This window comes from Nannobrachium achirus (assembly GCF_963921795.1).
Source record: "Nannobrachium achirus genome assembly, chromosome: 14".
NCBI lineage: Eukaryota > Metazoa > Chordata > Actinopteri > Myctophiformes > Myctophidae > Nannobrachium > Nannobrachium achirus.
Genome location: NC_137821.1, coordinates 9,808,699 through 9,880,787, shown reverse-complemented (window position 1 = coordinate 9,880,787; position 72,089 = coordinate 9,808,699). Strand labels below are relative to the sequence as shown.

Sequence of the window (72,089 nt, the reverse complement as noted above, 5' to 3'; positions counted from 1 at the left end):
TGGCGTGTGCATGTTTCGGATTATAGTGTGAAATGTTGAGAAGGGGATCTTATAAGATTGCCCCGCAGTACACAATGTAACCATATTTCCAAATCGTTTAAGATATAGTCAGACTAGGGCTTAAAGGAGTAGTTCACCCCCAATTTTATATTCATTGCTCACACCATGGAAACTCTATACCATACCAACCAAACACCCTTAAACCAAACCACTAAATGCCTAATCCTAACCCTAAAGCCAACCATGTTCCTTGTAAGCATACTTTTATTTTTTTAGGACCACACACACACACACACACACACACACACACACACACACACACACACACACACACACACACACACACACACACACACACACACACACACACACACACAGTTATGTAACCTTCCCAGCTCAAGTCTAGCTTGCCTGATTCATGTCAAGCTGGAACAGGACCCGTTCTGTTGTCGCTCCTTCCATCTCCAAAAACATTAGCAGAGCTGCATCATCTCAGTAAACTGTGTCTTTCCACACTTACCAGTTAAGTTGAAGCCCTGACTCACCCACAATGCACCACACAATGTATATCCTCACTGTCAGGTGGAAACCTTGTACCTCCAAGTTTCAAATGTGTATGTTGTTTCGCTAAGTAAAGCCCTGCTTCATCATACAAGGCCGTCGCACAACAGTAGTGAAAACGTTGTGTGCTTGTGGAGATTGTGGTTTGCCAGCCAAGGAGTGTGCGTGTGCAAAGTTTTGCATGGATAGGGGCAACGGTGCCATGTATACACAATAATGTTGTCTGTAAAAAGCAACCTCATGGTGGCGCTAGAAGAGGGGCATGTGAGACATCAGGGGCGGAGGTTGTGGTTTTCCAGCCAAGGAGTGTGTGTGCAAAGTTTGGCATGGATAGGGCCAAAAGTGTGACATGACGTGACTGACTGACTGACAGACGGACAGCCGGTGGAGCTTACGGTCGCAACAATTATAATTGCTGTCATTGGAATGCAACAAAAACTAAACGAAATATCCATGAATTGAGTCGAGTCATTTTGGGGGGTGAATTGTCCCTTTAAGGCAGAGAAAGCCAGAGTAAAAGGCAAAAAGACACCTGAGGGTTTTCTGTTTGTTTCTCCAACTTCCATCTTCTTTGTGCCAGTAAACAGCATTCCAGACACGCCCTCCACTGCAGATAAGACAGATAAGAGATAAGAGACATGCTGTGTCTTCCCTGCCTTGAACCAACCTGAAGACAAGCACGTGTTAACTTAAAACATCTAGTTATGTTGCAAAGTAACTGGTTTCAGTCAATGCTTTGTTGTTCAAATCATATGTGGGTATTTTGGCTATTGTAACATAAGTTTACGCCCCGGTGTGACCTGAAGAGGGACACCCGTCATCCACATACTGTAGCATGAATAAGTTTCTCAAGAGAATCAAAAACAAAGATGGATTTATGTGTCACATACTCATACAGTTCAGCAGAATATTGGTGGGAACATATTCCGCAACATGGAAATACAATGCGACAAGCTAATAATGAAAAAAGTAATAATACCGGATGTAAATACAAATAAACAACAACGTCATGATAGGAATAAAGTACACGTAGTACAGGTAGAGTACAGGTGCAGTATACTTCTCAGTGCAAGTACTGAATGTATTTAGCAGCCGTGTCAAATATTGTCACTGTCGGGCAGAAACCTCGTATCTCCAAGTGTCAAATGAGTACATTGTTGCACAAAAGTAGTGAAAACAGCAGATCTACAAGCACACAACGCCTCGCGGTAAGAGGCTTGTGTGCTTGCAGATCACCTGTTTTCACTCGTTTAAATCATTTTTTGAAATGATAAATGCAAAACGAACGGTTTTGGACATGCAAGGTTTTCACCCGACAACGACGATATGCAAGAAGCAGAAGGCATATTGTATCTTGGCGTTGTGACTTTCAGACACTGTCTTCGCTACTTTCCCTCCCTTTCTCGCACCTTCTCTCTCCACCTCTATCCCAAACAAACACTCACAATTCCACCTGTAGGAGACTCCCGCCTCTCTGACTCAACGTCTCTACTGACTTTGCGTTGCCCCAGCGGGACACGGACACCTGAGTCACCTCTGGCTATGCGTGCGTGTGTGTGTTTATCGCTGTCTGCCTATGAGTGTGTTGTGTGTGTCCCCTCGTCTGTCAACGCCTTGGCAGCGGCTGGGTGGGCCCCTGTCTGAAGATACAGGACAGACAAAGGCCAGTGTCTGGACAGGACAGCCGAGACAAAACACATTGCTGTCACTTGACTTCTGTTGCCTTTCGCACCCACAGGGTGGAGAACAGGGCAGCCGGCCAGATTAAATACAGCAAGGGCCAAACTGGGATTAATAAAATGTAGGAAGATTCCAGCAGACCTGGACGGACAAGGGGCCGTAGATTTCAGTATTCTGCATGCTAACCATCTAAACCACCTTATATTCTTCAGTGATCTTATACTGTTGAAGTATACACACACAATTTCTTCACCTGATGGTCACCTGTTATGACAAGCTCAGAATAGGGACAACCTAGAGCATTCAACTCTGAACTTGTCATGCGTTGACGCTTGCTCAGGTACGTTCAGCATCCGAGGACGGCCTTTTCACGTACCAAGTTGACAAAGACATGACCATTTCCCTCGCTATTGGGATGCAACTGATGCTTTAATGGCAATATTTCCCTGTCCTCAATCATGTCCGCATTCCAAAGTCAACCACATGATATATAGGACTGTCATCAAAACGGACTACCCTGCATGTTCAGAAATGACACTAAAGGGGGGAACCCATGGGCATTTAAAACCGATGCCAATAAGGGAGGATTTCAGAGTGAAAATGAACTGTATAAACATTTACGACGGTTCAGAGAATCTGCCCTGGGGCCCAGATTTCCAAGCAGAGCTTGGCAGAAGAAAAACACTCCCGGCAAAAAAACATTTTTCAATATAGGCGTACGGTAGTTGTGTAATTGCTTGAACACGCATGAACACAAACGCAAATACAAATCACACACACACACACACACACACACACACACACACACACACACACACACACACACACACACACACACACACACACACACACACACACACACACACACACACACACACACACACACACACACACACACACACACACACACACACACACACACACACACACATGCGGTGAGTCAGTTCTCTTTGCCGTGTGAAAAACACGCCAATCTAGCGTCGGTCGACCACATTTCCAAGCACTCCTCCCTCACCTGCGGAGATCATTACCAAATCTCACACACTTCAACTTGCCATGACAGGCCGCAACCTGACCCCGACCCGACCGCAATGTGTCTGGCACTCAATTTGTTCGCTCGGTTCATTTACGCCAGACACAGTCATTTTTCAGGGTGAAAAGAAACAGGAACCCTGAGATTCATTACAGTTACATTCTGTACTGAAAATGAGACAACCGGGACTGGAGAACAGGGCCATAAAAATTGCCACCGCAGGTCCCCGGTTTATGACTTTGACAGTGGAGCTTGTTGCGTGTCTCGTACTACTATGTTAACTGAGCCCAGCCTAACCAAGCTGCACTTACAGTAAATCCACAGTTGTCCATCTGTTCGCTCTAGCTGTGGCTGTTGTGGAAAAACACAGTGTACTAGCCAGCTACTGCTGGGTCACTGTGAACACACAGTGGGCTGCTCTTCTCCTTCATGAAGCGCTTTGTCAGGTTTTTCCCTCCTTAAGCCTGATTTGTACAACCGGTCGGTCACAGAAAATAGAAGTTATACAAAGTTATACATGCTGTGAGTTTGTTTTGCGACCGTTAGGTTGCAAGTTACTATCAAAACCTCAACCGGCTGTCAGTCACGTCACACGTTTGGCGATACTCTTATCTCAGGCACTGTTCCATGCCAAACTTTGCACACACACACACACACACACACACACACACACACACACACACACACACACACACACACACACACACACACACACACACACACACACACACACACACACACACACACACACACACACACACACACACACACACACACACACACACACACACACACACACACACACACACACACACACACACACACACTCCTTGGCTAGCAAATCACAACCTCTGCCCCTAATTTCTCACATGCCCCTGTTTTAGTGCCACCATGAGGCTGAAAACATTAATGGACACTGCTCCTACAGATCTTGCTTAAAAATCATGTAAAGTGTGGCAGACCACAACCTCCACCCCTTATTTCTCACATGCCTCTCTTCTAGCGCCACCATGAGGTTGCCGACCTGACTGTCGCATATCTCCCGATTAGGGAGTCTTACTGGTGTATTGGCAATTTTCAATGTGCAATGCCGTCGTTTGATGATTTAGGCATTAAGGAGTGGTGACAGTGATGCAAAATGATCTCTAATGTTTCTCCCAGAAACCATTTCAGCATGACTGGTGATGTATCACACAAGGTAAGCGGCAGCAACATGGATAAAACATTTCCTCCGTGGCAAAAGAAAACAAAACAAAATGAGAAAGAATGTGATGGTTTCAGATGGAAATACTTTACGATGTCTTCGATGATGACTAAAATCTTGACCAACAACTACGTCAGTCGCACTCAATTTATTCATTTATTCTTAAGATCCACTCATTTCAAAATATCCTACTGGATTTTCCAATGTTCCAAATTCCAATATAAGGTCAAAACATGTTGGTTTTATAAAATAAACTTTATAAAACTTTATAAAATGAACTCTATAAAATAAACTTTAAGCTACTCTCCTCTTGAGTGCTTGGATGGCCTCTTCCCTTTTATTAACAGTGTTTTCCCCACTGATCCTAGCAGCACCACATATTTTAATTATTTGTTTTAATGCTTGTATCTCCCTTGAGCACCAGGTTGGTCTCTGTTTTCTGTCTATAATCCTATCCACAAGTTTCCGCGGGAGTTTACTGGAGACTATCAGGACCAAACTTCCGGGTTTAACAGCAGACATACAAGCTCACGTCGCGTCGCAGATGCAACCCGCTGTGAGCTTGTAAATCGGCGGCGGAAGATCGATGCAGACGTCTGCGCAATGCACTATGGGGCGTAGGAAACTCGTGGATAGGATTTTGAAATTCCTGAAGAATCCTTTAGGATTTTTCTTTTCTTTTCTTTACTAGGATACTTAAACATCAAACATTGCAGCATAATAATACAGTATAGTGATCTACACTTCTACACAAATAAATATTATTTAATCTGCATTTGGTTAAAAATGCAGCTACTAGACCTTTGACTGGAACTAACATCATCCTTAATTTAGCATCCCTCCAGTGGCTTCAAATCCAGAGGGAGAGGAGAGGGGGAGTTGAAACCAATGACTTGTGACCACAGAGTATACACAGCAGTCGTTTAGTCATTTATCAACACAGTTATCGGACTTGTCTGTGCTCCAAACCTCTACATCCACAGTCCACACCCACATGATACCCTCGAGTGGGCCTACTCCTGTGTGATGGATGGACATGGCCTGTTTTCAATCGTTTTTTTTTTTTAGGAAAGCATTTTGCTTTCCTTTTCCTTGCAATCGCACCACATTGAGCATCGCAGCAGAAGTGGTTTACTGGTCCCACTAACAAATCTCCCTTTCATTTTCCCCATAGACTTTAACAAAAATATTTATAACAGTTATGTTAAGCCTAGAACCAAGTATCCAGGATGGCAGTGAATTATGACCATAAAACCTTTGATCCATATTTTAATATTTAATTATTTTAAATACTACATTTAATAAATACCCTTTGTTTAGTGATTTTCAAAATGTTCTTTTCATAGAAACAAAGGCTTCATCATGTTCATGATTCACTGCCATCCTGGATGGCTTGGTTCTAGGCTCAACATAATATTTTTTTCGTGAAAGTCTATGAGGAAATGAACGGGAGATTTTTTTAGTGGGACCAATAAACCACACCCACTGCGATGCTCTATAGAGGAGCGTGGGCTGATCCTTGATCGGATCAGACATCCTACCTAGTGTACATGGATGTTATCTGATTGATTGTGTTTGGTCTAGGACTCTAGGCAGTGCTTTTTAGAGTTTCTTTTTTGAGCGGTGGTCACAACGCTCCTATACGTGGCCGTGTGTGTGGGTCTGTCTGTCTGTCTGTCTGTCTGTCTCCGGGTATGTAGCCTGCAGTAACCTTTTCTGACCACACATGTTAAGGGAGGGGCGCTGTTGTTCAGGATAGGCCAGGCATAGGCCAGGCACACTCACACACAAACACACACACACACACACACAGGGGGCACACACACACACACACACACACACACACACACACACACACACACACACACACACACACACACACACACACACACACACACACACACACACACACACACACACACACACACACACACACACACACACACACACACACACACTAGGGATGGACATCGGTATCGGCCAATATCAGAAATCGGCAGGTATCATATCAAACCGGCCAAATCGGTGATCGGCAGGTCACTGACATAAATATGCCAAAATCGGCCAATTGTATCTCTTGCACTGCACAGCATGATGCTCGGTCCTGTGACGTAAACACTAGCAAGTAGCAGCCAGTCTGCTTAGAGGCAGCCTACAGAATACAGATGGTGCCGATTACCTTTGCAATGTAAGGATATATTCCATAATCCTGTGTCAATGTCGTCTCCAAAAAGAAGGGGGGGAAAAAGCATGCGTCACCTGCTTTCCTCCTGCCTAGTCCAGACGGTCATATTAGACTGGATATTGTCTGTGATTTGGGATATTGTACTATTGTGATTGATTTGGCATTAGTGTTCTTCTAGCTTATTGGTACTCAATTTGAAGTATGTCTTGTAGGCCTACTTGGCCTGAAACAAAAGGGTATTGGAGCAACCCTATTTCCTAGTTCTTAGCTAAAGAAATCGGTATCGGAAAAATCGGTTTTGGCAGGTCAGACCTTCATAAAACCGGTGGATCGGTATCGGCCAAGAATTTTGCAATCGGTCCATCTCTAACACACACACACACACACACACACACACACACACACACACACACACACACACACACACACACACACACACACACACACACACACACACACACACACACACACACACACACACACACACACACACACACACACACACACACACACTCAGTTCACACGAGTGTGATTTTTTTTCTTTTTTTTGTCTGAATGTGCCTGAATCAAGTGTTTGGTATCACATCATAGAAGAGAACACGGGTGAGATGAGGCTACTTGAGGGGCCTATTTCTATTAGTTCAGACAGAACAAGACTTCCATTGAGACATTTACAGTATACCTACTCGTTGACAAGTTAGTACTGATTGAAGCTCATAAGAACAAAATATCTCCTTGCCACTTGGTCTCTCATGCGAGCGACCCAGGTTTAAATCCCGGGTAGGACATATACGTTACGGACTGCCCCCAAAAAGACTTTTTTCACTCCACGGAGACTTGAGATCAAAAATATGTTTTGTTTCTCGTCGCATTCCTAAGACAATAATTTGATTACAATAAATGTACCCCCATTGGTTTCCGGATGCATTTGCATTTGGGTCCCCATCCGGAATCAATGGAGGTAAATTTACTACAATCAAATGTTTGTCTTAGGAATGCGACACATGGCACATGCTCACGGGGAATTCCTGGGGACCACCCACTCCTGGTGCTCCAGAACGGATGCAAAAGTGGTGGCGCCCCCAGTGGAGGACCCCCTCCACTGCAGCTCACATAAAATGCCGTAACTCGGGCTAGGAGCGTCCGGGAGAGCCAGGGCCGGTACCTATTCGTCCACCAAGGCAACGCGGAGACCCCACCCCTCATTTCTCACATGGCCCTCTTCTAGCGCCACCTTCAGGCCGATTTTTAAAACACATTTTTGGACACTGCTCCTACAGTTTTTGCCCTAAAATCACGCAAATCGCTACACACTATGTCTACACTCATCCCATCAACATGAATCTGTCCCATATAGCGCCACCTTCAGGCAGATTTTTAAAAACACATTTTTGGACACTGCTCCTACAGATTTTGCCCTAAAATCACGAAAATCACTACACAGCATGTCTACACTCGTGTCATCAACATGGATCAGGAAGATTTTGGAAAAACACATTTTTGCCCTATTTGTAGAGATAAGCGACCTACGTCTTAGGGAGTCTTACTGGTATTAGCAATGTGGACACAGTTGGGTTGATGAGGATTATGGTGAAATGCTGCAGATCTGCATCTGGCACTAGTCTTTGACTGTTTATTACATTTGCACATAACAAAATAAAATAAAACACTTCATAGATAAATCTGAACACCTACATATTTTCCACTCCCTCCCTCTGTAGTTCAAATACAAACTCTCTCTCTCTCTCTGCTAACTCCTACGATTATTTCCTGTACTCTCCTCCTCCCTTTCACCTCCATGTTGTGTGTTGGCTTGATTCTCTTATATTACATAACTCTGTCTTCTCTGCGTGTCTTTGTGTGTGTGTGTTGCGCGCGTGCGTGCGTGCGTGTGTGTCTCCATTAACAGTTCATCCATGTGCTCTGGAGTTTCTCACTCTCTAGCACTACTACTCCCACACAGTCAAATACTCAGTCATTTGAACTCGACTGAGAGTGTTAGACTAACACTCATGACTTTACTGTGCACTCTTCAAGATTACATCACTGCCTCAGCATTATCCTGTGGATTAATGTAACCCAGGGGTCTTCAATGTTTTCAGGCCAATGACCCCTTAGTTGAGAGAGAGATGAAACAGGGACCCCCACCTTATCATAGATTCCATATAGTTTCATCGTTTGACAGCACAATCATCAGTGCAGTGGCAGGGGTCCGCCGCTAGGTGGCGCTCTCTCTGCGGCGTCAAGGCGGACGCGTGGGTACCGGCGTTGGGGTGGTAATTTGGTCCTTTTTTTCACTTTTTGGCGGCGGCGCCAGGGGGTCCCTGGTGGTCCCTGGAGCTCTGGGGGTACCTGGAGGTTGTGGTTTGGCAGGCAAGGAGTGTGTGGGCAAATGTTGGCATGGATGGGGTCAACCGTGGCGGAGATATGAGAAGGGCAAAAGTGTGACGTGTGACAGACTGACTGACTGACTGACTGACTGACTGACTGACCTGTGTGGTTTTGATAGTAACTGCGACCTGACGGTCGCAATTAACATTCAAAATGTTTCAAACGCATTCAAGATTTTTCAAAAATGTTCAAGAATAGCTGATGTACAAGCTTGCAGTGTGGCACAAAGTGATGCACTGGGAGCTGTTTCTTCTTAGAACTACTGTTCTAAATCAATGGTCTATACTCTAAATATTAAGCTTTTTCTTAAAAACTGAAAAACAAAATGTTGCTATATATGGCTAACATCTAAGATGATATGGTTGCTTTTCCCCGTTTTAACGAACATCAAATCATGACACAACTTTGTCAGTCATCAAATAATGCGACATTCATCTTTTGTCTAAAAAAAAGATTAAATTACAGGTTACGTTTACGGAATGAAATGATATAGCAAGTATTTGGTCAATTGAAGTCCCAGCATTTCGCTATAACACTTTATTTGATTCCCCCTCTATAATGAACAATGTATGTGGTATATTAAAGGGATCCCTGGCTAATACGACAAATATGCCTTAATACATTATAATTGTCCTCTATAACTACAATGTGTTTTTAATTTTACTTTGTAGTTATAGAGGACAATTATAATGTATTAAGGCATATTTGTCGTATTAGCCAGGGATCCTTTTAACTCATCTGGTGCCGATCCCGAACTAGTTCGGCTTTATTTCAATCCAATACAATCTTTTTTTTATTAATTCACTTACCCCGAGCTGCTTGTAGAGTCGTGGGTGGTCCTGGCTCGCTAGCCGCTAGCCAGCTAGCCGTTCTACTCTGTCCGACGATATATTCCATTAAAAATGGTTTAAAATACATTTTTGAGCTCCCCAATGTTCACCCGATGTTCGGCGCCGCTTCCGATGAGTACACGAGTGTGCCGATCCCGAAGTAGTTCGGCTTTATTTAATTAAATGAATAAAATGATAAGAGGCCTTCTGAGGCCTGGCTTGATTTTTGTAGCTACTAGCCGAAAGCTAACAACGTCCCGGCCGGCCGTAATTTGCGAACGCAATCGCCAATCTCCGCCTAATCCAATGAAAGACCGCATCTTTAAAGGCTTATATCTCTTTTTTGTGTTTTAGGAAAGCGGCGCAAGGTTTATTTACGGCGAAATCGCCCAAAAATGATCTTTTAGATGACAAAATGGGAATAGCCATTCTGTTAGCATCTTCATCCGGGACATTTCCATGCCGTGCATCAACGTGAGCACGTCAGGTCCTGGAAGCTGAAGTCCTGGAAGCTAAAGCGCTCGCCTATGAGAGATGCGCTGGCATTCTTTGGCCCCTAGAGGGCGCTGGCACGCAAAGAGTTAACAGTTAATACATGCTTTCTAACAAACTACAATGCTGTTGTTAACACATATACCGTAAGGATATAACTTTTAGAAGTGGTATTCATAAGTGGTTTATAAACGGTTCATAAATGCTTTATTTCCACTATAACATGTGTTACTGTCGTCACTCGTGTTCGGGTAGCTCCGCCGGTAGAGCTCTCGTCTTTGGACCACAATGGGTTCAATCCCTTGCACCGTCAACTCAGCGTTATGGGTAGCACGGGCTGGGCGCAGCAAGTCGCACGGTAAGTACTAGGAGCTGATGGAGGTGTGGCTCCTCGTCAGCAATCTATCTCCCAGGGGTCTATAGTAGGGATGGGACGATATCGTGATAAAAAACACTTACGATAATAGTATCGTGGAGATTTAATTTATCGTCATATCGTCCTCCGTCATGCACTGGTATCAATTCACCTTTTATTTGCCGAGCTTCATATCCGGTACCATGTAAACCTTCTATAATTGGTAAAAGGTACTTAATAATATATGTACTTGATACAGTCTTTTTTTTCACTCCCTATCAAATGTCTTTGCCAAAAAAATAGCCGATCTACAAGCTCACAACGTCGCGATGCGACGTGTTGTGAGCTTGTAGATCGGCTATTTTTTGGCAAATGTTCCGCAGCAGGATAATGGATTTTGATTATCGCGATAATATCATAAATCGTGATTTCTTTTGTCACAATAATCGTGATATGAAATGTTCATATCGTCCCATCTCTAGTCTATAGTGCAGTGTAACGGGGACAGACTCCCGTGTTCTTGGCTGATGCTGACAATACCTCTACAAACCACAGGTGCACTAGTGTTGTTTCTCAGCTGAGTTCATTTAGAATTGTTGGCATTGTGGTACTGGTGACATAACATAGCATACTGTAACAGTATCTGACCCGGGGACTGTGTGGTTAGAGTGTACCGGTATGCCCTGGGATTGGGAGGTCGGGGTTCAATCCCTGGTTGAGTCATATAAAATACTACGGAAATGGTACTTTGCTTGGCACTCAGCCTCAGCAGGTTGGAGTGGGGTTAGGTCCCTTTGGCATAACGTCATGTCCCGGGGGTGTACTCGTCTTGTACTTCAAGCTGCCTCACGCAATGGAAACAGGAGTCAGTCTCCTGACATAGGGCCCACATGGCTCGGGAACAGTTTGTTCCCAAGTCTGAAAATCGGAATAATAGTGTCTTCTGTGAAGAGAAAATGCGCAGGCGCATGGATGTCGGAGACTTCTTTCGGCTTTTGGGATGTGAATAAGCCTCATAAAGCCTCATATGCCTCATAAAAACATTTATGTTTCTTTCACAACGAGTCGACGAGGGCTCGAGCTAGGGGGGAGAGTGGTTGAGTGAAATGAAGAGGAAAGGAGGAAAGAATTCATGCTGAAGCACAAATGGAAACATGTAGGTCAGAAGTCATAAAGATGAGTCAGCAGCTGGATGCATGACTTCAGTGTCTTCCCCCTGGCTACATTTAAACTGATGAATAGCTCCATGGGGTCTCACATTAGTCTCTTAGGTCTGACTCACTAATGGCTAAGAATAGACCCTGAGGGTCATTCGTTGGCGCTTTTCCACTGGACCCGGCTCAACTTGACTCGTCTCTACTGCTCCAGACTCGTCTCTACTGGTTTTCCGCAAAGGTTCCCCCGCAGTGGGGGGCGAAGTACTCAGATTTGATTTAAGTAAAAGAATCAATACCACAATGTAGAAATACTCTTACAAGAAAAACAGAATAGTCCCCACTCCTTGGGTTGTTTTTTGTCACATTATATGTGCACACACACACACACACACACACACACACACACACACACACACACACACACACACACACACACACACACACACACACACACACACACACACACACACACACACACACACACACACACACACACACACACACACACACACACACACACACACACACACACAGGTGAAATCCATCGTGTAATTAGGAGCATTGAGCAGCCTTTCTACAGCGTTCGGGGTGCAATTAGGGGTTAAGCGTCTTGCTCAGGAACCCACTTGATATTGCTGGCCTAGCCTGGAATCGTACCTGGGGCAACCAGGGGCTCTGGTTCCCCAGGCAGGCTCGCTAACCACTCAGCTATGGCCAAAACAAAACAATGCCATTTCGCTGCGAGCAGGGTTCGAACCTGCGCGGGAAGATCCCATTGGATTTCAAGTCCAACGCCTTAACCACTCGGCCATCACAGCAGATACTATACATCATATGTACTGTAGGGAAAATTTACTAGAGTAAAAGTCTAAAAGTATTGGCATCAAAATGTACTTGAAATACCAAAAGTAAAAGTAAACCAGTGGTGAAAAAAGTACTCAAATGTTTTACTTAAAAGTAAAAAGTATCAATACTGCAATATATAAATACTCTGTTGCAAGTAAAAGTCTGTAATTCAAAATGTACTTGAGTAGAAGTACAAAAGTATTGGGATCAAAATATACTTAAAGTACCAAAAGTAAAACTACAAAATGTTTGAAATAGCTGATCTAACAAGCTCACAACATGTTGCGATGTGACGCGTTGTGAGCTTATAGATCGTCTATTTTTAAATAGCCTCGGTATAAAATAGGGCTTAAGTGGATTAATGCATGTTTTATAATATAATCATGTATATCTGCAAAGTAACTAGTAACTAAAGTTTTCAAATAATTGTAGCGGAGTAAAAGTACAATATTTTTTTAATTACTTTACACCACTGTGAAAAGGTGACATGGGAAACACCACTGACTACTGAGATGGGGAAATCCTGCTAAGGCAAACGCCGATAAGGCAAACGCCGATAAAGCAAACTGTACTGCCCGGGTCTCACATTGCAAGCGGCGCCCAGGTCTCCTGCCCGGGTCTCCTACCGTAGTGATGAATGGTTATATGTCACAGTTATTGTCCACGACATTGCAAGCGGCGCAAAGGCCAGCGGACCTTGGTCCTGCTCTTCGTGCCCGCGAAGAGCGGGCCAGGGCCGCGTGGCCGGCGGAGCGCCGCGTGAGTTACGAAGCCGTGGTGAATGCAATAGTTATATTTATGTGCACGATAAATGCATGAATGGGATCATGAAACGCGATGCAGGTGAGCTCACATTTCACCATAACAAAAGGAGGTTTGGTACATTAGTTTGCCTTATCAGCGTTTGCCTTATCGGCGTTTGCCTTATCAGGACGTGCCCACTGAGATTACAGAGAGAATTAATATAGTATTATAGGCTACGTCTGCTTCTACTGGTGGGTGTTTGACATAGGGGATTAATAAGTGTAATACCATGTTCTCGTATCTTTATGATTGTGTAATATCCTCATTAGCAGGGGAGGAAACAGCCGGGCCCCTGTGGGCACATTTAGCCAATCCTCATATTTCTTGTGTTAGGGCAAGTTTAGATTTGGGGTTAGAATTTATGTGAGGTTACGTTAGGTTACGCATGTGGTTCACCGCAAAATCCAAGGTGTTAATCGAACCCAGAGTTACACTAAGGGATTTGCTGTGCATGAAGAGTCAGGTTGTGGGTTTGGAGTTAGGCAAGGAATGCACAAATGGAGAGTGCTCCCAATTATAGTAAGATGGTCCTGTGCTGTGTGTGAGACAGAGTTTAGGATTTCTATACAGGCCTGTGATCGTGCGTGAAAAACAAAGTTGCGCAGACTCAGGAAATGACGTGCCCTCTGCACACAAGAGATTAGGGACACTTTTGCTGACACAAGTTGCGAAGCACGCAGGCCACACACACACACATACACATCTGGAAGTGAGTTCCTATTCTTCCCAGAACTATGCTTTGGAATCTGCCAAATATAATGTTTTCCGAAAGGAATATTTTGGGAATCCTGTGTCAGTTGTTACATAAATAAACAGGCACAGGACTGATGTACACTGACTCCACACAGGCATATCAGTAGGCATATTGTTTATACTCAGTAGGCCTATTGTTTATACTAAAATTACAATGTTATTAAAGTCGCCTTTCATCTGAAGCTGACTGAAATGGAATATGTCCATGTAGAATATGTTCAGTAGAGTGGTGGACCTTTATTCACTGACCTTTGATAAAGTTCCAAATACGATTGAAACATCAACACATTAATCACTGGACCCTATATGTATATTTTATGTTAATAGTGAAAATAGCAGATCTTCAAGGCAAGCTCACAATGGCTCATTGGCTCTTTTGCCTCCATATTAGGAGTGTTAGGGCCTATTGGCTGTCCTTTAGGAGGTGTTAGCAGGTGTTAGGACCTTGTAAAGCCCTTTGCACACAGGCGCGTTTAACCGCACGGATAAAACGGACAATATAATTTTTTGAAAAGAAAACAATGATTCTCTATGACCTCATGCACACCGGCTCCGAATTAGCCGTGCGACGAGTGGCTGCCGCCGTGCGTTTTTTTCTCGATCGAACCCAGTTCGATTCGTGCGTCTTGTCGCATGCGGTAAAAAACTCATCACTCCTTTTATGACTCCTTTTTGGATCCGCAGCGCCGATTCCGCACAGCCTTGCACACCAAATCCAATGCGTTTTATTCATGCCGCAAACGAAAAAAACGCAACTGTCCTGTGTGCAAAGGGCTTTAGTGTTAGGACCTTGTTTGCAAATGTTAGGACCTTTTTAGCAGGATGTAGGACATTTTAGCAAGTGTTATGACCTGTGTTAGGACCTGTTAGGATGTTGTTAGGACCTGTTAGGATGTTACTTGTTGGGAAGTTTTCATTTGCAATCCATTCCCCGGCAGTAGTATATTAGCCTAGTAGGATACAGCTTTTTAAATTCAAAACTAATTCACAAAGTGCATGCACGTACCTCAGTGTTACAAACAATAAATTAACAATAAGGATTTTGCTATCAAATATGTTTGGCTGGGGTGTTGACAGGTCATGATTGATGACAGGTCTCGTGATCAAGTTGCCTCTATTTCAATGGCTAGGTTGGACCGTCATTTCACTGATGACAAAATGAACATAGTGTTCATTCCTGAAGGTGACTGTGTGTGGTCAGAGATGAGGAAACCAGGGTTACTCTGTGTTCTGGTGTATTAGTAAGAGGAACCAGCTCATGGGGAAATGGGGAAAGTGTGTATGTTACATAGAATGTAGGCATTTCTGCTAAATGCCTAAGTTGTAAGGAGGGAAGTGGTCGAAGATGAAAGGAATGAGCAATTTAGTTTTTATCACAAGTGCGTGCGTGCCTGTGTACGTGCTGTGCTTCAATGGACTAGGCCTGGGCCTAGGGCATCATACCTCATGCTCAATTATGATAAAAGGTTGGCCTATCCATACACCAGCACTATGCTTTTTTGTATTAAACAACATGTTGATTGCTTAACAGATGTGTTGTTAATGGGAACAAATGGAGTGGATATTGTTAGTAGGCTACTAGCCTGGGAACCGGTAAAGTTGCCGGAAAGAATTTTTTATTTTGTATTTGTTTTACTGAGAATAAGGTTAGAAATAACTGTAGGATTACGCATATTTTTCTGAGGCTAAGATTAGGAATAGGGTTAGGTTTTGGCACTGTTTTACTGAGGTTAAAGTGATAGTTCACCTATTTTTGACATAAAGCTGTGTGAAATACTTGCCATTAAAACAGTGGTTAAACATGTATTAATTGATTACCAGAGTCCCGTGGTCAGAGTTCTGGTCAGTTTTAGCTGAATATTAAGTAGTTCCAATGGGGTGGGGGCCATTTGGCGAGACCCAATCATTGAAAATAGATTAATCCACAAAACTAGCGTCATTTGTACTGTTGGCATATTTCTACCATATAGAGCAATGTTTCGTTCTGATCAGCTGACTGCAAAGCACCTTGTTTTGGGGAAATACGTTGCAGCGGCGTAGTGATACTGGACACAAAAAATAGTACCATGTGACAGAGGGGTCAAAGTTGAACGAAAGTTGGTCTATTTGGTAGAAATAGGTCAACAATACAAATGACGCTAGTTTTGTGGATTCATCTATTTTTAATGATTGGGTCTTGAGCCCCTGCCAAATCACCGGAACTACTTTATATTCATCTAAAACTGACCAGAACTCTGACCACGGGACTCTGGTAATGAATTAATACATTTGTAACCACTATTTTAATGGCAAGTATTTCACACAGCTTCATGTCAAAAATAGGTGAACTATCACTTTAAGGTTAGGAATAAGGTTAGGTTAGGCGACTCTTCTGGTATTCGCCTGGGATCAGTACCATTTTGGGGTTTCTGATCCGGTCGGGAGTGGAAATAACTTAAGTCAAGTCGTGGTCATCAGGTGGACTACAAGAGTCCAGAACCACCAAACGGAACCACTGGTGGCCTGCACATCCAAAATGTTTAAAATCTGTTTCAATTGGTATAATCGTTTTGTTTCTTTTGGTATAATAATTGTATGGTTTGTTCATCTTTAATTCTAACTCGTAGCGTGAAAAAAAAAAAAAATGATTTGCATTTTTATGGAAATAACGTTACGTCATGTTGTTTGTTGAAGTCATCAGGTGGCCGGAACCAACTACCCGGAACCACAGTTTTTTTATTTTATTTGTGTGGACTTTAATACAGTAGCCTATGTCTGGGAAGTAAATGATAAATGGTGAATTGATATAGCGCCTTTATCCAAGGGGCTAGTCCCAGTTGGGCGGTGTCCCAGTTGGGCGGTGCAGCAATAAGGCGGTGGGGGAGCCTTTCCAACAGACTGTAAAGCAAGCGATCTTCATCCCATTCATGCGTTTATCGTGCGCTAAATATAACGATTGCATTCACCGCGGCGCTCGGGCGCGAAGAGCAGGACCAAGGTCGGCTGGCCTTCGCGCCGCTTGCAATGTCGTGGACAATAACTGTGACATATAACCATTGTATTGCTCATCAAATTTTCTGCGAGAAATCAATGGGGTCTCATAGCTGTACGCTTACCCGCCTAACGCTACACCGCCCAAATGGGACACCGCCCAACTGGGATTTTCCCTATCCAATGCGCTTTTCAATGTCACCTATTTCACCCATTCATAAACCGATGGCACCAACCAGCTCAGCGGGAGCAACTAGGGGTTCAGAGTCTTGCCCAAGGACACTTCAACATGTAGACAGGAGGAGCCAGGATTTGAACCGCCGACCCATGGATGGCCAACCTGTTCTACCTCCTGAACTACAGCCGCCCCCGGAAGTGTGTCTTGAAATATAGGCAATTAACAGCTAAATATTTCTTTCAACACTGATGGATTGTGGTTCTTCATCTGCAATCCAACATACTCAGATACATGCTTACAAATTATTAACAGATTAACCACTTCAGCCCTGTACTTCATTGTACAAATAGCGAAAATAGCTGATATACAAGCCGACAACGCAAACAACATTTTTTATTTATTATTATTATTATTATTTTTTTTTTTACATATTTTTGGGAAAGATTTACCTTGTAATCCCTATTTTGGGACGCCAGAGGTGAATCTATTATGAAAAGAATAGTTGGTTGCAACTCCTAGTCTATTGGTTCTCAAAGAGTGGTCCAGGGCCCTTTTTTTATCACAGTAGAACAGTAATAGGCTATTATGCTTGTACAGAAAGTATACATCTTCAAATGTTGGTCTGATGGTAATGGTTAACAGGCAACCATACAGGGAGAAAGAGAACTATTAGGCCTATTATAAAAATGAATCTATTGTAGCCTGTGGTCATGAGAAAATATGCCACAGAAATCAATGCAGATTCTCATATTTCTAGTGCTTTAGTCACTGAGCTTTGGGTGTATGAAGAGCCCCCCTGTGTGACTCTACAGCGGCACCCAGTGGTACTCTAACGTTACTTGATAGTTCATTGTTCTCAAGCGAACGGCTTTGGCTTTCTTGTTGGTGTGATCTGCTATGTAAGATCTATACAATACACAGATTCAGTTTAACGAATGTAAATTAAGCCAACGGAAGTTTCAACTGGCCATAACAAATCTACTGAACAGCAGAACTGAACGTTAATTAAACACATTAATTCGCGCACATGACCCACAACGGCGCCGTGGCTTAGTTGGTTAAAGCGCCTGTCTAGTAAACAGGAGATCCTGGGTTCGAATCCCAGCGGTGCCTTTTGCCCATGAGCCACTTTTTGACGGTGGGAAAAGTACAGTACACTTCAGGACTCCCTTTCACTGCTTATTAAGTGTGCAAAATGCGCTGCTTGTTCTCATAATATGGTAATAATCATGGTATGATGGTGTGACATTCTCAGACCAAGAAAGATGACGTCCATTAATCCAGTGCTTCTAAAGGGGGGTCCGGGGACCTCCAGGGGTCCTTGAGGGAGTTCCAGGGGGTTCAAAGCTAAGTCGTAGTGTACTAACCGTTAGGCTTCATTTGGTTCCCTGTGTACACTCTCAAAGTCAAATCGGAGATAGCCTAATGCAAGTCAGAAGGCAAAAGACCATGAAATTAAATTATGGGGGTCCTTGACTTAATGACTCCTATCTTTTCAAATGCTCCTTGATATGAACAAGTTTGAGAACCATCTGGACTAGGCTTGCTAGTGATGTGTCGTTCATGAGTGATTCGTTCATAAGAATCGAATCATCAGCGATACTCGTGAACGATTCGTTCAAATCCCTGAAATGTGTCGTTCACACCCCCGCCCCCTCCCTTAATCGCCGTGAGTGACGTGAACGAAATGATTTGTTCACTGAAATGAACGGGATGGCCCATCACTAGACTATTCTATGTTTTGTAAATCAAATTAAAACATAAAAATAAACGATATATTTATTTAATAAATCTCAAAAGATACCAATTCGCTGCGAGCAGGGTTCGAACCTGCGCGGGAAGATCCCATTGGATTTCAAGTCCAACGCCTTAACCACTCGGCCATCGCAGCTCGTCCACCCTATCCTCCCAAAAGTCGTAGAAGAAGAAATCCCACCAGGAAAAAGAAAGTGGAAGTTTATCCAGGAGTAGAAGAAGAGAAACGAGGAAAAGTACCTCGAATAATGGAGGAATTAGGAATTAAGCAGTGCTTTAGTGGTTGGGTGCCTGACCGGTCCTTACTTTTGCCATGTCCATGTGTTAAACGGTTTCTAAACACATTTTAAATGATATTTCACGAGGGAAATGAAGTGTTAGGAGTTAGGACCATAGGACGTTAATTAGCAAGCGTCAGGTAGTTAGGATGCTGTTAGCAAGTGTTAGGACCTTGTTAGGAAGTGTTAGGATGTTGTCGTTTGCAGTCCATTCGCTGGCAGTAGCATAAGCATAGTAGGAAACAACTTTTAACCAAGATAACTCCACTGAATGGCACTGCCCAACAGTAGTTTGGCAGTCACTGGTTTAGTTTCAGGCTTTTTAATTACTCATATCCACGAGTAGGTAGCCTACAATGTTTGAGAAACTGGACCGTACTTACGTGTGTTGACAAGAGGCAAGCAGGGACATCGTTTTTGGATGTTAACACGAATAAAAATGCAATGTTGTCCAAACACCGAGTACAATCCTTCGTGTAAGCTTGCTGTATTCCACAAACAGACCAAACAGAGTGTTCAAAACCACTATTTTGCACAAAAGAAAGTGAAGGACAAAACCGATGCTTTCCTCCTGTTCAATCAGCCAACTAATGAATTCCACCGGTGTGATTGCTGCAGGCCTGCAGCTGCACAACACTCACTCACACAGCGCTACACAACTCTAGGTGGTGCTCGTGCACTAGACCAAACCATCAAGACAGTTGTAGACCGATACATGCTTGATTCATTGATTGAATAATTCTTAACAGTTTGTAAAAAGAAAACTAAAAGGAGAAAAAAAGGCACAGATCTATACAAAAGGATGCAAAAAGTAATAATAACCCAACAAGCCTCTATGGCTTATTTCCCTGGAGGTCCTGTCAATACATTGTGATATTTAAATACGTATTTAAAGATGCATTATTTCAAACTAAAAAAAACACGACAATATTCCAATATATAACTAAATGTGAAACATATTTCCCCCCACACTGGTTTGGCTTTCAAAAGCTTGTCATCACTCATCATTCCACTAGATGGCGTCAAACCCTCATTTTATACCAAGCCACTGAAGCCAGCAGAGGTTTGTAATTTGTTCCTTCTAACTTGCCATACAAACCGACGTTTCCAGACCAGTGTTGTTGTCCACTTCAGCACACACGCACGAGCACTGCATGCTGCTTATTCATTCATGTCTGGAGTTATTATCATGTCTCTATTGTTGTGAATTATGATGGAGGCGCAACCTAAACGCACCGCCCTGACGGAGGAGCAGCTGGACATCGCCGGTCAGCCGTACTCCGTGTCGGTCCTCAAGGTGGGTAACTGGGAAGTGATGGAACTTGGAAGTGTTGCTTACGGCTATTAGTCAAGCAACTCTAAATCATATTTTTAATACCTGGAATGAGAAAAGTCCTATATGATTGTATTACATACATTACTGGAACTGGATACTTTAATTCCTGTGGAAATACGCTTAGTCTTTTCTAGGATCTCCTTTTAGTAGACTGTAGACCTTGTAGACCTACCAGTGAACTGTACCGTCATGAAACTGTACCTTTTCCTATGCAAACTTCTAATAAAGTCTTCAGTCAATCAATTAACTCACCAACATTGCAGCTGTAAGCGTCAATTATCCTCTTTCCATCGGCAAGGTTTTTATTTCACAAAAATAATCACAAAATCCTCCATTTGAGCTGCTTTCTTTTCCTTTTTTTTAGAATTGCGTGTTGGCTTTTATACTTGATAGTTTGATAGTGAAGATGGACAGGAAAGAGGGGCAGAGAGACACGCAGCAAAGGTCTTCGGAAACGGGACTCGAACCCGCGACAAGCTGTCAGGCTACATTCTAAACTTTTACCAAATATGGATATCATAGTCTTAGATGTCTGACGTCGTAGACCACATAGATATGGACCATGTATGGATACACTGGTCAGTACCAGTGTGTCGTGGGCATTCCAAGATATGTCCTTAATATTTTCAGGGATCTCCAATATGGGCATAAACGGGACAAGGACTGACACAGAGCTCTCCATATATGGCCATTAATGTATTAGTGAATATTTTTTTTCCCATTGACTTGAATAGAGAAAATTCAAATGGTAAGATGGAATTCATTTGCAAGTGTGACTCGCATCACGGCAACCACACTTGCAATTTCCCAGAATTGCATAAATGGTGCATTTATATAGCGCTTTTATCCAAGGCACTTTACAGAGATTTTGCATTACATTCACCCATTCACACAAAGTACCCCTATCGGTAGGAAACAAATTGACCCTTTTAACTGTGATTATAATACAATATAAATTTGTATTACAACTATCCTAATTATAATGCACTATAATGGATTACAACTGTGATTATAAAGTATTTATGTATTACTATGATAACTATAATATATATTATAATAGTGGTTATAACACAATATAATCTATTATCATGTATTACAACTCCTGGTGGTCTAAATGAAAAGTCAGTGAGTGATCAGTCATTATGAGGTGTTTGGCACTGTTTGGCCTAGCTCAGGCCTACTCTGAATTGGAGTGGATTAGTACCATATTTAGTACCGCTTTCACACCACTCTACCCAGGTCCAGTGGAAAACCTGGCACAAGTGTGGAGTGGTGTGGTGTTGGGCCATGTCAGTGGAAAAGGGGCTAAGTGTTGGAGTTTGTGGAGCAGCACCTGGCTGCAGACACTAGGGTCCTGTTGATGTCCACGGGAGACAGGAACATCAACAAGTGGCAGGAAGTGACCTCACAGTGTCAAGTGACTTCATGCCGCTTGTGGAGGTCACGTGACGTCTCTGCCTTGCAGTCCAAGGCACTACAGTCCCTTTGAGCCGCATTGTCGCTATGTGTACATGTTATCTTTTATCTTTTAGACAACCCAACTCTACCCCCTAACCCTAAACAGAACCTCCATGGGGTAGAGCAAGAAAGAGGTGTGAGGTCACTTCCTGCCACTTGTTGATGTTCCTGTCTCCCGTGGACATCAACAGGACCCTAGTGTCTGCAGCCAGGTAGTCTTGAGTTTGTGAGCACTTGTTTTCAATAGCAACATATTGCTGCCTCCTACATTATGTGCAAAATAGCGTCCTGGATACCAGGACCTTTGAGTGACTATTTCCAACAAGTGCTTCCGAACTTGAACACTTAGAACAATAATCACCTGCACGGAATTTATTGAGAGAAACTAGCACCTTGTGTGCGGTGGATATTTATGAAATGATAGAAAGAGGATCATTTCAGTACAGCTGCAATGTTGGTGAGTTTAACACTGTTTAATACAATCAATCAGATAGGACTTTCATGTCCTGATGTATGGGCTGTCATAGGTTGGTATTGCAACTCTAGATTCCAGATATTAAAAACAGGATCTAGAGTGGCTTGCGGCTAAAAGAAGACGTAGCCTACTCAAATGTTTTACTTAAGTAAAGTCTGTTCGGTATTCAAAATGTAAAAGTAAAAGAGTAAAAGTACAAAAAGTAAACTATACTTAAAGTACTCATTATAAAGTATAAACATTTGCAACATTGAAGTAAAATTATAGAGAATTGGAAGTAGGCTACTCCGGCCAGTAAAGTAAAAACTACAAAAGTAAGTACAGTACTTTAGTAATGTACTTAGTTTATTTTCCACCACTGAAGGTGGGCTACTGCACGCCACAGCCCGACGGGACGTTCCGGGCGGACGGGACCATCTCCCTCGTAAGGGGACCATCCAGGACGCTGCTGGTGGACACCGGGGGGCCCTGGGACCGAGACTTCCTCCTCCACAGGCTGAAGGAGAGGGGCCTGGAGCCGGCAGACGTGCACTGGGTGGTGGGGACCCACGGCCACTCGGACCACGTGGGGAACCTGGGTCTCTTCCAGGCGGCCACGGTGGCTGTGAGCTGTGACATCAGCGAAGGCGACCGCTACCTTCCCAACCAGCTGGCGCAGGGACAGCCTTATCACATCGACGAACATGTAAGTGACAGACGGTGCCTGCCTGGTACAAAATATTTTCAGATGGGGGGTCCACGGCCAAATACATATATTGATTTGACTTGAAAAGAAGCTTTCCGAACTCTAATTCGGTGTAATGCTTTTCAGAAGTTCAGAATGTAGTTGAACCGGACCTTTCCGACGAAACGTTTGGTGGTCGGAGACAGTATGGACAGCCCTTTACATGTTCATCAATGTGATAAGGCCCCAGAAGAGAAGATGTGTGTAAAAAAGAAAAAAGAAAAGAAAATGTATTCAAAGTTTTGTATTTATTTGTCAAAATGTGTCAAAAATAGAAGATATACATTAAGCTCGCAGTGAACGGAGTGATGTGCTTTGAGCTTGTATGTCTGCTATTTTTGAATAGCCCATGCAAACATCTAAAATTACACAGATGCTTTCTTGTAGTCTATAGGACCTGGCTAAGATATGTATGCATATGCACTCAATTTAGGGGAGAATATCTCAACTGTTCTTGACTAATATGACCCCAAGGAACAACTTAAGAACTGTGAGAAATTATCTATCCTGGGTGAAATAGCTGAAAATCACCACGCCCTTTTAAAAATTACTTTTTCTAAACCAGAGGTTTTCAACTGCTGGTCCGTAAACCACTGGTGGTCCGTGAAGGTATTTCATGTGATCCCTGGTCATCCATTCAGTAATATATACAGTGAAGAGTTTTGTTTTGTCTTTGTTCATCATTTTATTTTGGAGAAATGTGGTCATTTGGAATTTGTGTGATATGAGGTCATTGGAGGAGGCTTGTTTCAATTTCAAAAGTACTTCCACAGACTCTTTCAAGAGACATGTATGAAACCTATTTCCTTGTGAAGTAATGGATGAGTTTTCAGACAGTAAAAGCTCAATCTAATATACCTTGTGTATCGATGTATATCTCTGACTGTGGTATTGCCACACTGGTATACCTGAAGAATATTAGTATCATATACAACAGTATTTTGCACAGGGCAAGGTTGGAGCCAGAAAATGACACAAGACTCTGTCCCTGAACACCACTATAGCCAAGAAAATACATGGTGGACCACCTGTAATCATGCCATGGACCATCAGTGGTCCATGGAAGCAGTGCACTAAATGACCTGGTGACCTAAAATGATGAGTCAATGTAGTCAGTTACTGGAAGGTCTGAGGTCAAGACATTCCACAGGAAAGGGAGTTAGAACCTCAAAAGGGGAGAAGGTGTCATCATTATTAGGACATGTGGCTGTTTAATGGCGGGTGTTTGCTCACTCATAAATGTTACACATCAGTATAGTATCAGTTAGCATGAGTTTAATATGGAAGGTTGGATAAAGTAAGAGAAAATAGATCTGTGGTTGGTTCTCAACCTTTTTGGAGCTCCGGACTACCAACATATTTCAAGCAATCTTCAAGGGTCACCCCAACATGGCTTTAACTCGTCTTAGCCCACATATCCCCTACAGTACAACAGTGTTAGGGTGATTGCGATCACAACAGCTCACAACACCTCGCGCTGCTAGGCGTTGTGAACTTGTAGATCGGCTATTTTTGGTAAAGAGGTTTGGTGTAGAGGAGAAAAAGAGCAGACTAAATACATAGTGAAAGGTCAACTTTATTGAGTATTGACGGTTCAAGTGGTTAAATATCTGAAAACACAAATTGACATGAATCCAAAATACACCAGTGATTGTGCTGTCAAACAACGAAACTATATGGAATCTCTGAACAAGTTGTTGGGGTCCCTGCTTCATCTCTCTCTCAACTAAGGGGTCCTTGGCCTGAAAACATTGACTTACAGTAACGATTCAGAACTATTCTCTTCCATTCTCTGTTCTCCCGTGTCTGTCCACCAGGTGTCTCTCGTCCCCACGCCGGGTCACACAGGACGGGACATCAGCGTGCAGGTGACGGGAACCTCTGTGGGCACGGTGCTGGTTGCCGGGGACCTGTTTGAGTGCTGCGACGACGAGGACAGCTGGCGGGAGATGAGCGAGAACCCCGCAGTTCAGGAGGTCCACCGACGGTTGGCGCTGCGCACCGCCGACGTCATCATACCTGGACACGGACTCCCATTCAGGGTCCATAGGAGCTGAGGTCAATATTTAACTCAAAGCCTTTTCGACTCACCCTGAAGCATTTTTCAACTCTCTTCCTTTGTATCATTTAAGTCCATGTCTGATAAACATTTAAAGGTGGTTTTGACCTGGGGGGAAAGTATTTGTATTCGAAGCAGGGGTCAACAGGGGGTGTCCTAAGAGTTACTTCAGTCGGGCTGCCAAATATTTGTGTGATAGGAACATTCTTTTTACATTAACCACTTGAACTATCCCTATTCTGAGGAGAACATTAGCCGAAAACAGCAGATCAACGTGTCTGTGAGCTTCGGCTAAGAGGTTTGTTGTACAAGGAAAAAGAGAAGGGATCAAGTACAGAGCTGAAGGTCTAGTTTAAAAAATAATGAAGTGGTTAAATAACATTTAAAAAAAGAATACAAATTTAACATTAATCCAATAATGTAGTGGGGGTCCCTGCTTCATCTCTCTCTCAGCTAAGGGGTCCTTGGCCTAAAAATGTTGAAGGACTTGAAGACGGAGCGGATATTGCATAATTGTTACAGTGTCCTGCTCTTTAGAATCTGTAGAATGACTATGGGACTATAACAACATTAAACAATATGTTTTGGTGATCCTGACCCTAGAAGAAAAGTTTAGCTACAAGTATTTATTTGGCTACATATTTGGTATTTGTGCCTTACTTTGAACTTCTGAATTCACATTGTAGTACCTGTAAGTAGTAAGTACTGTAGTGTACAGTAATACTTGAGGTTTCAAGCCATGGTATTTATTTTCACTGAGCTATATGCAACAGGACGCACAAGAACAAACACCCATTAAATATCAATAAACCAAATGAATACTTGACATTATTGGGATTGTATTGTATTGGGATATTTATCAGATTGTGTCTATCATAAATGACCTGTTTAATATATTGTCTCAGTCAGGTGGAAACCTCATATGTCCAAAACTGTTACTTGTCAGGATTCAAATTCTAAAATACCGGTAGGTAGCAGATCTACAAGCTCAAAAAATGTGCTTTGTGCCACCGATTCAGTTTTTTATTTCTACCACAGTGGAGTTAAGGGCACATTTTTCCATGTGTGTACATGAATAATGTCTAATTTTAGATAACTCATCCCCATAAAGCCAGTTTATATGTATGACAGCGTTGCTTGCAGATAAAAACTGATTTACAAGCTAATAACGCGTCATGCAACGGAGTAGCCTATAAATTAACCTTTGTCCTTATTCTGGTGCGAACATTTGGCCAAAAATAGCCGATCTACCGATAGGAGCTCATGTGACCTTGTAGATCAGCTATTTTCGGCAAAGACGTGTAGCGAAAACAGGGACTCTAGTCAACGAAGTATAACGGGTGCTTAAGATGGTGATATCCCATCCTTATCTTTCTATCATAACCTTTATTTGAAATCTAATCTGTGGCAGCAAGTTGCACTTTGAAACGTGAGTAATGGTCAGAGCTGTGAGGGTTCTTTGTGTCTTCAGCGTAGGAGACACACAGGGTGTGGGGCTGGGACTCCCTACAGATTATCCTTTTACGACACCAGTACCATGGAGACTCTGGACTGCTCTGCACGCTTACAGTTAGTGAATCTATGAAACATTAAGCGCTTTGGTGTCGCTCCAACTTGAATGGCCCTTACGATGTGAGGCTGGTCAGCAGTGTGGCCGGGGAAATAAGCAACCAGGCCCAGGGTTTCCTGCAGGAAAAAGTCTTGACCAGGGGGGGATCTCATGGCGCACGCGCGAAGCGCGTGTGTCGAAATTTTTTTGATAATTAATTAATGAATTCGAGTAATTAATTCATTTAATTTTTTATATTAATTCTTATTTTTGCCCTATAAAAACACATGAATGTGCCCATGATGACGGAAAACACAACTACATGCTATCATCCACATTTATTCAACATTGAATAACTACGTTTTTCACAGGACAGTGTAACTTGTTTTTTTCCCCCAGGTTAATCAACCAGCACTCGTGCCATATAAATAGAAGTCTACAGCACAGTAAAAAAACAACAACATTGGTGTAAAGTAACTAAGTAGATTTACTTAAGTAGCCTACTGTACTTATACTGTACAAAGGAGATTTTCAGGTATTTGTACTTTACTTGTGTCGTTGTGAGTAAATGAGAAGAGCTCTCTCTCTCTCTCTCTCTCTCTCTCTCTCTCTCTCTCTCTCTCTCTCTCTCTCTCAATCTACGACTCGCTGTGCAGCTGTGTCACTGTCAAGTTGACCTAGGCTAGGCTCGCCTCTCAGAGAACTTCAAAAGAAGTTAACGACCGTCAATTAAGCAGCTGCATGCGCTGCTCTGCTCTCCTGCCAGTGAGGCACAAGTAACTTCACATGGCTGCCATGTTTGAAAGATAGGGTTGGTATGGGGGTTAAACATGCAATGTCGCGATCGCGATCATGCCTAGTACATTGTTGGAGGTCCAAAAAGTTTTTTTGAAAAAAAAAATATTAAAAAAAAAAAAAAATGTTTTTTTTTTTTTTTTTTTATACCCTTGGGGGGGCGGGGGGGTTTTCTGGCCGGGCGGGGCGCCTGGCCTGTAAAGTGCTGCAGGAAACCCTGGGTCCATGAAAACAAGCCCAAAAGAAGAAACCAGGCCATATGAGCACTTAAAACCTATATCTATATAAGACAGCTATGAAAATAGTCAATCTATCATTTATAACACAAATCCCTCCCACAAATATTTTGTAGTTGGGCTATCCAAATGAATAGGACATATTAATTTGGGGGTCCTTGACATGATAAAACGATATTATGCTATTCTATTTTCAAAAGATTTGGAAAAGTGTGAAAGATATTCCAATTTAGTGGTCCCTGGCACAAAATCTTTTCACGTTGGGGTACTGCTGTCAAATAACATTTGGGTGTCCTGGACATGAAAATGTTTGAGTAACTTCTAAGACGATCACTTCTTAAATTAAAGTTTCCCATTTGATAACCACGTCCTGAATAGATTATATGACGTGTGAACTGCCCGATAAATCACAGGTCATACAGTATGTTCTTATCATTTATTTCCACTCCATTGATCTGCACAGTCATGATATCAGATTTCTCAGTGGCGTTAATAACCAAACTGAACATACAGTACTGAACTTGAGATAATGATTGATCATGAATGAAACATAAGCACTAAATAGCTTTCAGAAGTTAAGATACTGATGCATTCGATTGCTCTTTAGAATGACCAAAACTGTTACTTTTCAGGATTCAAAAGTAGTGGAAGTAGCAGATCGAAGAGCTTAAAACGTGGCGATTCACACCACATTTCGAGCTTGAAGATCTGTTGCTTTTGCTTCTTTTGCGTGACACTGTAGTATGATCAGGTAGGGCGTTAATTTGCGGAAAAAAACACAAAAAGATAGGAGGTTTCTGCCGACAGCAACAATTTGTTTGTCACGTGTCTCATTCACCCTGACCTCTTTTTCTTGTCTCTCTCCACTTTGTAATCTGACATAGATATTATCACCTGGGGAATTCACCGTTAATTAGAGGAAGGCCTGGGTGATAATCTGTTGATCTGTCTTATCAAAGATCCTTGATATATTGACAAGGTAGCCAATTCCATGCCTTGCCACTAATATAAAATGGCAGACACTTCTGCTCCTAAGCTGGCGTTGTTTGTTGTCAGATCTTGCAAAAAGAAATATCCTGTGATCAGTGATGCCAGATTTCCCGCAAATTGGGGTTAGCGTTAAAGCAGCAATATGTCAATAAAGCACAGGATGATATCAGCCCTGTGCTCTTATCACCAGGCTCTCATGATCATGACATTTGTGTTGATGCTCAGTTGTCATACCAATATTGCGATGCATGATTTCAATGTGTTTTGGCATTGAACATTTGGAACATATAAACACAATTTCAGTTACAAAGCCTTCTTAGGCTTTGTAAAAGGAAGTTACACAGATACAGTACTGGTATGTCAAATAACTTGAATGCACAGCATTAATTACTTAAATACACAAATAAATGGCTGGCAAAGAGCGGTACCAATAATCAAAATGGTAAATGGTGCATTTATCTATCTATAAATGCGACAAATCTCTGTGAGTATGTATGTATGTATGTATGTATGTGCCCCGCGTATCTCAAGAACCGTTCGTCCCACCGGCTTCAGATTCGGCATGCGCGTTCCCCGCCGCGGCGCGGAGTGCAGTGCCGGGCCTCGGCCCGACCCGGCGCGCGGTTTTCCCGAAGTGGCGCGAAACGTTCGGAATCTCCTTACGCGGAGCTGATTGTTGACATCAGGCTGTTCCGGAGAAAATCGGCGCAATCGCTGAAACTCATTGTGACATCACTTCAGAAAAGGCTCTGACATCACGTACGCCACATGAGTCAACAAAAAATCTCTGTGAACGTGTATGTATGTATGTAATCCGCGTATCTCGAGAACCGTTCTTCCCACCGGCACGCGCGTTCTCCAGATATGGGCATAAAATGAAGGCCCGAATGCGGAGCTTTGTCTGACATCAGAGTTTTCCGCACCTGTGTGTGCAGAGATCTCCATATATGGGCATAAGTGGACAAAGACAAACAGATGGTCAAAACGGGTCCTATGACAACAGGTATATTGGGGTTTGCATTAAAGGGTGGGGCATTCATTCCCTATTTCAAATTCGGCACGCGCGTTCCCCACCGCAGCAGGTAGTGCAGTGCTCGGCCTCGACCCGACCCGATACACAATTTTCTGGAACCAGCATGAAAGGTTCGGATTCTGATGTCTGACATCAGGATTTTCCGGAACTGGCACTGTGTCTGCATAGATCTCCATATATGGGCATAAAATGAATGCAGACAGACAGATACAGATATCTACATATATGGGCATAAATGGACACAGGCAAACAGATGGTCAAAGATCTCCATATATGGGCATAAAGTGGACGCAGACAGAGTCCTATGACAACAGGTATAATGGGGTTTGCATTAAAGGGCGGGGCATTCATTCCCTATTTACATCGTTCCCGAGTTGGCCAGGTCGCCGACTACGCTTCTAGTATAGAGCAATGTGCATTACATTCACACATTCATACACCGATGTCAGAGGAAACCATGCAAGGCACCAACCAGCTCACCAGCAACTTCAGTGTCTTGCCCAAGGACACTTCGACATGTAGACAGGAGGAGCCGGGATTAGACGACCCATGGATCATTGGCCAACCTGCTCTACCTCCTGAGCTACAGGCGCACAGAACATACTATGGTCAAATAAGGCCATATCCTTAATAATTTAGTACTTAAAGCAAGCTCACAGCTTTTAAAATGGTATTGTTTTGCTCTAAACGCCCAACATAGGGAGATAATGACAGAAATATGACATTGTGTTAATTTCATCCGGCTGTGATCAATGGAAACTATCCTAACAACAAATTGCAATTAGGTGAAATGGTTGCGACCAGGCGATTATCTAACAGTGGTGACAGGCCGACCCTCTCCCAGGTCAGGGCAAATAAGGGCTGGGCACTCCGTCGATAATAGTACATGTGATAGGAACGCCTTAAGAACATTCTTCAAACCATAAAAGCAGCCGCGGGATGAGAGGAGAGGCCTGTCACACGGCCATTAAGGGAGGGGGACTCGGGTCAAAGACCCAGAGGTGTAGTGGCATGTGTTTGTTGACTCTGTGTCATTCTCAGTGTACACACAGAGTTCCCCCACCCAGGGGCGTCACAAGGGGTAGGAAAGTGGGACTGAGTTACTAGGGCCCAAGGTGGAGGGGCCCTAGTAACTTTAGCTATTGGAAAATAGCAGATATACAAGCTCACAGCGCGGCACCGAGTGCCGCGCTGCGAGCTTGTAGATCTGCTATTTTTGAAAAGTCGTGAAAATGTGCGCAAATCTTTGAATATATGTATTCTTTAAGTGTACATTTGTAACTCAAATTTTGCTTCTGGGGGGTCCCTGGAACTAAATATTTTGAGATGGGGGGGGGTCCTTCACATGAAAAAGTTTGAGCATCACTGACATGGAAACATAGGTTTCTTGGCACACATTTTCACGATTTTTCAAAAATAGCAGATCTACAAGCTCGCAGTGAGCTTGTATATCTGCTATTTTTCAATAGTTAACATTCATGGGGGGCCCGCAGTGAATCCTTGTACCCAGGGCCCAGAATTTGGTGTGACGCCCCTGCCCCCACCCACACACACACACACACCTCGCTCCACCTTTGAGTTTGCAGTGATGTCACCGATGGCGGTTGGTGTCCTTGCCAATGAATTCCACCACAGAATGAGTTTCCATCACGTCACAGCTGAGGTTAATCATCACCTTAATACTTCTTACCTTATTACTAATGGGTGACAAGACGGAACATGTGTGCAAGTGTACAGTATCAGTATTAAGGGGTCCATTTGGTTACGTGTGTCTACTGTCAAGAGTTACAAATGGTGTAGTTGTCTAACGTTTGCAAGCAAGCACCCTATGCCTGTGGTTCCCAAACCTCTTAGCTCAAGACCCAAAGGGGAAATTAGACATTTGCCCGGGACTCAAACTAGTGAAAATAGAAGATCTACAGATATTTACTGGTGGCCCATACGAATTGGTCTGCGTCGCACTCTATGAGAAACAGTGCCCTATGCTGACAATTCAATGGTTTATAGCAGTGGTCCTCAAGTGGGCTCCAGGGGCCACCATAAACCTTCTATTGGGTCCCTGGCACAAAATATTTTCATATGGGTGGCTGGTCGGCTGTCTGCGGCCAAAATATTAGTTTGAGGGTCCTTGGCATGAAAACATTTGAGAACCACTATGTGTGTGTGTGTGTGCGTGTGTGTGTGCGTGTGCGTGCGCATGCGCTCACATGAGTGTAAAGTGTGTTTAACGTGTCACAACACATTAAGGTGGGTGGTGCCAGGTACAGGCCGGTACCATAGATTAGTGAAGTTTATGTAAGCTGTCTGTCTGCTATAAAACGTAATTGATATCCGGCTCCAGTGTCAATAGACTACAACTAAACTGTAAATTGCAAACGTATACGCCATAAATATCAACCGAGATCCGTAAAATAATGTTTTGTTCTGCTTTCGTGGGAATGTGACTTATAGTTCACTTCTGCAAAATGAAGTTTAAATCCTTAATAATACTACAAAGTATACCAAGAAAAAGGAAGCTTAAATATAGCTCCTTCCCATTACCTAAGCCCCTGTATGTACTGTATGCTTACTTCATAATGAGTAACTAATCAGATGTTTCTTAGTCCTACTCTTGTCTAAAATATGATCTGTGCAGCACAAAGTAATGTGCTTTGAGCTTGTAGATCTGCATTTTATTTATTTGTGAAAATCTTTGAATTGCAGGGCAATATAACTAAGACATGGGTTCAAATGTACAGTACCTCACAAGCATTGAACGTAGAACAAGGACGCCAGCACTCACTTTAGAATGAATTCTTCTTGTTTATTAAAAGGTATCACCCCCAGCAGGCCTTCCTCAGCGTGTTAACTCTGAGTTAACACGCTGAGGAAGGCCTGCTGGCCGAAACGTCCGTATGTTCTGATGGCTGCTGGGGGTGATACCTTTTAATAAACAAGAAGAATTCATTCTAAAGTGAGTGCTGGCGTCCTTGTTCTACGTTCAATGTTTGCCTGAGCCGTGCACCCTAGACGAATGTTTATATGAACCACGTTGCTGACGAGTGCTCCTCTTCTCTCTTCCTGCAGTACCTCACAAGCCCTTGTGGAATTTCCTTTATGTCTCTAGGTCATATTTATCTGTTCAAAAAACATTTCCAAAATGTATACAACATATTGATTATTTATGTGAATTCCAAATTAAAACATATATAGTTAGTTTTTCCCACATTAGTTGAGTTTCCAGATGAAAATGATCTTTTGCCCTATAGTCTTAAACCACTTAAGCCCTATATACCAAAATATCTGTTCTACAAGCTCACACACGTGTCACATCACAGAGCGTTATTAACGTGTAGATCTGCCATTTCCACTATTTTTACAGGATGCTAGCTGTCTACGAGAGGGTCTGTGTGTTTGTCTGTAGCTAATCATGCAAATCAACAATGCAAAATTGTTGCACACTCTCACTAGACATCTGTCATCTGAAGTGAAAGGCAGTTGTGTCAGGCTGGAAAACCGTACCTTGCCCAAGCAAGACCTCTGCACTGCTGTCTTCTTGTTCTTGTGGTGCCATAGCAACTCCTGCTCAAACATACATCTCATACATCATCATACATACAGTATGTCATAGTTTCCCATACAGTGGGTCGGGAACCATTTTTGGGTCGCAGACCCTTTTTATGGGCTGTTTTTGAACGGTGCTATCCGCTCCAATATGTGACTTTGTGTGTGTGTCCATGCAACATGGACAGTGCATCAAATACTTATTACGTATCCGTATGTCACTCTTCTGATTGGACAATATAATATAATGGTGTGACATCATGTGAGTCTATTCTGTGACATCATGTGGGTCTATCATCAGCAGCAGCACCGCTCACTTCACACCGGTGTGACTTTTTAAACTATTATTTCTAAAGATAAGAAAAACATTTTTCATAAAAAACGTTTCAAAATAATTTCATTAAGAACATTTACTAAAACAATATCGATTAAATTATATTAATCATCACAATCATTTGAACATATTTTATGCATTGCTTTAAAAAAACAGCAGATCTACAAGCTCATAGCGTGGCACAAAGTGACATGCTATGAGAGCTTGTACTGTATCTGTTGTTTTTGAGTAATCGTGAAAAGGTGTGCATATCTTTGAATATTTTTGAAGTGAACATTTTCAACTCAAATCCTTTCTGCTGGAGGTCCCTGGAACAAAACATTTTTTGAGATGGAGGTCTGCAGCCAAATTCATATTTTTGGGGGTCCTTGACTGACATGAAAAGGTTTGAGAATGATAGATGATAGATGATTTTTGTCATAGACTGGCCACATGAAACCACATTATTAGACAGTCTAGCCTTTCTTCTTCTTTTTTTTTTTATAAATACTGAACATCTTCGCCTACAGGCACGTGCACACACATAGACAGCAAATGGGGCTTGAGCCCCTGCCCTTTTATCCGTCTGTAACTAAAAAGTGCCCTCTCCAGACTATGAATGCAGTTTTTACTATGGTGAAAGAAATGCTAAATGCTCTATTTCCATGCCATACCTGAAGGCGTATTCAAGAGAATTGCCTTGTTCAACTCTCCTGAACTTGAATGCAGCATGCAACTTGAAAGAATTGCTCTCTCTGTGTTGAAATCCATGCTCTACGCCGCATCTCCAGTATTGACTTGATTATGCTTAGTTCAGTGTGGTATCAAGCACTGAAAATAGCCGACCTCCAAGCTCACAACCTGTCGCAGCGCAACGCGTTGTGAGCTCGGAGGTCTGCTATTTTTGATATTTTCACCAAAAGGGCCTTTTAGAAATGTTTAGCCCCTGCCTCTCTAACATTCTCTGCACGTCCCTGTTCGCCTATAATAATTACAAGCCCAAAAGCCATTGATAAAATAAATCTTTTCCTTCCTGGTAAATTGGACCTTTAATCTAACGTCTTCATGGCATGCGATAAGACGAGGGAGGAGTAGAGCGGAGAGGCTAAACTCTAGAGTCCATTTCATTGATGGAGGGCCTTCATCTCTCTATCTCTTTCCACATCGTAATCGTATGATACTTCATGAATGATTGAAGGACGTGTACGTCACTGATAAAAGAATCCACACTTGGTGGAAAAATGTGTTTGTCACGTGTGAGTTCTCTATCAGAGTTTGAGGGCTTTTCAGTGGGCTGGGAGTCCCTCATGCATAGCAATTTTATTATTTTACAACCAGTGGTGGACTAACTAAGTAGGCTACTTTGACTTGAGTGCTGTACTTAAAGGAGTAGTTCAATCCAAAAAAACATGTTTTATTTTCTATCAATTACGCACCCCATGAAGCCTTGAATTCATGGAGATTGTTTAGTTTTTGACACGTTCCTAAAACAATATTTTGATGACCGGGTCATTGGTCAGTAGGAGACTTTATAGCAGACTCTTTGAGTCTAAAGGTGGTTGCACACTGGTGCGTTTTTCGTTGCGAAATGCGTTTTTCAGGGCAAGGAGAGAGAGAGAGATAGAGAGAGCAAGGGACCGAGTGGTGCGCGAAACGGGCGGCAGTGTGCAAACGTGACTGACATAACGTGAGGTTGATTTTTTTATTCACGCGCTCCGAAATTCACTCCGATATTCGGCCCGAAAAACGCAGCAGTGTGCAACCAGCTTAACTCTGCTGGTCATCACATTATTGGCTTAGGAATGCCTAAAAAACTAAAAATATCTCCAGGAATGCAAATTCATTTTTTGCAAGCTTGTCACTCCATTAGGAAGGAACTCTTGCGACCCAAACGTACAAAATGATATTCTGAATTAACCACTAAAATGCCCTAAAATATAGTGAAAACAGCCTAACTCTTTTTGTGTTCCAAATTTGCAATACCACACATCTTTCGAAACGATGTGTTATGCTCTGTATAGTCACTGGTGCAGGACAAGATCGGTCAAAACATTGAGTTTGCACATTATACTTATTCTCACTAAATTTCAATCCAACAATACATTGATATTAACAATTCTTTCTTGAGTATTTACTTGTGTACTTCACCAATGGTTTTCATTGGAAGACAGAGATTGTGGCCTGGGAGTCCTTAGTGATAACACTGCTATTTTTACAACACATACTAATATCCTGGAGGCTCATGCGGTTGTTCTCTTACAGTTCATGCCATACATTAACCACTTGAACCTTGGCGTCCCTGTTCTGGGGCAAACATGCTGCCAAATGCTCACTTGGTAGACAGACAGACAGTTAGATATTTCAATTTGATTACATTTATTTATTTCAGACTTGCATATCAGATAAAAAAAAACATGGTACAAAAAGAATCTTAAAGAAACATAAAAGCTGTCCTATACCAGGGACATGCTGGGCCCCTGATTCAGCCCGGGAAAAAGAGTTGGAGAGGCCCTCATTGCGCGCTATAGAGAGAGATCTCTCTATAGCGCTCTATATGCTACTCAAAGATTTGCCATTTCAGATCATGACAAGTGACAAGCCAGTGGGCCAATTACATGAGTTATATTTCGTTGTTGTCGGGTGGAAACCTTGTATGTCCAAAACCGTTTGTTTTGTATTTATCATTTTAATAATGATTGTGCGAGGCGTTGTGTGCTTGTACAGTAGATCTGCTGTTTTCACTACTTTTGTGCGATTGCCTTGTATGATGAAGCAGGGCTTTGCTTTGCGAAAAAATATACAAATTTGAAACTTGGAGATACGAGATTTCTGCCCGACAGTGACGATTTACTTTGTTGGCCGCCTAGCCCCCAAAATGGAACAAAGGCCGACATTTTATTTGTAATTTTTTCCTAATGGCTGGCCTGGATCGGCCGGGAATGAACCGGCCGTTCGGGAGTTGTCCCGCTTTTCCCAATGGCCAGCACGTCCCTATGTCCTACCCAGTACCCAGACAGCCCAAGTGTACAGTCTATAAAAGCTGTTGTGCCATATGTCTCACTCTCCATACTGTACATCTACAAGCTCAAAACGTGTCGTGCTGTGACACACTCTGAGCTTGTAGATCTGATATTCTTTTGGTGGAATGTTCCCCCCCAGAATAGGGACACTGGGGTTCAAGTGGTTAAACTTCAAGATATTTTCAATCTGTCATAATGGAAACAGATACTCTCTCAAGGTTTCCTCATGGCATGCTGTGTTTTATATCAGTGTTGGCAGACAGTACAGAACATGGGAGTGTCTGTTCAGGGATCCGTACTTGTGTTATATCATATCATATCATATAATTTATTACATTATGTTATATTACATTACACTATGACTCAGAGGTTTCATGATGAGCCGCTGGTTGCGTGGATACATCGTAAAACCAGACAGAACAATTGCGATGCTTCTCTGAGACGCGGCATCAAATTTGTGTTTTTATGATCCTAATCACGGCCATGGTGCTCATCGTTATAGACAAACGCTCATATACAGTACACAAAAACAAGAAACACCAAGAGGCTATTCACCTTTCACTTGGGGAAACCCTATAAACCGGGGACTCCGGACTGTGACTTTATGCAATATAAACAGACGTTACCATAAAATACCAATGAAAATGGAAACAAAGCAAAACATTAGCATTAGTAAAGGAAAGCATAGGGTGCTGCCAGGCTCAGTGGCAGCTGAAGGCCATGAGGGAAAAAATGGTTTTTAATAACAACAATGGAAGTGTGGTTACAAACAAGTTCTGAAAGGGACGGGGAAGCCAACACATTTAGAATGTTGTAGTATACTGTAAAATACTTTGTATAGGTCTATCGAGCTTGTAAATCTGATGTTTTCATCCCCGAGTATGGGTTCATGTGGTTAAGTCATGTGGTTCTCAAAGTGGGGTCCGGGACCCCCAGGGGTCCTTGGGGGGGGGGGGGGGGGGGGGGTAGAATGTCAATGTAGCATAAAAATCATTTCAACCTCTTTATCCCTTTATTTTTTGACTATTAAAAAAAATGCTGCACTGCAAGCTTCTGCTATCTGCTCTATTAGATTTTTTTTTAACTCAGAGCTTCCCTTCTGGGGGTCCCTGGCACAAAACATTTTCAAATGAGGGTCCCTTCCTTGACATGAAAAGGTTTGAGCAGTGCTGGGTTAAATGACTAGCTCTACCCAGATAGAGCAACGACGTGTTCTTCGAAGGGAACGGCAATGGAAACCAAAACTTTATGACCCCAACCAGCTTTAGCCTTACTGATAATCATACCTGTTGGGCGGAGGGGGTTTATGGTTATATCTATGTGTGTGTGTGTGTGTGTGTGTGTGTGTGTGTGTGTGTGTGTGTGTGTCACACACAGATGTCCACCGTTGAGTGGGGCCATAATTCACTGATAGTGCGGCCAACCCTCCTTACCAACCGTACTGTTTGGACACATACAGTATCCAATGTCCACAAGTCTGTCTGTCGCAAACCACATGTAGGCTACTCCAAATGTAAAAGCAAGATTTGTTTAAAGGAGCTATATTTTTGCGTTAATCGTACAAATGACAAAAACGTATGTAGCTATATCAGTGGTGCTCAAACCTTTTCATGTCAAGGACCCACAAAATGATATGTATTTGGCAGCGGATCCCCATCTCAAAATAATTTGTTCCAGGGTCCCCCAGAAGCAATAATAATAAAAAGCCGATCTACAATCTTGTATAGTGTGGCTTAAAGCTTAGAATAAAGCTATCCGGGATCCTCGTTAATCATGACCATCAAACATTTCATTCTATGAAAAACTAAAATTAATTATATGATATAGCTACATTTAATAAATACCTAAATAAGAGAAAGAGGTTGCACATCAGCATTGGGGTTTCTCAGTGGAGTATACATAAAACGTAGGAATTAAAAATTCCAAAAAGGTAGCACATCCAAAACTTTAAATCAGTGGAGGTACTCACATTTCCACTTCTTTATTGGCACACACCAACAAAGAACGCTTACGCTTTTCGGCTCTGAGCCTTCATCAGAGCACTGATGAAGGTCTGGAACGATAGAACCAGGAAATGGCTGCTACTGCTATGCCCCAGAGCTAAAATGACACAGATGCGTTCCCATTCTTAACGGGGGGAAAAAGTGCAGTGATATATTGTTTGGTTATTTTATTAAACCTTACTGTATCTTCTCATAGTAATCATTGCTAAATGAAATTGGTTTCCCGACCTGAACATGCATAATAAAGAGCTGGAGAGACAGGGAGACTCCTGTTACTGACCAAACACTATAGCAACGATTACTATCAGAATGTAAAGCCATTGAACACTTACTTTAACAACAAAATAAAATAAATAAATAAACAATGTTGAAAATAGCACATCTGACACATTGTGAATTTCTAGATTGACTATTTGCCATCATTTGCTTAACCATATAAAACCTAGTATATATTGACTGGGGTCTACCAGGGGTCTGTACTTGGTCCCCTCCTTTTTCTCTTTCTACCCCAAAAATAGGAAATCTACAAGTGTCGTGGGCTTGTAGATCTGCAATTTTGAAAACATTGCAGAATGTTGTCTATTTATGCCCAGGCCAGAATAGGAATGGCTATAGTGTAGAAGTCTTTCACCATCCATACAAACAGATCATTTGACTTGCATGTAAAACACATGCAAAAGTGATGACGGCTCAGATGAGTCTGGTCATTTATTAATAGTAATGTAATCATAATTTACCAGTAAGACGCCCTAAGGGCACGCTGTTGTTGGGTGCATCTCTCCACTCCGACATGTCTCCTTTCCGACATGTCTCCATTCCGACACTAACCCTATCTCTAACCGTAACCCTAACCCTAAACCCCCCATGGGAGTGTCGCCACTCCGACAATAAGAAGTCAATTTCGGTGTGGCGACATGTCGGAATGGAGAGAGCCTCCCGCTGTTGTTCTACAGATGCTTGGTTCATTGTTTGTATCCAAGTTGATTTGAAGTACAACATTGTTCTTTTTGCACTCCAGCATATTACTATGTACTCTGTAATTGTTTTCACTATTAATTGCCGAATGAAACACATGTAATATACTCATGACACAAATGTCAGTTTAAATATTATCAATTGTGCAAAACACTTAATATGTAAGGACATTTAGACTTTTAACCACATAGATTACAAAAATGTAAATAATACACTAGAATACTGAGCTGCTGGCCCTATCTGAACTGGTTCTCTGAATGAGAGAACATGCAGTATCATGTACCGTCTTATCACCAAATGTACAGTGCAAATACCAATTAATATACATCTATTGTTGTGCCTCTATCAGCATCGGATGAATGAATGAAAGTGTACGTTCTGTCAGCACTTGAGGAAATGAATGCCACTGCGTCAACAGTGACTAAGAATTATAATATGCATTGTATATGCAGTCTGTCAACACAACAGTGAGTGTCTGGATGAATATTATGTAATCAACACTCTATGAGAGGATATGTGTACAGCCTATCAGCAGTTATATCCTTATTCAATTCAATTCCATTTTTATTAAAGTGTCAAATCATAAGTTATCTCAATACACTTTACATATCGTCACTGTCTGGCCAAAACCTACATTTTTGAGGTTTTCGATTTTTTTGGCATACATCAGGGCTATTGAACACCCTTTAAAATAATATTGAACCAATGTAAAGTAGTAAAAAGTGCTTGGGACCAAACCTCCTAACCCCACACTTTCTGCCAAACGAGCCAACTCCACCCGATCTCTTTTCTTTCATAAATATGCTATTGAACACCCTTTACGTCTGTGTGTTGGTTAAGATAATATTGAACCAATGAAAAGTAGTAAAACGCCCTTCGGTCAAAACCTCCCAACTCCACTTGAGCTCATTCCCATTTTGGAGTTAGGAGGTTTTGGCCCGACAGCAGAGATATACAGTACAGAGCAGAGACCCGAGAGAGACCTCGTGGTAGGAGAGGCCCCACCCTGAGCAAGTCATTTTGCGACAGTGGAAACGAAAAACCCCCTCTTTACTGAAGGAACTGTCAGGACAGACCCAGGCTCTAGGGTGGGCGGCCATGTAAGATAGTATGTAATATAATATGGTTTAACAATAATGTTAAACAGTATATAATGGTAGAATATAAGAATATAAGAATAATATACAATATAATAATATACAATATAGTGGTATAATACAATATAGTGGCAATGCAAAGGCGGGCTCCATGGAGGCTGGTCTCTACAGTCACACTCTTGGTCTGCAACTGAGGGTCTGTATTGTAATAGCTATTACTTAAACTATATGTCACTTACTACAGGTGGGGTGCCACATCTTTGTGCGATAGCAACCGTTCTTTCTTTTTTTACCACTTGAACTCATAGCATCCCTATTCTGAGGGGAACATTAACCGAAAATAGCAGATCTACAAGCTCACAACAACAAGGAGTTGTGGGCTTGTAGATCAGCTATTTTCGGCTAAGATGTTGGGTGTAGGGGGGAAAAGAGCTCACAACGCCTTGCAAGATCTGATATTTTCACAATGTCTGCCTCTAATATTTGACAATTTGGCCAATGTTTAATTTGTAATTTTAGAGGTATTAAAAACTAAAGTCCTTAAATTGTCACTTTAGAAATGTGCAGATAGATACCCTCTATACACTTAAACTTTATGTTGGATTGTTTACTGAGTGAGAAAACAATGTTGCACATTAGGTTAATCCATCTGGGGACCCCCCAAAATCATTTGGGGAAACCCCCAGGGGGTCCCGACCCACAGGTTGAGAACCAGTGCTATAGAGAGTAGTGTTGTTGACAGCAGCGTACGAAAAGCAGCGAAACGCCGCTGCTCTTTGCACTGAGCCAACTCTTATCTGGCTTTGCCATGGCAGCGTGTTTAAAAAAAGAAAAGAAAGAGAAGGAGGGGGAAAGAAATCAATGGCTCAGAGGTTTCCAGTGTGCTTTCCCTCTCCACCCCAGGAGAGGTCAAGGGGTCAGAAGGGTTTGTTTGATTTTGGCTAAAATCACCCTGTAAAAAAAGAATGAAAGAAACAGTGTCAGGCACGTGCACACATAGACATCAAAGGGGGCTTGAGCCCCTGCCCTTTTAGCAGCCTGTAAAAAGTGCCCTCTCCAGACCATGAATTATGCCGTTTTCACTATGGTGAAAGAAATGCAAATGCACCCCTTTCCATATACCTGAGGGCAGCATTCAAGAGAATTGCCTTGTCCAAACTCTCCTGAACTTGAATACAGCATCTTATGTTAATAATAATAATAATAATAATAATAATTGCCCTATCTGTGTGGAAACCCATGCCATTACGCCACATCTCCAGTATTGACTTGAATATGCTTAGTTTAGTGTGGTATCAAGTACCGAAAATAGCCGACCTCCAAGCTCACAACGCGTCACAGCGCGACACGTTGTGAGCTTGGAGGTCATCTATTTTCGATATTTTCTCCAAAAGGAGCTTGAAGGTAATCTATTTTCAATATTTTCACCAAAAGGCCCTTTTAGAAACGTCAGCCCCTGCCTCTCTAACATTCTCTGCACGTCCCTGCTAAGTGTTAATGCTTACATGAGGAAACGGGCGGGGGACGTGTCACAAATCATGTTTTATGACTATGTTAGGTGGAAGTGCATCAGAGATAGAAAGGGAGGTGGAGATAACAGAGGTGGACTATCCCTACATTATGACTCCACCTTCTCCGCCTCCCCATCCATCCCCGTTTCCAAAAACCTCCACTAGATATTTAAGCACAGCCCCCCCTGTACTGCTCACTTCACACTGGGCTCTGGGGGATCGAGGCTCGAACGCTCCAAAACGGGAATATCTTTGAAACCAACTTGAATTTCCTGCAGTTCTTTTCAACGCACGAGCCAAAAACACGGATTCTACCTAGAGTAGCCGCGCAAAAGATTCCCCAGTGGTCGACACCGAAACTTCAATTCTTTGATCCATCGTCCTGTGCTTGTACAACCAGAAGGCATCATCATGTGTACGGGAAAGTGCTCCAAGTTCATCGCCGTCGCTCTGTACGTGCTGGCCACGGTGTCGGTCATCTGCAACCTCATGCTGTTCTTCCCTGACTTTGACACCAAGTATGTGTCGGAGGACACGGAGGAAAAGCCCAGGATCACGCCGGAGGTCAAGTTCATGGGAGGCCTTCTGGGAGGAGGACTCCTGGTGAGTTGTGTTTGGCGCCCTGACCGCCGTCTGAAAAGGTTTTGCGCCGTGGGACCGCCGTACAAGATTTGGTGTCGTTGAAATGTTTCTGAAATATTCTGTTTTTCCCGTTTTCTTTGAGATTTTCTTTTGAAAATAGCACATCTACAAGCTCACAGCGCTTTGCGCCGTGACGCAGTGTGAGCTTTTCAAATTGCCAACCCAAATAGGGTTAGAGTTGTTGCTATATTATGTACTAATGTTGCTGGGGATCCCGTGGAAACCCTCAAGGACCCCTGGGGGTATCCGGACCCAACTTTGAGAACGACAGAACTTGAACTCTATATACTTTGCTGACCGGAGTCCCCCAGTGGTCTATCTACAATATACCAAGCTTTTTCCCCCTCTATGCCGGTGTTCCCCTTATCGAGTTCTGGAGCCAAGGATAGCATAGTTAACTATTATTATTTATTAGCTAAAACTATAGGCCTACTAAAACAAAAACCAGTGAAAAAATAAATGTGTTCTTTGTCAACATTGCATACATGCCCTATAGATAATGGGTGTGAATGTTGCTTTTATTACACAATACTCCTTTTGATTTTTGTTTTTAAATTTCTCCCGATAATTATCCCATATTATAATAAGAAGCAACATACGCTTACACTAAAACGAATCAAAACAAATTCAAATGAAGACGTTTCAATAAACTAGCAAACAAACTACTTGAAACTAAACTGAAGATTGAACATAAAAAATAAAAATAAAAAACAGTAAAAATTCAGTAAAAGTAAAAGATGTAAAAAAGAAAAACGAAAAAAGAAGAGAAAATCGCAGACATAATGATAACGTTGGCTTGGTGCAGCTCAAAGGCTAGAGCACAGTTTCAGGGTTAAGGGTGACGTGCCCTGCGTTGCTCAATGGCTAAACAGTAAAACTGGCAGTGGTGTAGAGTAACTAAATAGATTTACTGTACTTACTGTAAGTACAATATTAGAGATATTTGTACTTTACATAAGTATTTCCAATATATCCAACACTTTTACTTCTACTCCACTACTATCTCGGATCCAAATATTGTACTTTTACTAAACTACATTTATTTGAAAATGTTGTTACTAGTTACTTTGCAGATATAAATTATAATATTATAAAACATACATAAACCACTTTAGCCCTATTTTATACCTAGGTTATTTGAAAATAGCCGATCTACAAGCTGTGAGCTTTTAGATCGGCTACTTTCATCAGCTTTTTTTTTTCAAACATTTTGTAACACTTTTGTACTTTTACTCAACTACATTTTGAATTCCAGACTTGTAACAGAGTATTTCTATATTGCAGTATTGATACTTTTACTTATGTGAGTACTTTTTCCACCACTGAAAACTGGGAGTGAAAATCCAATATACAGATGGAGCCAAATGGCCATTTGTACACTCTAGGAGTTACAAATGGATACATTCCAGAATACAGAACAGCATTTTAACCATTCTGATTCCTTCTTGACAAGAGCAGTTGGTAGGAGCTTGGTCCCCTCTGGGGTTCGAATCCCGGCCCACGACATGAAACGTACAGGTTTTCACACAGCTAAATTAACAGTGTACACTGTGTGCTGTTTTGTAATCTGGACCAATGCTTTTCAAACACTTTCATGTCAGAGACCACCAAATTAATATGCATTTGGCCGCGGACTCCCATCTGAAAAGATTTTGTGCCAATTTAGTTTGTTCTTCTTTTTTAATAGCTACAAGATTGATTGGTTGACTTGATTGAATACTTTATTAGAAGTTTGCATAGGAAAAGGTACAGGACAGTACAGTTCACTGACACAAGGTCAACTAAAAGGATAAAGACCACAAGAAAGCTCAATGGCTCCCTTTCTACTCAATTCATACAAATTTATTAATGGTATGTTTATGCATGGTTAAAGTTGTCAAATGTAACAGTAAAACCTGAACCCCACTTTGAGAACCACTGATCTGTACACACCGTTTCAGTCTCATGAGCACTGCGTGTCTGATCAGCATCAGTTACATCTCTTTGCATGTACTTTACTCTGTTTATTTATTTGTTTTACAGTTGAGATATTTTGGTTTTTACTTTCTATTTTCAGCTGTTCATCCTGTGTTGCCTTCCTTTTGATCTTTCTTTCTTTCTTTCTTTCTTTCTTTCTTTTTGCTTAATTAACTGATAACAGATTATGGCCACTGTTTTTAGTTTGTATAACTGTTGGAAACTTTTTTCAAAAGGCTATACAGATGAAGTTACATGTATACTAACTCTCCCTTCTTCCTCCCCTCCCCCTTTAGATCCTTATTCCTGCCATCCACATCCACCTGACCAGCACCAGAGATGGGTGCTGTGCCAACCGTTGTGGGGTAGGTGTCAAACGGCCATCAAAGGGCTCTTTGTGACAAGCTGGTCACCTCGCACACACTGGTTCAAACTGGTTATATAGTGCGTAGGGCTGCAGTAATCAATTATTTTAGCAGCTATTCTAGAGATTACTTTGTTAATTCATCAAATAATCTATAGGAATAAGAAGTAGTAAAGAAGTATAATTTGTATTTTTTTATTATGTCAACTAATCGATTAATCACACCAAATTGTATGTTATACATAAATAGTGAAAAGTAGCAGGCAGTAAAGTCATGCCCGACAGAGATTGATTATGGACACATAGACAAATGCAACCAGATAAGGGTCCATTTGGACACATCTGTGCACTCTTGGAGTTACATAATGGATACATAAATTAACACTAAGGTTTCAAGATTTACAACTTTGTTTTTAAACATGTTTTTGTTAGCTTTCCCTAGAGTGCAAAGGTTCCCGAACTTTTCAGGCCAAGACCTCCCAAAATAATCATATTTGATTGACACTTGGAATTGTAGATATAGCATTTTATTTGACTGGGTTCCACAGATAAACATTTTGAAAATACTAGAACTACAAGCTAGCAGAGCGAGGCGTTGTGAGCTTGTAGTTCCCAACAGGGTTGGTTATTTTCCAATATTTTCCTCTATATTTGTATTTCTATAATTTGTCTAATTTGGTATTAAAACGGTCTTAAATGTGCAGATACCCTGTAGGCTATATTGGTTTGTTAAATGTTGAGTGAGGAAAACAATGTTGCACATTGGGCCAATCATCTGGGGAACCCCACAAATAACTCCCCAAATCATTTCGGGGGGTCCCCAGACGATTAACTTGTGCAACATTGTTTTCTCACTCAACAGTAAACAAACTAACATAACGTTTAAGTGTATTGAGGGTTTACTGTATGTACATTTCTAAAATAACAATTTAAGGACTTTTTAATACCTCTAAAATGACAAATTTAACATTGGTCAAATTGTCAAATATTAGAGGCAAAAATTGTGAAAATAGCCGATCTACATGCTCACAACGCCTCGTTGTGAGCATTGTGAGCATGGAGATTGGCTATTTTCCCCAATAGAACCGTGTTATACAAAATGTAATGCCTCAACTCTTAGTGCTCATCAGGGTGGGTGGGGTCCCCAGTTAAAATATGCTTATTGTGGGTGAGGGGGTCCCCAGTTAAAATATGCTTATTGTGGGTGAGGGGGTCCCCAGTTAAAATATGCTTATTGTGGGGGTCACAGCCTGAAACGGTTGAGAACCACTGCTCTAGCGTGAGATGACTGAGGGGCTTTGACGCTAGTGTTCCGTGCACCCTGCCTGCAGATGTTCCTGTCCATCGGCTTCGCTGCAGTGGGCGTAGCGGGAGCCATCTACAGCTTGGCCGTGGCAGGCCTGGGCCTGGCCAATGGACCCGTATGCAACTACGGTGGAGTGTTGGAAATTTGGGGGCGTCCCTTCGCTGACAAGTAAGTGACACCGTCTAAAGAAGGCACGTGCACACATAGATATCACATAGATAGCGGGCTTGAGCCCCTGCCCTTTTATCTGTCTGTAATACGTGCCCTCTCCAGACCATGAATGCAGTCTTTACTATTGTGAAAGAAATGCAAATGCCCTCTTTCCATGCCATGCCATAAACACTAGGAGAAAAAGGGAAACGGCACCAGAGAATAACAAGATGACAATTTTGATATACCGGTATAGTCCATGGGCCATACGAGATATCGGTATCGGAAAGGTGGCAAAGGTTATCATGCATTTTTGAAAAGCTCTATATCTGTAGATTATATTTTGGTATGATAACCCTTTCTGAGACACAGCTAAATTGGTGTTATCAGCCACTCGAGTTGGTGTCCCATTAACTTTACATTACAGGGAAAAAAAGCAAAAAAATGTATCTGCTTTAAGTAACATATGAGGGGTCAAACTAGGGTTTTTTCATGATTCTGAATCCATTGCAAACATCTATTTTGCACAAAAAACATTCCCTGGGCTACAAAACGGCCCCACAAGACTATGGTTTAGACACTTTTGTGGGGGCCGTTTTAGCCCAAGGAATGTTTTTTATGCAAAACAGATGTTTGCAATGGACTCAGAATCATGAAAAAACCCTAGTTTGACCCCTCATATGCTACTTAAAGCAGATACATGTTTTGCTTTTTTTCCCCTGTAATGTAAAGTTAATGGGACACCAACTCTAGCGGCTGATAACACCAATTTAGCTGTGTCTCAGAAAGGGTTATCATACCAAAATATAATCTACAGATATAGAGCTTTTCAAAAATGCATGATAACCTTTGCCACCTTTCCGATACCGACATCTCGTATGCCCCATGGACTATAGTGATAGATGTTTGTTCAGGCCAGTTTGGTAAGAAACCAGTGATTCACATCTTTGAATGGCTGGTGTCAGGGCATTCCACATTCTGGTGGCAGAGCAGCATAATGAGAACTTTCCCATGCTTGTTCTATATTTGGGTTGTACCAGATCATTGTCGCTCCCCTCTAGTATTGTGGCTGTGGGTAGTCAGTCACTCACGTTGGACACACAATACAGTATGGGCATTTGGGCAACTTGGCCAAATCCAACGCGTAATAGAGCCTATATTAACCACTTTCAAACTGGCGCCTCTATTTTGGGAATGTCATTATTATTATTTTTCAAACTTTTTTGTCTCTTAAAAATCGTTTTCACAAGAAATAACACTTGTTCTGAGCGCTTCCGTGGATGTTTATTATGTGCTGTTCTGGTGAAAGGTGCAGTCATTAGGCATGCTAAATGCTCAAACAAATGCGTGCTAAAATATGAGCATTATTGTCCCTCAAATTGTCCCCCATCCTAAGGTGAAGAAAAAGTAGAGAACATAGCAGATTTACAAGTTCAAACTTGCCATGATGCAAAAGCTCACAACTCACTACTTGTAAAACATTTGTTTTCAAATGGATTTGTTTCTAATTCATGAAAAATGCTACTTTAACACATTTTGACATAAGAATATAGTTAACAAAATTTAGGAAACAAAATAAATAAAGTGATATTTATTTACTTCCATGACCCACAAATGGGTCCCGACCCACTGTTTGAGAACCACTGGCCTGTAGGATGAGCTTACAGCAGGGGTGGGCAACTTTGATGATGGAGAGGGCCACTATTATTTCCACACTCACTCCAGAGGGCCACGACCTCTTATCTCTGTATTTTAACAACAAAAATAGCTGATCTACAAGCTCACAACGTGTGGCGCTGCAACAGGCTTTGAGCTTGTAGATCGGCTATTTTTGCTAATTTTTAATTGCAATTTTGAATTATTTTTTGAAACTTGGAATCCTGAAATTTGTATTTAATTTCAAATGCATTTACTTATAATTTAGTTAACTTTATGAAAGAAAAATAGTAAAAGTCCATAGAATTTTAATAGGCTAGTCTAGTCATTAAGCTACTAATATAGACTGAAGTAGGCCTGGGGGACCCCCAGATGTAAAAAATGACCAAATGCGCAAACATGACCAAATGACCACCCCAACGGGGAATTCCCGGGGACCACCGACTCCTGGTGCTCCAGAACGGATGCAAAAGTGGTGGCGCCCCCAGTGGAGGACCCCCTGCCACTGCAGCGCACAAGGCCGATTCTTGCAAAACACATTTTTGGACACTGCTCCTACAATTTTTGCCCTAAAATCACGCAAATTGGTACACAGTATGTCTACACTCATCCCATCAACATGAATCTCTCCCATATAGCGCCACCTCCAGGCCGATTTTTAAAAACACATTTTTGGACACTGCTCCTACAGATTTTGCCCTAAAATCACGAAAATCACTACACAGTATGTCTACACTCATGTCATCAACATGGATCAGGAAGATTTTGGCAAAACACATTTTTGCCCTATTTGTGGAGATAAGTGACCTACGGTCGCTTATCTCCCGATTAGGGAGTCTTACTGGTATATCAGTATTCTGAGTGAAGGTGGAAGTTGCCCATGTATGACCTACAGTAACAGCTCTGCCTACAGTAACAGCTCTGCCTACAGTAACAGCTCCTCCCTGTTGTTGCTTCTCCCCAGAAACGGCAGCTACCTGGAGAACCCAGACTTGTGGGACCTGTGCAAGGAACCCGAGAACGTGGTGGAGTTCAACGTGGCTCTCTTCTCCACCCTGCTGGTGACCGGCGGCATTGCGTTTGTGCTCTGCACTATCCAGATGGTCAATGGCCTCTTCGGCTGCATATGCGGCACCTGTGGCAAGGAGGTGAGGCTGATTAACACTCTTCTCATGTCAAGGACCCCCAAATCAATTTGTATTTGGCCACGGAGCACGGACTCGCTTTATTTCCCATGCCGAATTAAAAGTGTATTGGAAAACAATCTCTCGTAAAACGTTTAATTCTGCCTTTAACTTTCAATAGTCATTAGGCATTTTGTGTCTTTGACTTCACCAACCTGAAAAGGCTGCTCTGTGCCTGATTACATGCAGCAAACACAATTGTACAGATTTGCGGATTAAATCAACAAGTAATCGATTTGTGGACAAATGCCTATTAGTCGGCTACTTTCTACTTTCATTATAGTCAAGGACAGCCCTAATCTGGGGAAAGATTTATGGGACTAAAGTCAACCAAAGCAATGAGTTCCCTGTTCAGCTCAAGAATGATAATACAAATCAACGTGTGTGTGTGTGTGTGTGTGTGTGTGTGTGTGTGTGTGTGTGTGTGTGTGTGTGTGTGTGTGTGTGTGTTACTTCTCCAATATAGTGACTGTGCAGATCAATCTGTGGAGAGAAAGATAAAAGTATTACCATAAGAACATACTGTAATAGGTTTTACAGATTTATTGCACCAATGGGAGATCAACATGGCATTTATGTCCATGTAGGACCCATGTGGTTATCCAATGGGACACCTTTATCTTTGTCATGCCCATGATCTTATAGGGACTGAAGTTGAAGAGTCAAAGGTTTTTGCAACAACAAAAAAGTCCGTTTGACAACACATTTTTAAATGTGACGCTTATACCCTTCTCTCATAGAGTAAATATTATTTATCTGAGGAATACCTGCTCTTAAAGCGTCACTCTACAACTTTTTGTATATGAATACAATGCAATTTTGTAGTATGTTTAAAATATAACTTATACAATAGGGGCGTTTTTATGTATATCATGGCAAAGGTCATGTCTCACCTATAGACACAGGATCTGACACAAATTCTATAGAGCAAGCAGGCAGGCTCTATTAGCTCAGTGGCAAAAATGGCAGCACTAGCATAGGAAACTGGGTTCAAATCCAGGGTAGAAGAGGAAAGTTACAAAGTGAAGCTTTAATCAAAATTTGGTTTTCACCTGAGATATAATTTGTTCTTAAATGTTCTTTGCTCCAAATGCTTCCTTGGAGCAAGTCTACTGTTTATAGATGGCTGAATGCTAAAAGCTTAAATGCCTTTAACGTGTGCATTGTGAAACATCAGTGTGACAACTAGGGCTGTCACGATTAGGACATTTTACATGACGATTAATTGTCGCTCAAATAATTGCGATTAACGCCGTTGACAGTTACATTTCTGTTTGGCTTGTAGGCTTTGAATTTGCACATGGCAGATACGACACATAACCTACATATGCAAAGAAATTACTGACAATCATATTTGACAACTTTATACTATTTAAAAACATTGATAGTGGAAATAGCTGATCTACAAGCTCACAACGCGTCAAGATGCGATGCGTTGTGAGCTTGTAGATCTGCTATTTCCACTATTCTTTAAATGTTTGAAAAGATCTTTCAACATGTAAACGATTATGACGATTATCACAAAATAATTGTGATTATGTCAAATAATTGCGATTGTCAAATAATTGCGATTATGTCAAATAATTGCGATTAGACGATTATGTAATAATTGTGACAGCCCTAGTGACAACTAACCACTTACAACCTTTGTGCTTTGTGTTGTGAACAGTAAACCAGAAGCAGCTAGAAGACAAAGGGACCATGACCGCCTGAGGACGCTCAGCATCTGCAGCACCTGCATTTTATACACTGAAAGACTGAGGTCTCCAAAAAGCCAAAGTGCCAGAAACTATACAATGTTTGACTCTGAAAGATCAAATCAGCCTTTGTGATTTTTGGGGGATAAACATTGACCTCATGAATAGAATATACACTTTTTTCCCATTAACCTGTTTGGCTGGCCAATCGAGACACTTTAATTATATTATTATTTTCTGTTTCATTATTTGCGTAGTTACTATTTGTAGGGCAGTATATTAGCTATGCAAGAACTACACTGTACAATCACCAGTGTCAATTTAACTCTGAGAGTGTACAAATGTGGGTCCATTTGGTTACATTTGTACGCTCTTCGAGTTACATCTATAAAATAAAGGTGTCATAGCAGATAAAATTGCATTTAAATGATATAGCTTCAGCAAAACATTGCCTCAAACACATTATGGTATGCATTTCTGAGCATAGTTGCTTCAGAAGGAATGAATGGTTCTTTTGAGACACTTGTACTGTTTTGTAGCTATTTTCAAAGCCCTCAGGAAGGATTATGTCTGTATGTGTATGTCTATAATATGCATAGTATCCTATTATGATGTTAGACTCACTGTAGGTATAGGAATTCAAGGCCAACATGACCTTGTGCCTAATCAAGACTAGAATTCATTGAATTATATGTTGGAATGTTGAATTGCATTAATTTATAGATTTGTTTGAATATTTGCGCCTGTAAATGTGTAAGCTTTACCATATTTTGTAATAAAAAAAAAAAACAGAACAAAATATTTGTTTTAAATTATTATTATTATTGTTGTTGTTAAATACAACTTCCTTCTTTTTTTGTTGAAAGAGTGCCCAATTAGAAAAACACTAGCATAGTTTTTGGATCCAACAGGAATTATCCAAACTTTGTGTTTATGGTCACGGCCAATACTTTATCAGCCCAGTTTACCATGTGAATATTAGTGCTTGTATTACTGTTAGTGATAAATGACTCGCCTTGGTCTAAGTAGGCTTACAGTATTTCTGAATTGAGACCAAAAACCCAGGTGTGCGAAAATGGACAAATGTGTCTTGTCCGTGGCACACTATTTTTATACACCATTATGTTTTTATTTTGATTATAATACCCAATTACTCAATGCCAAGTCTCCAGGTTTTCTTCAGAATATATTACTAATATTTACTGCAACACATTAGGAGTCCACTATAGTGCTGCTTCTCAAATGTTTTATTTGCAAGGACCACCATAACTCTAGAGTACAAATGGAACCTGAACCAAACGGACCTGTTATGGTCATTCAGAGCTATCTCTTTTATGTGGTTCAGGTAATATTATTGTCAACTCATTTCCTTTTGTGGCAAAAAATTGTTTTTTTGTTTTTACAAAAATTTCCACCATAAGCTAACATGGCGATGACCCCTGCAAAAACCCAATTTATTATCAAATACATACATTAATAGGCCTTAATAAAGCCTATTAACAGAGCTCGATCTGTATAAAAGTAGAGCCTATTCATATATTTAATACATTTATTATTAGTTATAATTTAACAAACAAAATCAAACCGACACAGCCAATAAAACAAAACAAAAAACTTTGACCCCGACGTGATTTGAACACGCAACCTTCTGATCTGGAGTCAGACGCGCTACCGTTGCGCCACGAGGTCCTTCCGTGTACAGGCGTCTGCTTTAATAATAAACCTGAAAAGGCACGTCGGGGTTGTATCTCGTTGTTTGTACTATTTAATCCGCCATACGAATTGTGTTTACAGTATATTCACGACCTACTACACATGAACCAGTGTTCTGACTGACTATAGGGCTGGGCGAGGTCTTCTTTCGATTTGACTGCATGCAGCATAATATCACAGTCAGAGTGAGATAGCCTTCCTGTACCGTTGGTTCCTCCCAGTGGCTCAGAGTCCGCATCCACCGTTACGACCGTTAAAACGTCGTCAGATAACTCTATGGTTGTAACCAGTGGTGGAAAAAGTAGTAGACTACTCAAATGTCCTACTGGAGTAAAAGTATCAACTGCAATGTATAGCTGATGGAAATAAAATGTACTTGAGTAAAAGTACAAAAGTATTGGCATCAAAATGTACTTAAGTACTAAAAGTAAAAGTACTCACTCAGTAGGCCTATGCACAAAATATCCTATTTATTTCACACGTTTCCAGTAAAACAAAAGTAGAGAGTAGAAGTAAAGTAAGCCTATACACAATTGGAAATTCTCCAGTAAAGTAAACTCAATTCTAGGCTACAGTATACTTGAGTAAATGTAGGCCTACTTAGATACTTTACACAGTACACACCACTGACCATAGAGTTGGGGAGCGCAGCAGCAGGCATCACAGGCAGAAAGTCGTTTAGGTTTAGCATATAAAACATTTTAGGAACATAAATAGGCCATAGGTAGTCCTACTTCTGTAGAAAATAATAAAACAAAACACAAGAGATGGCGACGGACGCACATGGTTTCTCTTTCTTCATGAACGCGAAAGGGAACAGGGAACAACAACCGAACACATGTGGTGCCTGGTGCATTCGCCGTACGACGGTGCGGATCTACAAGCTCACAACTAGTGTTGCCAGGTTCTGCAAGACAAATAAGCAGCCAAGTATATGAAACCTCTGGGGAGTTGGACTCAGATTAATGAAAACAAGCCCAAAAGAAGCATCTATATAGGCCACATGATGTGAGCACTTAAACATTTTAAATCAGCTATTTGGACATATCAGCTATTGGGGGGCAATGCATCTAAGAAGGACCATACAGATATTCACTTAAGTAATGACTTAAAGATGAGAAGTCATTATTAAAGATGTCCTTTGCTTCAGTCAAATCTGTACACCTACAGTTGGCATTTTAAGGCTGAAAGTGTACCCATGCTAGTAAAGCAAGCCTGATAAAAGTATCAAACATGCACAAAATTCACCAGAACACAGTAAACTAAATCTACTATGTTAATAATGTTATGGGGGAGGACTCCCAGACCGTCTAGTCGGCAACCTGGCCAACTCAGGAACAATGTAAATAGGGAATGAATGCCCCGCCCTTTAATGCAAACCCCATTATACCTGTTGTCATAGGATCCGTTTTGACCATCTGTTTGCGTGTGTACATTTATGCCCATATATGGAGATATCAGTCTGTCTACGTCCATGTTATGCCCATATATGGAGATCTCTGTAGGACACGTCTACGTCCATTTATGCCCATATATGGAGTTATCTGTCTCTATGCGTCCATTTTATGCCCATATATGGAGATCTCTGTAGGACCCGTATTGACCATCTGTTTGCCTGTGTCCATTTATGCTCATATATGGAGATATCTGTATCTGTCTGTCTGCATCCATTTACACCCATATATAGAGATCTCTGTGTCTGTTTGTCTGTGTCCCTTTATTCCCATTATGGAGATCTCTGTATCTGTCTGTGCCTCCGACCGTGTTGCAGACACAGTGCCGGTTCCCCCTTTAATGCAAACCCCATTATACCTGTTGTCATATGGACACAGGCCATATGTTTGCCTGTGTCCATTTAAAGGAGCTATAGTCAACTTTTCCTTGAAAAACGGATGCTAAAATAAAAATAATGTTTCGAAAATATTTTATAAAAAAAATAAGCTTCATATATGTGTTTCTATTCAAAAGTGACCACAAAAAGCGTAAAATAATGACAAAATAATCATTTTGGCCATTGTCAGACCGACACTTTGTTTACATTCTAGTCTATAGACTAGGGTGGAAACAAAGTGCTGGCCCTACAATGAAAAAGTTAACTATAGCTCCTTTAAGCCCATATATGAACATCAGAACATGTCATACTGATGACATTCAATTCAATACGTAACCATGACATTTTGTGTTGACTCATGTAGCGTACGTGATGTCAGAGCCTTTTATGAAGTGATGTCACAATGAGTCAGCGCTTGCGCCGGTTTCCTCAGAAACAGCCTGATGTCAACAATCATCTCCGCATACGGAGATTCCGAACGTTTTGCGCCGTTTCGGGAAAACCGCGCATCGGGTCGGGCCAAGGCCCGGCACTGCACTCTGCGCAGCGGCGGGGAACGCGCGTGCCGAATCTGAAGCCGGTGGGACGAACGGTTCTCGAGATACGCGGATTACATACACACAGACACGCAGACAGAGATTTGTCGCAGTTATAGATAGATGTCTCACTTTGCTTCTGTCATCAAATATGTACACCTACATTTGACATTTTAAGGCTGAAATTGTATGCTAGTAAGGTAAGCCTGATAAATATATCAAACATGCACAAAATTCAACAGAACACAGGAAAATATATCTATTAATACGTTTTGGGGAGAGGACCCCCAGACCCCGGTTGGGGAGTTCCGCGCACCCCCCAAAAAATAAATCTCCTGGATTCTGACAGTCCAATGTTGACAACCCTGGTCCCTGCTGGCACATAATATTTAGATCAGTGGTTCTCAACCTGAATTTTTTTCTTTTTTTTCCTGATTTGCACTCTCTACCAAATCTCTTTGCCAAAAAATAGCCAATCTACAAGCTCACAACGTGTCGCAACACAACGAGTTGCGAGCTACTAGAGATTTGGTAGAGAGTGCAAAAAATACTATCCCCATCCAAAGTGAGCTACCATCCCTATACAAAGTGAGCTGTTTTGAACATGCAACTCGCTTGAAACACACACAGCCGCCTCTTTTAGCTCATGTGGAACATGGCTGCCATCAGCGCCGCCGCGGCCTCTTCGGTTTCCAGTCACGTCGGCCACTTCTGGCAGAAATCTAGGACAATAAATTTCACTTTGACTGTCTTCCTTTATTGCGGCTGTAACTGAGAAACAGAGTGGGCACTGTGTGCCAGTGTGTGTGTGTGTGTGTGTGTGTGTGTGCCAGTGTGTGTGTGTGTGTGTGTGTGTGTGTGTGTGTGCCAGTGTGTGTGTGTGTGTGTGTGTGTGTGTGCCAGTGTGTGTGTGTGTGTGTGTGTGTGTGTGTGTGTGTGTGTGCACGTGCCCACATGTGTGTGTGCGCACGTGTGTGTGTTTGTGTGCGTGTGCGTGTGTGTGTGTGTGTGTGTGTGTGTGTGTGTGTGTGTGTGTGCGTGTGCGTGCGCGTGTGCGCGCGCGTGTGTGTGTGTGTGTGCTGTCCAAAAGCGTGGGAGATAAAAGCCCGCTCAGTCTGAATCCACGTATTAAGTGAGATATTGATGGAGAGACGGATAAAGAGAGTGACTGTATAGGATAGGATGACTGCATTGAGAGAGGCTGCAGGGACGGCTTGTAAAGTCATTGAGCGTATAGCAGGTGACAGGATGGGAGGATGATGATGCCACCACAGATATCTGGATGAATGTACAGAACATGAGGGGAGAGAGAGAGAGAGAGAGAGAGAGAGAGAGAGAGAGAGAGAGAGAGTGAACTTGAACTTCTCTTCAGATTACACAGTTTCCTGTACTTGCAAACAGTCTGATGCAACCAACGCAGACACGGGCAAAGACAGACAGACAGCCAGGGGAGAGAGAGTGTGTGTGAAGAGAGAGAGTACATCAGATCTTTTTTAATTGTATTTTTCTATATGATAATATATTCTTCTCGTCATCACCATCATCCGAGTCCTGGACCCCCGTTTCTTCTTCACCTCAAGTAAAAAGGTAAGAGGAGACTCAGCCTAGACAGGCCTGTTTTGTTTATCTTTCCATAATGTTGTGCCCATCTGGAAGGCTTTGCGTGACTTGCTTGAGGGTATTGTGTTAGTTCTTTTCTTCCCCGTTTGTTTGAAGTGAGGTGGGCATTCACATCACAAACAATCATAAGACAAAACCACCCTCTTGTATGATGATGAAGTAGGGATATTCATTCACGAAAATAAATACAGTAGGCCTACATACAAGAAAATACAATTTGACACATGGAGATACAAGGTTTCTGCCCGACAGCAACAATATAGAAAATCATTATTGCATAATGTAAGTATAGTAGTTCTCATATAGAAACTCATTATGTGCGTAGGTAGTCTACTTATTATAGAAATTGAAAGTGTGACATATCACCACACACACGTAAGTGTGTGTGGTGATGATACATACTGTAATACTGAGAAACAAAAGAAGAAAAGAAATCAGTTCCTATGCAAACTCACTACCCTAGATGAAGGGTTCCTAAACATTTCAGGCTGCGATCCCCCAAAACAATCATATTTTTTTCACAGGGGACCCCCCTAGTACCTACCGTGACAAGCACATTTACTTTGACTCTGTTCCACAAATAAATAAATAATAATAATAATAAAAAAGCCTGCCTTACTACAAGCTCCCAATGCCTTGCAGTGCCAATTTGGTATTAAAAAGACCATTCAATTGCAACTTTAGAAATGTGCAATAAGACTTACAGTATAAGACGTATACTGTATGTTGGTTTGTTTACTGTTGAGTGAGAAAACAATGTTGCACATTAAGCTAATCATCTGGGGACGCCTCAAAGTAATTTGAAGACCACCCTGGGGGTCCCAACCCCCAGTTTGGAAACCACTGATCTATATTACTAATGAATTAAAAGACAACATCCAAAAATTCTAATGGAATCAAATGTGGGAAAAACAAAGAGAGAGAGAGACAAACTGGTGGTGGTTTCCTTGATGTCGCATCTCACAGCCATGTTCACCGCATAGGAAGTAATGAAACAATTTTAAAGGTTGAAACCTACATACATTAAAACATGGGCTCTCTATCTTTCGGGCGGGAGCAGTATTACAAAAGCTCTACTACATCCTCCCTGGCTCCTCACTGGTAGGTGAGTCCAGGGGCGTCACAAGGGGGGGAAAAGTGGGACTGAGTTACTAGGGCCCAAGGTGGAGGGGCCTGGAATTATTTTATACTTTAGCGATTGAAATATAGCAGATCTACAAGCTCACATGCAGCGCGGCACCGAGTGCTGCGCTGCTATTTTTGAAAAGTCGTGAAAATGTGTGCAAATTGTTGAATATATGTATTTTTTTTAGCAAACATTTGTAACTCAAACTTTGCTTCTGGGGGGTCCCTGGAACTAAATGTTTTGAGATGGGGGTCAGTGGCCAAATACATATCATTTTGGGTGTCCTTCACATGAAAAAGTTTGAGCACCACTGACATATAGAAACATAGGTTTTTCAAAAAACCTTTGAAGGATTTGAAACATTCAAAGACTGCAAAGATTTTCACGATTTTTCAAAAATAGCAGATCTGCAAGCTTGCAGCGCGGCACTCTGTGCGGCGCTGTGAGCTTGTATATCTGCGATTTTTCAATAGTTAAAGTGCCCAGGGCCCAGAATTTGGTGCGACACCCCTGTCTCTATCTTTCGTAGTATTACAAAGTTTACTACATCCTCCCTGGCTCCTCACTGGCAGGTGAGTCAGTAGGACACAACATCAGCAACAACTCGCAAATGTGAGGGTGGGGAGGAATCAATTGGCATAACAACTACATTGGGGAGAAAAATGGGTAAAAAGCAAAGAAACAAAAAGAACATGTGGCTCCCAAAGTGGGGTTCGGGGACCCCCAGGGGTCCGTCCAGGGTCTGTTCATGGGGTCCCCAGCATAATGTGTTGATATAGGATCAAAAACAGTTTAACAAACGTTAAACCTGTATTAAATCAGTTATAGCCGGCACAAGATTTTCAAAAGATCTTAAATATTTATAAAACCCACAAACAGACGTAACCATTTTCATCCTGGCCTCCCTATTTTGGGCATTACAGGCGAAAAGCATTTTTTTATATTTTCAACAATTTTCACTTCAAAAATACAGAAAATAGCCGATTTACAAGCTCACAGCATGACACCAGCGTGGCTATTTTTGCTACTTTTGTGCGACAATCATATAACATACAATAAAATAGGCCAGTAATTTATGGGGAAAAAACGTAAAAAGATGAGATACACATTTTCTGACAGATAGTGACGCTGACGATATAGCGGTGGAAGGAAGTGTGTCACCACAACCAATAGGACGTAGATCTGATCGCAACATCCTGCATTTGTGGTTTGTGACCAGAATCACGTGCCAAATGTCAAATGCGGCCTTGCGGGTCAATATGTCTCAGTGTTAACTCAACACACCAGATTTTACCTTCTCATTCCTGAGTCTCTTCTATCCATGGCTTTCCAACGCCCCAGAGTGCATTGCGCAGACGTTGTACCGAGCTTCCGGCACCGCAGCCGAATGTGATTTACAAGCTCACAACGGGCTGCATCTGCGACGCGACGTGAGCTTGTATGTCTGCTGTTAAACCGGAAGTGTGGTCCAAATAATCTCCAGTAAACTCCCGCGGAAAGAGGTGGATACCTTATAACAACGTTTTAAAAATACTATCTCACTTTTGTCATGAAGAGACCTGTAGTCAACGCAAAGTTTAAAATATATTCTGAAACAATCACAGACTAAAGGAAAATACATTCTGACGGGGGCCGCTCTCCATTCCGACATGCTGCCATTCCGACATTGACTTCTAATTGTCTGAGTGGCGGCACTTCCATAGAGGTTAGGGGTAGGGTCGATTCATACTATAATAATGAGACTAGTTTATTTCGGTTCGGGAGGGCTCCCCGAACCGAAATTATTTCAGTTCGGGGAGAGCCCATTCATACTCTCTTAAGCGCCGAAGTCGCTAGTAAATATTGGATGTCCTTGGCATGAAAACGTTTATGGCCGATAAATGAGCTTAGCAGGACGGATACATACAGTATCTGACTGGCCCTCGTGGCTGCACGCTAACTGACTGGAGGTCCAGTCAGTGAGCAGAGGCTCCAGCAGCACCAGATGGAGACACACACACACACACACACACACACACACACACACACACACACACTCGCACACACGCACGCAAGCTCTACAAGCTCACGTTATAGACGTGCCACCTCTCTTTCTGCATGCATCACAGTCATAACTCGTCGCTTGCAGATCGGAATGGCAGCATGTCGGAATGGGGGGATGCATCCCATTCCGAGATCTTAACCAACTACTTAATACTAATAATAGATTCTGAAATATTGACAGATTAAATGAGAATACGCTCTGAACCCCCCCTCCTCCTCCGGACTGTGAAACGGTGGAAAGAATGGGTGTGGAAAACAGAGTAAATGAGTAAGATAGAAAGCTACTATCTTTTTGAACAGCACTTATCAGTTAAGAGAAGGCAGACGCTTGTTAGAAAGTGGGCTTGCACAACACGCATGACACCATGTCTCCTTTCCATCTTGTGTCACAGTGAGCTTCCTCAAAACCACTTTTACACAACGATGGCATCAGACAAACATGTGGTGGCCGCTTTATGTGTGACCAAATGTAACTTTGTGTGAACCAGTGAATGTGATGTATTATCACTAATATTTCTAACTAATATATTGTGTGTGTGTGTGTGTGTGTGTGTGTGTGTGTGTGTGTGTGTGTGTGTGTGTGTGTGTGTGTGTGTGTGTGCAAGATCATGCACAGATTGACCTTATCGTGAGCTCACGTGGGACCAGTCTCCTTTTCACAAACCAGTTTCTATACACAAAAATCGAATGGGAATTACATTTTATAGACCGCAAAAGCTTCTATTTCTTGAAAAGATATTTATTTACAATAAAGCTCAACAATATAATATTTCCAATACATAGGACATATACTATATTTCCTATGTATTGGAACTATTATATTGTAAACTTTGCAAGAAGTGGGCCTCTATAAACTGTTCAAGCTTGGTATGTTCATGAAAGGAATCTCACCTGCCAAGTAAACCTTTACCGAGCTATGAGGCCCATAGGGCAGGATCCTAACTCCTGTTTCTGTAGCACGAAGCAGCATGATGTACGATGACACTCCCTGGACATGGCGCTAGTATGTCGCAGGGACTTACCCCCAATCCAACCGAACCGGCGACACCGGCAGGCTATACAAAGCCAATGTTGTATGTGCCCGGACCAGTAGGCCAATGGGCACCCCTGGGTCCTATTTTTATAGTCTTTGGGATGACATGAATTCAATCCCAAACCTCCCAGTCCCAGGACGGACACTCTAACCACAACACGACTGAGATGGCCTAACTCTAAAACATATTTAAAGGAGCATAGAGTCAAATGTTATGATTCTCTCTCTCTCTCTCTCTCTCCCTCCCTCCCTCAGGTCCGACCATGTCCAACACCACCCCGACCAGCTGCGACAGCAGCGGCGCTCACAGCAACGCCACGGGGGAGGTGAGCGTCGTCTTCGTGGCGGTCTACAGCACCACCCTGGTCGTGGGCCTCGTCTTCAACCTCACGGCCCTCGTGGTCTTCTGCCGCTTCAACAAGTCGCGCTCGCACACCACCGTCTACATGACCAACCTGGCCTTGGCCGACCTGCTACTGGTGAATGAATGAATTAATTAATTAATGAACGAATTAATTAATTAATTAATTAAATAATTTAATAATTAATGGTGTATTTTGGTGCTTTACCGTAACATGAATAGATATGTTACTTCAGTTTCGTTTAAAGATAGGTGACACCGAAAAGGTGTAGGCCGAAGCCTGGGGCTTATTATGCCTCCCCTATTTGTAGTGTAACTTAGTTACAAAAAAACTTGACAAAAATAAAAACTAATAAAACAATTATCTCAGCAAATACACAACCATACATACACCCATGCATGTAATTAAAACTTTCTGTATAAGTACATAAAGAGACGTTTATGCACACATAATGTCCATCTCTGCTAAATGACTAATGTGTATTTTACTGATCAACCAATCAATCTTAATTCTTGATTATGCAGACCCATCATCGCAGTGAAAAGATAGAGAGCAAGAGCATAAGGGGAAAGAAGAGAGGGGTAGAGAAGACCCATAACATAAAGTGCATAATACGCAACTCTATCTAAAGTGTATGTGAGCTAAGAGACCATTAAAACAGAGTGCAATCAGGTTGAACTATTGGTGCATTTCGTCATTGTTGGGTGGAAGCCTTTTATGTCCAAAACCGTTTGTTTTGTATTTATCATTTTAAAAATGATTTAAACTAGTGAAAACAGCCGATCTACAAGCACACAACGCCTCCCACCACAACGCCTCCCACCGCGAGGCGTTGTGTGCTTGTAGGTCTGCTGTTTTCACAACTTTTGTGCAACGGCCTTGTGATAGTTGATATGATAGTTACCTACTCCTCCCGCGAGGGAAATTCGGGTATCGCAGCCCAACCCAGCTGCTTTTTTTCAGCTTAACCCAGCTGAACCCAGTGCAGGGGGAGCAATTAGGGGTTAAGAGTCTTGCTCAGGGACACACATCGACATTGCTATCCTGGCCGGGAATCGAACCTGGGACAACCAGGGGAACTGGTTCCCCAGGCAGGCTCCCTAACCATTCAGCTATGGCCGCCCCTTGTCTGATGAAGCAGGGCTTTGCTTCGTGAAAAAACATACACATTTGCAACTTGGAGATACGAGGTTTCTGCCTGATAGTGACGATTTATTAATATTGCTATCTAGGTGCTGGCGCTGCCGCTGAGGATCTACTACCACCTGGGCCTGCGGCCTGAGCTCAACCAGAGGCTGTGTGAGTGGGGCGGCCTGGTGCTGCTGGTCAACATGTACGGCAGCATCTTCCTGCTCATGTGCATCTGCCTGGACCGCTGCATGGCCGTCACCTTCCCCATGTCGGCCCGCGTGCGCGACGCCCGCAAGAAGTCTCCCGCGGTCTGCCTCGGGATCTGGGTGTTCACCTTCGGCGCCAGTCTGCCCAGCTATCTTTTGCAGGACGTATGTATCCACCTGTTTCCGCAAGAATTTACTGTAGCATTATTTGCTGGACACTTCCGGTTAACAGCAGACATACAAGCTCACGCCGCGTTGCAGATGCAACCGTTGTGAGCTTGTAGATCACTCTCGGCTGCGGCGCCGGAAGCTGCCTGCACATTCTGCGCAATGCACGATGGGATGTTGGAAAGTTGTGGATATGTCTGTACAATGATACAACAAGTACAATTCATGGGTGTCATTGGTAGTCCTACACCTACACCAGCCATGTTGAGGACCAACACAGGTGTTCTGATTGGCGTAGTTCTTTGCCAATCAGACAAATTGAAACACCTGTGTTGGTCCTCAACATGGCCTTGTATGACTACAAATGAAACCCATTAATAGTTGATATTTTATTAGTTTTTTCCCGTATCCATTGATTGATTGCAGACTTTATTAGAGGTTTTCATAGGAAAAGGTACATGACAGTACAGTTCATTGGTACAAGATCAACTAAAAAGATCAACACCACAAGAAAGCCTTTGGGCTTGTTTCAATTGGGGTCCATGGCCTCTGCATTGTAAATCCATCTTTATCATTATTTTGTTGATCTAGTTTACTTTACTTGTTAATTGTGGGCTCGCCTGGAAGGCGAGCACACGTATGTTATCTTCATTATTTATTTCTATACTATACTAGTCAGTATCCTCAAAACTTTGGCGCGCTTCATCTCCTAAACGCTTACACCTTTCAACACCATTCAAATTTTTATGTGTTCAGCTTACTGAGGACAAGTGTGCGTGTATTTTTCTTTTTGAAATGTTTTGTAGTTTAATTATAAAAAAATTAAAATGTTTAACTTTAAGCACCCAATGCATTTCCAATGGGTTTAGCAGAGTGAGACAGAGGAAAGGGACCCATGTTTATATTAAGTCGCTGTGGCTGCAATATTCACACTTCAGATATGCTATTTATATCAATGCGTTCACACAGGTCTGCTGTCTGATTTGATCCAAATGTCTAAGCTGTGTGATATATAAAACTATAGTTATAGTTAAAACTATAAATAAATGTCCCTCTGCTCTCTACTGATTGACACAGCTGTGATTAAAGGCTTGGCTGTCATTGGCTGTTCTGTGGTGATTTAGCCTTACATAAGTCGACCCTGCAGTGACAATGCGAAAGTCTCGGCAGAGACGTCTTAAAGGGGAAGACCACCCATTTTCAATATTGAACTATGTCATTAATATACCTTAGAGGAGTTGTGTGGAAATAAAAAGAAAGTTCCCCATCTTCTGTGTTGCCTAGAACTGGAGGATTGATTTTGGGGTTTGTATTGCAAATTACAACTTGATGACATCACACATTGTACTTTACAATACAAACCCCAAAATCAATCCTCCAGTTCTAGGCAACACAGAAGAGGGACACACACACACACACACACACACACACACACACACACACACACACACACACACACACACACACACACACACACACACACACACAGTCCCCGACTAAGGATTTGTATAGTCGACTATGATTTTAGTGTAATAGCGCAATAAGTGTAATAGTGTAATAGTGTAATAAGTGTAATAGTGTAATAGTGCAATAGTGTAATAAGTGTAATAAGTGTAATAGTGTAATAAGTGTAATAGTGTAATAGTGTAATAAGTGTAATAGTGTAATAAGTGTAATAGTGTAATAGTGTAATAGGGCAATAAGTGTAATAGTGTAATAGTGTAATAAGTGTAATAGTGTAATAGTGTAATAATTGTAATAGTGTAATAGGGCAATAAGTGTAAAAGGGCAATAAGTGTAATAGTGTAATAGCACAATAAGTGTAATAGTGCAATAAGTGTAATAGTGTAATAGTGTAATAAGTGTAATAGTGTAATAGCGCAATAAGTGTAATAGTGTATTAAGTGTAATAGTGTAATAGCACAATAAGTGTAATAGTGTAATAAGTGTAATAGTGTAATAGTGTAATAAGTGTAATAGTGTAATAGCACAATACGTGTAATAGTGTAATAGTGTAATAAGTGTAATAGTGTAATAGCACAATAAGTGTAATAGTGTAATAAGTGTAATAGTGCAATAGTGTAATAGTGTAATAAGTGTAATAGTGTAATAAGTGTAATAGTGTAATAGTGTAATAGTATAATAAGTGTAATAGTGTAATAAGTGTAATAGTGTAATAGTGTAATAGTGTAATAGGGCAATAAGTGTAATAGTGTAATAGTGTAATAAGTGTAATAGTGTAATAATTGTAATAGTGTAATAGTGTAATAGTGTAATAGTGTAATAGGGCAATAAGTGTAAAAGGGCAATAAGTGTAATAGTGTAACCGCTGCCCCTTGTGACGTGGGTAGAGCTGCGAGGGCCCGGTCATCGCTGCTTGCAGCTTTAATTTAATTTTATTTTGATTTAATTGTCCATACCGTTAAAGGACCAGGTCACCTCTGGGACAACCAGATCTTATTTTATTGTTGTGTGGGACACGATCAACACAATCCTGAGTAATTTCTTGTGTTCAATCTTTGTTTTTAGATATTTTAGTATTTCAGCATGCTACAACTGGTCATATGATGCTTTGTAGCATGATATTGCATCATCTCATGCATCATATGATGCAAAATGCATCATATGACCAGTTGTAGCATACTGAAATACTAAAATATCTAAAAACACAGATTGAACACAAAAAATAACTCAACATTGTGTTGATCGTGTCCCACACAACAATAAAATAAGATCTGGTTGTCCCAAAGGTGACCTGGTCCTTTAAGTTCATGTAATAACACTGCTTGTCTACATTGTATTTGCATTACCATTTTACGTCAGTAAAATGAAAGAGAGCATTGCCTGGGAACTTGACACTTTTACTATTATTGTTTTGGGTTGGAAGCGAGCCCACACTGTTTCGAAGGAACAGTTTTCTAGTATGTTTTAATACTGCCATTATGGAGTTTAAAGAGTAAACACACATTTATACTGGAAAATGTAATAGGCTATGCACAATATAGCTCTCTGCTTTCATTTCATGTCTTTCTGCACATGGTCAGAAAGCATACAGGTGTGATAGAAGGAAGGGAGATGGAGACAAAACATGCAGATTTTTCTATTTTTCCTCCTTCTTTAATAAATACTAAAGGCTATGTTGTAGATACATGCACAAAACATCCTCCCCTCAATAGTGAATGGGAATCAAAGGGAACCTGTGGTAGAAATATTTATAGTGTAACAAATGTATTACAAATGTGCAATATGTGTATGTAGTCTAAATCTCTCACAAGGCTACTTACTCATGTAGATGTACCTGCAGCTGTCACTCTAACAGCTGAGTTCTCTCCCCCACTACTTCACTCTGTGTCAGCATAAAACCTGTACTAAGTGAACCTATACATGGTCATTGCAACTTAACCAGTCAGCCTTATACTGTATGGTACTTAGTATAGCTGTTTAGATTCTCTCTCCATCTAGGGAGAGCACCTTGGTGTATAAGAGGTGTCCCATATGACACTTCAGGAAGTCTTCTGCCCGACAGGGCAAAGCTCTGGCCAGCAGGCCAGAGCTCTCTGATGCTGTGTATGCTGTTTCTCTGATGCTGAAATCTTCAATAAATGTTTGACTTCACCCTGACTGGATATTAATATTTTTCTATCATAACCAAAGCCACAGGCATTGCATTGGGGATTGTGTAGGTCGGTAAGAAATGTGACCCTATCCTGCCCTCTAGTGTCGTGGATGAAATCGTTCTGAACACATACAACATCCATTCTGAACAGGAGTACAGTATAGGCTATAGTAAATAGAAATAGGCCTTACTGCAACCTCACTGAGACAAATTCCTCACAGGATGCTATGCATACTTGCATAGGGCTGTCACAATTACAAATTTAAGTTGTCACACAAATAATTGTGATTAACGATTTCACTGTGTTTTTGGCATGAATAAAAACATAATTTCTGTTTTCCTTTTAGGCTGCGTAATCAAAAATCACACAGGGCATATATGACAAATTACAAAATTAAATTAGGGCTACAAAGACATAGTCTACAACTGACATATTTAATGAAATTATACATTTAAAATGGCAGAAATAGCTCATCTACATGTCACAAAGTCACACGTTGTAAGCATATAGATCTGCTATTTCAGGTATTTGGGGAAATTGTTTGAAAATGTATGAAAGGTTTTCATGGAAATGATTATGACTATTATACAAAAACAAGTGATCATCTCAAATAATTGCGATTATCGTGACTGGCCTGAAGGGCTGCCCATAGTACTGTCTCCGACCACCAAACTTTTCGTCGGAAAATGATGTAACTTCTGAAAAGCATTACCCCGAATTTGAGTTCGGAAAGCTGAACGAAAGGTTCGGTGGTCGGAGACAGTATGGACAGCACTTTAGTGTGCAAACAAAATAATCCAGATTCTCTTTTCTCCATTCTGCTCACAAACAGCGCAAGATCTCCTCCGAGCTGCAGTGTTTCGGCAGCCTGCCCGTCTACACCTACGCAAACCCAGGCATCGTCTTCTCCACGCTGACCGTGGGCTTCGGCGTCCCGCTCTGCGTGATGCTGGCCTGCTCCTGGGGCCTGCTCAGGTAGGGGTGGACGATATGGTGATAAATATCCTTGAGACGATACAATGTTTCCAAGATATGCCTTTTCAGAGATATCGTTTCTATCGTGATACAATTGAGCCTCATAAAAAATCCTGTTGAATTGTTAATACAGAAATTCATTGCAGAATTTATTTAAACCTTTATACCTATTTAAATCTGTAGTTCTCAAACTTTAAAATGTCAAGGTCTCCCCTTGACTCTGACAGTATAAACATTAAACCAAATGGACCCGTAATGGTTTCATTTGTATACTGTCAGAGTTACATACTTGTAAGGGTCAATTTAAACCTCCCAAAAGGAACCCAGCGAGTCCCTGGACCCCACTTTGAGGACCACTGGTCTAAATGTTCTGTTCTTTTTCTTGTAGTTTTTGTTAGCCTTGTAGGTGGTTGTAACTTGTAAAATAACCATAAAAGCCAACATGAAAAAGAATTGTGATAAGGTTGTGTATCGTGATACCGCTTGGAAAAATATCGTTATATTGTATTTGTCCATATCGCCCACTCCTATATGCTCAGGGCCATCCGGCGCAGCGCGGCGGCCCAGACCGACCTGGTCGACAGCCGGAAGATCAGCCAGATGATCGGCGTCAGCCTCTTCGTCTTCCTGCTGAGCTTCCTGCCGTACCACGCCGTCCTCGGCCTGCTCTACCTCTACCGCCACGACGTGCCCTGCCCCCTGCTGGGCGCGTACCGCTACAGCCTGATGCTGGCCTGCCTCAACGCCATGCTGGACCCCCTGGCGTACTACTTCACCACGGAGACGTTCCGGAAGAGGATGGACCTGGACGACGTGCGCAAGAAGTTCCAGCTGAACAGTCACAGCTCCGTGCAGGGGAACCAGAACAAGACGGAGGCGCCTTTCAATACTTAAAGACTTGAAAATTGAACAGTGTTCTTGAGAGTTATTTAATTGACATATTCTTATGTATTTCCTGGTGACACGGGTCTCGGCCAATCACGGCGATGGCCGGGCGGAGCTGGATCGCACCGAGCTTCCCAATAAGCGCTGATTCTTGGCATGACCCCGAGATGTAATGTCTGTCCATAAAGTATAGAAAATATCAAACAAAGGCAATGCTGAATCATGTTTCTGTTAATGTACTGCCTATTTCTCGTGGCAAATGATTTCTGAAACATTTTAGTGAACTCTTTAACTTAAAAAAATAAATAAAAGATTATTTGTGACGGGTGCCAACCATGTGTGTTGACATTCAACAGAGTAGCACTGCCTTCTAGTGTCTAGCATGGTGGTGTAAAAGAACTGGAGGTGGCATGCAAGCAAGCTTTCATTTCAATGAATCTTGAAATTTACTATACCGTAGCTCTGTTTGAAAGGTTGACTGTGGTTTGACATGATATTATGTTACAATTGCCACATAACTGCTGATGTAATCACGCATTACGTTTTTGTTTGACAAGAAGCAATTAAGATTGGACTTTTGATGTAAAAATACACTTTTGTTTTGCATCTATCATCAACTATGTTCCCATTAGGACCACATCTAAACAGGTGGGGGAAATCCTCCCTTGTCTTTTAGGCAGTGGTGTGATATGGATTTTAGAAGTGTGGGTCCTCTAAATTCATGACGTCATGTGCGCACGCAGTTTTTATTGTTAATTAGTGTGCATATGAGGCGCGCGTGCGTGCAGCAAAATAAGTGTGGGCTCGCTGAGCCCACGCGAGCCCACGGCATCTCACCCCTGCTTTTAGGGATGTTGACAGTTCTGACTTAGAGAGTACATTGGGGCCCCACGTGTCAGCGAGAGGGAACTGTTTTGGTGCTCTCAAACATAATAATGTTTTTATTTGTTTCAGCCATGTTTGCTTTTAAATTACTGTTTTACATCAACAACAGTTGACTAGTGAGCCATCGTTGTCTAGATTTACAATGTACAGCCCGAGTGATAACCTCTAGCGCTCATGCATCAAGAAAGGTTTCACACTTGCACTGAAACTGAAAAGAAAAGGGAGAGGAAGCAGAAAAGAATAAACAGTTGAAATCTAGTGACTAAGGTTGCACTTTGAATGTTGTGCTCACAACATTAAAGGTTCCTATTCCTTATACCTGTAATAACGCACATATAGAGGAAGGATACTGACACGTTTCAGACATAGGCCTTCCTCAGCCTTTCTAAACTATTGTGTTTCTGAGAATTGCTGAGGCAGTGGTGTGATTATAATTACCCCTAAAGATTCCATTCCTCCATTCACTTTTGGTGAATGTAGCCTTGGCCAGGAACATTTGATGTCTTCAGGCGGTACCCATCGATCATCAGGTGTTTCGACCTTTATACCGCTACACCCTCCTGATGGCAGGGTCGACAGTGGTGGTCAAGTCACTGCCCATCTCCTCCTCCTGACCAAGGCTAAACTCCTCCCTCCGGCTACATAAATTATTGTTTATTTAAACCAACAAGAGGCTGGAGGTATTGGCATGGGTCCCTCCTGAGGTCTTGAGGTGACACAGGTGCATAGAAATCTCCAGTACTGTGGGGTTATTCCTGCCTGGGGCTCTCCTTCGTCTCACCAGCCGCTGAAGCTGCGCGCTGCACCTGTGACCCCTCTTCTCCACACTTGGTCCAGGCTTGATGTATTTTGCCTTTTGTGTTCCTGCAGATCTTTCTTGCAGTGACACTTTCCTCCAATGCCTCCCCAGTTGATGTTGTTTAGGTGATCCGTCTCCTTAGCTGTGATTAATTACTGGCTGTGTAAAGTAACTAAGTAAATGTACATAAGTACTGTACTTAAACACAATTTTGAGGTGTTTGTACTTTACTTGAGTATTTACAATTCCTGCTATTTTCAATCATTTTGTACTTTTGGTACTTTAAGTACATTTTGATGCCAATACTTCCATACTTTTACTCAAGTCCATTGTGAATTCCAGACTTTTTACTTGTAACAGAGAATTTCTACATTGCAGTATTGATTATTTTACTAAAATGTGAATACGTTTTCCACCACTTGTGCTGAGGAAGAAGCTATACAGAGCTGAAATGCATCCATTTCTCTGTACTGTGCACTGTGTACTATTAAACTGTGACATACTTATTTGCGAGTGCTGACAACCTCATTTGTCACGTTATATGGACCGTCACCAAAACTGGTGTCAAAGTTAACAAGGATGACAGTATACCCCACAGATGCGTTAAGATTTTAAAACCACATGACAAACATTTTTCTTTCGATGTGACTTTGACTGTTCTGTTTGGGTCACTGTTTGATTTTCCCAGCAAAATGACACTGCTTTGGGAAATTATATTCTTTTAAAGTAAGAATTGGACCCCTTTGCTCATCCAAAATGAATGACTGGGCAAATAAATGAAAATAACAGAAAGCGAAACAATATATACACAGCATCATTACATCAAGTGGGAATTATTAACAATTATAGCACTGCAAAAAAGAAAAAAGAAAAAGAAAAACAATCTGGATTCAGAAAGTTATATCTCTGTACAGGGGAACAACAAGACAGAGGCGACTTTCAACAACTGCAGCTTGAGACACATCTATTTGTGGACAGACAGACACACAGACACACACACACACACACACACACACACACACACACACACACACACACACACACACTTGCCACCAGAGGAAAGTCAAATTGTGCCATGCCATCATGTGATAAAGAGGAAAAGCCTGTGTGTGTGTGTGTGTGCGAGCGTGCGTGTGTGCACGTGTGTGTGTGTGTGTGACTGAGAGAGCAGTCTGGCACATGGTTTAGCAACTCAGCATCTACTCTGTGTTTGTGTGTGTGTGTGTGTGTGTGTGTGTGTGTGTGTGTGTGTGTGTGTGTGTGTGTGTGTGTGTGTTTACACATTTATCTATTCCCTTTTAATTGTAGCCTACATAAACATATTCGTTTTTTATTGTTTTTATTTGACACTTATTGCTTTTGCAATGTAGGCCTACAGTAAATGTATGTTTTCTCGTGAAGCTCATTTGAATCGCTCATCCTGAAAGTTTTCAGGAGAGGACTTGTGAAGTGTGTTTGTGTCATTGTATATCTGCTAATTCCACTAGTGTGGGTCTAATGTCTAATTTCGCTTTTGGGTCTCGGCCTAAGTTTGGGAGCTACTGAAATACAGCAGGCTACCACATACAGTTTCATCTCTGATTGGATAGCTTTTATTCTGACCTGGAAATGCATC

At 41.9% G+C, this 72,089-nt stretch overlaps 3 protein-coding genes across 3 annotated transcripts; all 3 read left to right on the top strand.

The window, feature by feature from the left end:
- Nucleotides 1-20,623: 20,623 nt before the first annotated feature.
- On the top strand, nucleotides 20,624-25,856 carry mblac1 (metallo-beta-lactamase domain containing 1). Its single transcript, XM_080741341.1, has 3 exons — nucleotides 20,624-20,769; nucleotides 23,106-23,426; nucleotides 25,283-25,856. The coding sequence occupies exons 1-3, from the start codon at nucleotides 20,683-20,685 to the stop codon at nucleotides 25,520-25,522; spliced, it is 648 nt and encodes a 215-aa protein (XP_080597467.1). The 5' UTR covers nucleotides 20,624-20,682; the 3' UTR covers nucleotides 25,523-25,856.
- Nucleotides 25,857-42,773: 16,917 nt separating this feature from the next.
- Nucleotides 42,774-52,328, top strand: tm4sf21b (transmembrane 4 L six family member 21b). Its single transcript, XM_080741988.1, has 5 exons — nucleotides 42,774-43,192; nucleotides 45,484-45,552; nucleotides 46,883-47,025; nucleotides 49,628-49,811; nucleotides 51,517-52,328. Exons 1-5 carry the CDS (start codon nucleotides 43,001-43,003, stop codon nucleotides 51,517-51,519), a joined length of 591 nt encoding a protein of 196 aa, XP_080598114.1. The 5' UTR covers nucleotides 42,774-43,000; the 3' UTR covers nucleotides 51,520-52,328.
- Nucleotides 52,329-56,279: 3,951 nt separating this feature from the next.
- Nucleotides 56,280-68,799, top strand: LOC308297792 (lysophosphatidic acid receptor 6; the record flags this gene model as incomplete). Its single annotated transcript, XM_080741359.1, has 6 exons — nucleotides 56,280-56,324; nucleotides 58,900-58,942; nucleotides 61,702-61,925; nucleotides 63,041-63,310; nucleotides 67,763-67,905; nucleotides 68,445-68,799. The coding sequence occupies 6 exons, from the start codon at nucleotides 56,280-56,282 to the stop codon at nucleotides 68,797-68,799; spliced, it is 1,080 nt and encodes a 359-aa protein (XP_080597485.1).
- Between the last annotated feature and the right edge of the window lie 3,290 nt (nucleotides 68,800-72,089).

Coding starts and splice junctions, on each gene's coding strand:
- tm4sf21b (XM_080741988.1), top strand. CDS start 43,001: ATGTGTACGGGAAAGTGCTCCAAGTTCATCGCCGTCGCTCTGTACGTG. Junction 45,553..46,882: donor GCTGTGCCAACCGTTGTGGG/GTAGGTGTCAAA, acceptor CCCTGCCTGCAG/ATGTTCCTGTCCATCGGCTT. Junction 47,026..49,627: donor GGGCGTCCCTTCGCTGACAA/GTAAGTGACACC, acceptor GCTTCTCCCCAG/AAACGGCAGCTACCTGGAGA.
- mblac1 (XM_080741341.1), top strand. CDS start 20,683: ATGATGGAGGCGCAACCTAAACGCACCGCCCTGACGGAGGAGCAGCTG. Junction 20,770..23,105: donor ACTCCGTGTCGGTCCTCAAG/GTGGGTAACTGG, acceptor CCACCACTGAAG/GTGGGCTACTGCACGCCACA. Junction 23,427..25,282: donor CTTATCACATCGACGAACAT/GTAAGTGACAGA, acceptor TCTGTCCACCAG/GTGTCTCTCGTCCCCACGCC.